Genomic DNA, 67,356 nt, shown 5'->3' with positions numbered 1-67,356 from the left:
TGGAGTTTAGGGAAGGTCAGAAGAGGGATTTGGGGGGTGCTTAGAAATCTCACTAGCTGGCACCCTAATGGAGCTGTCTGAATTTGGAGTCTCACTGTCCGAATGGTAAAAGGAACCATCCGGCCTATATCTCCTTGTTGTCTGCTTTGTTCGAGCCATCGTGTCCTGCAGATGCATAGACACTGTCGGATTTGGAGATGTACTTAAAGGAAAGTTCTCGAACGAGCATTCGGCACTCCTAGTTCTAGATTCAGCCTTCCCCGGTGACCGGCTGATCGCTAACCTAGGCCGTGCCGTGTACGTTTGGGAAACCATTTGAATAAATGAAAAACGCAAGAAAAAATAAAAGAAAAGAACATGCGGTTACCTTAGAAGAAGGTATTTGAGGCGCCTGGTTGGCTGAAGCAGTCGGTCAGAATAGTCGAGTGTCGGATGCTTGACAAAAGTCAGGGTCTTTAAGAGTCTTTGAGAGTCAAAAGTCCAGAGATTCTCCAAGATTCGCAAAGGTGTGAAAACGAAAATGAAGTCAAACCCTCCTATTTATAGAAAGGGGAAACCCTAATTTTTCCCCCCAAAAAACAATTTGAAAATCCGCCCAGTCATATGAAGACACCTGTCACAGGCGCCACGTGCAATGCACGTGACCCCTGTGAGGGGCAAATGATTTGGGTATTTTTACCCGGCCAAGTGGCCCAATAAGAAAACGCCACGTGTCCTCAGTAAAGGTGCCATTTGGACCTATGAGATGATGACACGTGGAGGGCGGACATTCTTCTACCCTAAACAGACTGATGATCCAGCATGGACCATTTAGACGGCGACGCGTGTCAACCAAAAAGATGCCCAGAGGCCTTTTAGGCTCAGTGACACGTGTCACTCAGGCATTGCCTCTGGAATGGCGGCCTTCAAGGGCCCAAACCTTGAGGCGCCGTTTTGCGGCGTGACATAATTCCTAGGTCACCAAATCCTAGGGAGGGCACACTTTCCAAAAGGACCCTATAAATAGGGACATTCTTACATTTATGACAGGACAGAGAATATACACGCAATACAAGACAATACGTCACTTACTACAGAGTTGTCATTTTCAAAGAACAGGCAGCACCTTACCTGAGCTTGGAATCTGAGTAGATAACTTTACTTCCGCACGTTTTATTACCGAACGCTTACTAACTTAATCTTCGGAGGCGGACCACCGACCATCTGGCGGTCCGTTTTCTTTGCAGGTACATGCGTCCTTTGTTGAATCCAGTCTTAGTGTTGTAACTCTCCCAAGGGACAAAAACCCCCGAAACACCCCTTACTTGAGAAAATTTGTTTTGATTCTTGGTTATTGATAATGAGTATTGTTGATTTGTTGGTCATGATTTGAAGTTTAATTGTTTGGATTCCTAAACATGCGTCAATTTTCCAACTATTTGTGAATATAGTGCTTGGCTAGTTGATTTGGTTAGGAATGTGTGATAGTTCCATAGTTCCTGGTATGTCAGTGAATTTGAGTATTGGTTTGCAACTATGAGTAGTGTTTCATGACTTATTATTATGCACATGAGGAGGACGAAGGCGTTCATTCTTTTAGGTAGCCTTCAGAGTATTTTGGTACATTTGTTCCCTTCTTGTTACCCATGTTGTTGCTTGTGCCCTTTTATTGTTTATTTAGCCACATTATAAGCCTATATGAGCCCCATTGGTTACTAGTCCCAAGCTTGGCTTGGGGGAGCTATTAGTTGGTGAGGTGAGGGAGTTGTGGTATGCACATTATTTGCACAATGTGGGAATAAAAGAAGAGTGATTGTTCTTTGATTTTTGATTGGAAAATATTGATATATTGTGTTACAAAGTTGAAATTTCCAATATGAGTAAAAAAGAAAAAAAAAAGAGCAAAAGGAAAATTTTTTAATGTTCAAATGTTCTATTTGAAGGTTGTTCAAGAAAGAAAAAAAAAAAGAAAAAAATTCAAGTTTGAAAAGAAAAAGAAAAAAAAAGAGAATGAGTTCAAAGTTTGTATTTCACTCAAGTTCTACATTATCATATTTTTATGAGTGAATTTTGTAAGTAATGGGTTTGTTTATGTTGATTGGAGTTGTATTTGGTGGTTCTTGTTGGAGATAGTTATGTTGTTGGAGATGTATGATCATCATTTATTTTTTATCATGGGTTTGTTAGGATTTGGCTCCCTTAATGCATAACTTTTCTCTCACATACTCCCAAATTTATCCTACCCTTTACCCTAGCCTTACATTACAAGCTTTAAAGACCTTCCGACCTTGTGCATAGAGTTGTGTAAATGTGAAAGTTTTGTTTATCAATGCAAGTTATGATTTGACATATTTTGAGTCGACTAGTAGGTTGAGCGTTCAATGTTTTAAACACACGAGAGTGTGAGATGGGTGGGCATTGTTCACAAGTAAAGGGGTTGGTTGGAGAGCGATCGAGTACATCTTTTACTCGCCACATAAATGAGAGTTGAGTGTGTGAGCACTAGTCTTGAATTCTATATGCTCTTGTGCTTTGCTCTATTTGACAATTGTTGGGGAGGAAGGGTGATTGGATGAATAAGATTGATTGATGTTGAAGCATGTTCATTAGATTTGCCTTGAATCGTTTGTGCTTGATTTGATTATTGGGGTGAGGCATGTTTTATATGTTCATTGATGAGCTCTTTGCTTAGGGACAAGCAAAGGTTTGGCTTGGGGGAGTTTGATATGTCCATTTTATATAGTAATTTACCCCCGTCCCTTGGTCATAATTAGTAGTGTTTTTGGCTCTTTCGAGCCACATTTATTGCTAATTGGTGTTTTCTAGTGTTTTCGTAGACTTTTTTGAGTTTTGTAGGGAATTGCACCTTTGGAGCATTTTCTCGGGTTTTTCATGGAGCGACTACGGGAATTAGAAGAGCACGACCATCTTTGAAGCCCAAGGCCGGTTAGAGTCATCGAGCCGGTTATTAAGGGCTCGGTAATCGGGATACCGAGGTATTTGGACCAAGTATTCAAGAATCGAAGAGGAAATCCGGATTGGGCCGAGGAATCAAGCCCAATCGAAGTCCAAGCCTCGAAGAGAATCAAGGGCCCGATCGGGCAAGCTAGCACCACTAGTTGAAAAATTGAAAATGCCACCGCTTAAAGGCCACCGGTTTTTGTAATCCGGTGGTTTAAAAAATGGCCGGGCAGAAGGCAAATATTATTGCCACCGGTTCAAACCGAACCCGTGGCAATAATGCTTAAGGCCACCGGTTTTCAACCGGTGGCAATATTTGAATAAATAAAAAAGCGCAGCCTTTCTTCTTCTCTTTCCCCATTCTCTATACTTCACTGTTTAATTCGACCAAAACTCCACTACGAGTCGCAGCAACGAATCACTCTTGCATTCAAACCCTACCACCATACACTCCACCAGTGACGCCACAGCCACCACACCACCATCCACCACCTCCGCACTCCCTCCGAACCTCTTCCACCAATGAGCAAAGCAACAAGCAGCCACCACAGGGAGAATTTTTGAATTTTCGGTGGAACTCCCTCCACCACTGACCAAGTGAGTGGTCCGTCCACCACCTGTCAGCACTGACGCCACAGCCACCGCACCACCATCCCACAGCCACCGTCCGAAATTTCAGTTTATTTTTTGGTAATTTTTTTCTGAATTTCTGGGTTTTTTTTTTGTTGTTGGTAGGGTTAAAGTTGAGAGAATGCATCTTTAGAATGCAAGAAATTGATTAATTGTGTGTATCTTTAGAATGCAAGAAATTGATTAATTGTTCATGAATTAGGTTATTTTTTGGTTATTTTTTTTGAATTTTCTGGGTTTTTTTTGTTGTTGGTAGGGTTAAAATTTTAGAGAATGCATCTTTAGAAATCAAGAAATTGATTAATTGTGTGTATCTTTAGAATGCAAGAAATTGATTAATTGTTCATGAATTAACAGTATAATGGAAAATATATTTTGAATAATTTTTTTATTTCTTTCACTGTATTATTATTATCAATTTGTTGTTGTTGCTTAATTTTTGGTTAATTATAGTATGAATTATTGAATTATTTTTGAGTTAGATTGAGGAGTAATCCGTTTTAGATTACATTACATAATGATTTTCCTAATGCTTTTAGGAAATATATGGATTATGGAGTATAATTTGATATGTTGGAGAGGTGTTAAATTAATTGTTAGGTTTTATTAGGAAGTTTTGAATAAATTAAAGATTATTAGTAACCTTGTTACTTAATTAGTTGAATTTGGTAGTATATTGTTGTTTTAATTTCTTTTATATTATTATTATTATTATCAATTTGTTGTTGTTGCTTAATTTTTGGTTAATTATAGTATGAATTGAATTATTTTGGAGTTAGATTGAGGAGTAATCTGTTTTAGATTACATTACCTAATGATTTTCCTAATGCTTTTAGGAAATATATGGATTATGGAGTATTATTTGATATGTTGGAGTGGTGTTAAATTGATTGTTAGGTTTTATTAGGAAATTTTGAACAAATTAGAGATTATTAGTAAACTTGTTACTTAATTAGTTGAATTTGGTAATATGTTTTAATGTGTAATTTTAGGTTGTTTTATAGTTCTTGACAAAATTACTAACTTATATTTTTTGTTTTATTTTTTATTTTTGTAGATTCATATTATGTAGTGAAGCACAAGTTTATTAGCTATTCAAGTGGGAAGTTCGAGACATTACATCCATTATACTTGCTATATTGGTATGAACTATAAACTTTATGGAGTTATATTTCTTTCTATTTATCCATTTGATAAAAGTTTGTTCATGATATTACAAGTTGTGTCTTGTTTAATTATAAATAATTACAATAATATGTTGAATGTTTGCATCATCATATGCCTAGATACCCGTTCAAGGCTTTCTCATTATGAGAAAGTCTTGAATAATCCCCGGTTGGGACTGTTCTTGAATGTTTACTCTCACTTAGGTGGTGAATGTATGTCTTTTTTTCGATTTTAAGGAACATCTTGGCTGTCCATTTCTTCTCCATGTTCTCTGGGTACATATGTGGGTAAGTAATTATCTACATCTTGTACTTGGAGAACTGGGGGGAAGTGCTGCCGGATTTTCCTTAAAATTGGAAAGTTGACATACATTCACTAGTGAGAGTAGACATTCAAGGATGGGTTAGGTTGGAGTGATAAGGACACTTTGGAAACATGCATTTGTTCACTATATGAATGGTATATTCACAGTGTGTACTTGAAGTTGATTTACATAAGATATGTAGCAATTGTACATTATTGATAATATGTTGCTATATATGTTTAGAGACACTTTACTAAATGGGAAAGGATCGTGGTTGGATGTATGGTAGACGTGATACAATGGATTTTTGGAATGGGGTTCAAGAGTTTTGCGAGACGGCTTTATCTTATCAGCGCAAAATTGGTGAGGAAGGCCTATACAGTCTTTGTGTTGATTGTAATAATGTGAAGGTGGTCAATAGTGTTGAAATCATTAGAGATCATGTACTTTGTCGTGGGTTTAGACTTAAATACCATGTGTGGATTTGGCATGGTAAAAGTGGAGAGTATAGTGGGGATCTTGATGAGAATGATGTGCATGATAGAAGCAATGAGATTCATGTGGACGAGGAATGCGAGAATGATGAATATGTTATTGATAGTGGTGAGGATGAAGCTGAGGACCATCCAGTGGATGAGGTCAAGGATAAGGACGTGGATGAGATGTTGCATAATGTTGAAGGTGATGTGTTTAAATTACTATCGGAGGCTTCCAAAAAGCCTTTGTACCCTGGGTGCAAAAAATACTCCAAACTTTCTGCCGTGCTAACACTTTTTAACATTAAGTTGAAGCATGGGTGGACGGACGTTAGTTTTACTTCTTTGTTGACCGCATTAAGTGAGATGTTGCCTGATAGGAATGAAATTCCTAAGTCTTACTATTATGCAAAGAAGCTTATGTGTCCATTTGGTTTAGAGTATAAGAAGATATATGCCTGTCCAAATGATTGTATTTTATATCGTAATGAGTATGAACAATTGGAGGAGTGTCCACGATGCAAGCAATCGCGCTATAAGCGCATGAGTTGCAATCCTGGTACGAAGGGACCTCCTGCTAAGGTGTTGTGGTATCTTCCTATTATTCCAAGGTTTAAGCGTCTATTCTCAACACCAAAAGACGCTAAAAACTTGAGGTGACATGCCAAGGGAAGGAAGAAAAACAGAATGCTGAAGCATCCGGCTGACTCCCCGCAATGGAAGAACATTGATTTGAAGTTTCTGGAGTTTGGTAATGAAGTCGGAAATTTAAGACTTGGGTTGTGCATAAACGGGATGAATCCATTTGGCACTCTTAGTACCCAACACAGCACTTGGCCGGTTCTTTTAGTGATCTACAATTTGCCTCCTTGGTTATGTATGAAACGGAAGTATATAATGCTTTCATTGCTAATAACGGGGCCTAGGCAACCTGGAAATGACATAGATGTTTACCTTGCGCCACTAATTGACGATTTGAGAAAGATGTGGGACGAAGGGGTTTCTTGTTTTGATGCTCATAAGAACGAGGTGTTCACATTGCGTGCAGCCTTTATGTGGACCATGAATGACTTCCCTGCATATGGAAACCTGTGTGGGTACAAGGTTAAAGGGAAAAAAGCATGCCCCATATGTATTAATGAAACATCAAGCATATACCTTAAGAATTCTCACAAAGATGTGTACCTAAGGACTCGAAGGTTCCTTAGGCGTGATCACCCGTACCGTAGGCAAAAAAAGGTTTTCTATGGGACAGTGGAAGAGGAGACTGCGCCTAGACCATTGACCGTTGTTGAGGTTTATGCTCGAGTTAAGGGTATACGAACAGTGTTTGGAAAATCTGAAAAAGCTCCGGTCTCAACAGCTCTTTTTAAAAAAGAATCAATTTTGTGGAAGCTTCCGTACTGGAAAGAACATGATGTTAGGCACTGTCTTGATGTGATGCATATAGAGAAGAATGTGTGTGATGCTCTTGTGGGAACACTTTTTAATATTTCAGGCAAAACAAAGGATGGAAAGGGTGTACGGTTAGATTGCAAGAGATCGGGATACGTCCGGAATTGTGGCCTCAAGACAAGGTTACAAAGGGGAAGGACAGAAAGGGAAAGGAACCGGAACAAGAAACTGTAAATGTTTCGAAAAAAGGAAAGGGGAAGATCAAGGGAAAGGGAAAGGTCGCGGATGCTTCAAAGAGTAGAGATGAGGGTAAAGGCAAGTTTGAGAAGACGTATTTACCACCGGCTTGCTACACATTGTCAAGGGTAGAAAAGCGGATGTTTTGTGCATGTCTTTACGGCATTAAGGTTCCATCTGGGTACGCATCTAACATGAAAAGATATGTATCCTTAAGTGGAGAACTCAAGCTGACAAGTATGAAATCCCGTGATTGTCACATGTTGATGCAAGTATTTCTACCGATTGCAATACGTGGTATTTTACCGAAGCACGTGAGGGAAGCTATTACAAGACTATGTTAGTTTTTCAATACAATATGCAGCAAAGTGCTTGATCCTTGTACACTTGATGCTTTGCAAACGGATGTGGTTGTGACTTTGTGCAAATTTGAGATGTATTTCCCATCCTCATTTTTTGACATAATGGTGCATCTCATTCTTCATTTGGTGCGTGAGATTAAGTTGTGCGGTCTAGTTTTCTTGAGGTGGTGCTATCCTTTTGAAAGACACATGGGCACATTGCAAGATAAAGTAAGGAATTCGGCTCATCCGGAAGGAAGCATGATTCAAGGGACCGTGACTGAGGAGATTGGTAATTTTGTGGCCGACTATTTAGCCGTTGCTGAACCTATTGGTCTTCCGGCTTCTCGACATGAAGGGAGACTAGATGTTCATGGCACAATTGGGTCGAAAAGAATGTCACCGGATCGAGATCAGTTCTTACAAGCACACCTTTATGTGTTGCACCATGTTGCAGATGTTCACCCATATTGAGATGAGCACATGGCTAGTTTGCGTGATGAATTTCCATCGAAAGGTGAAAGGGCACTAATGCAGTTGCATAATAAGAGGTTTGTGAGTTGGTTTAGTGAACGAGTGATGAGTCGCTTGGATGATAGTGTCACCGATACAATAAGGTGGCTTGCTTTTGGTCCTAAGGATGATGTTCGCTCATTTGAGGGATATGACATCAATGGGTACACTTTTTGGACAGAGGGTCGGGATTTGAAATCTTCGTCGACCCAAAACAGTGGAGTAACGCTTGTGGCATCGTCAAGGGAGTTTGCAAGTGCTAAGGATAAATCACCTGTCGATGCAAAATTGTCATACTATGGTTGAATTCAAGAAATATGGGAGCTTGATTATTGTAACTTCACGGTTGCTCTTTTCAAGTGTAAGTGGGTTGATAATATCAGGCGTAATGTCAAGTATGATGACTTTACTCTTTTAGATCTTGGCCACTTGAATGATAGTGCGGAATCGTTCATCTTAGCATCTCAAGCTAAGCAAGTGTTCTATGTAACTGACCCAGTCGATTCAAAATGGTCCATTGTACTAGCTGGGAAAAGAAGAATCCTAGGCATTGGAGATGTTGAAGATGAGGAAGAATACGATGCGTTTGATGATTCAGCACCTTTCACTGTTCCTAGACCTATTGCATCAAATGACATAGATGACGAGACATGTTATATGCGGTCAGACCACAACGAAGGAATATTAGAATGAGGTACTATAACAGTTAATTTGAGATTGTAAGCAATTAAAAGTATTATAAATTTAATCAGAAGTTAGGTAATTTTATGAATAGTTTTGGGGAAAATGAATGATATTGTTATCTTAGTTGCTAAATTTTCACAAAATCTTGTTAATGAATGAAGTATATCTCAAAATGCGTCAAATATGATAGAATTTAATTTTTTTAGTGTTAACGGTACTAGAAAATAACAAGTTACGTCAAAATGCGTCAAATATGATAGAATTTAATATTTTATATGCTAACATGTATTATGACCTATATGTCAACATTTTTATCTCTTATGGACCTAATATCGTGTTATGTTTGTAATGACAGGTGTTTATAACTCATGGAGGACGATTATGACCCACTAGTAGAGGATTTGGAGGATGATGAGGATGGCTATGAGGGTGAGGATGAGGACAAGGACGAGACATATGATGTCAACAAGGAGACTGATTTGGGTGTGCCAGAAGATCAGGAACAAGATGCTTTTGAGCGCAGGCTTGATGAATATGAAATTTCAGCTGAATGTGCGCCTGCTATTGATTCTACAATTGTTGAGATTGTTGGTGAGAATACTACTCCTCAAACTCAAAGCCAAGGACAGGAGCAATTGAACACAGGTGGTGGAGTGGGGGTAAAGGCACCAGCTAAGAGAAAGGGTAGGGGTCCGACAACAAGTTTTAAGCAGCCAACCGGTCCCATGGTGCTTGAGTATGACAAAAGAGGCCGACCTACTGGCCAATGGATTCGGAAATATGCAAACCAAGTTGGCATATGTTCGCGTAAAATACCCATTACACTTAGTTGGCGGCAAGTACCTCCAGGCTTGATTCAAACATTTTGGGATGATACCAGGGCAAGTGGTTTGTTTAAATGCACATTTACACAATTACAAATAATTTCACCTAATGGTTGTTTGTAAATGGAAAATAATAATTGCTTGCATTTGTGATTGCAGAAGCTGTTTAATATTCCTAATGATCCCGAGAAGAGAAGGGTGTTTGATTATTTACTAGCGGAGAGATTCAGAGGCTTCAAGACCCACTTGACCAGTGGATGGATCTATAAGAAGAAGAAACACAAGAAGAAAGCTTCCAAGGGGAATGATGGTGAAGGTGGAAATGAGGAAGATGTTAAGGAACAAGACCCACCGTGGAAAAAATGGCCAAGCGTGACGGAGGACGAGTGGAAAGACTTTGTTATTCAAAAAACTCGACCCAAAGAAATTGTAAGAACTACTAAATCTAATGAGAATTGTATAATATATTGACTCTTTTTGCAGTAATGATGCTAACATTTCTATTTATGTAGGAACTTCGAGAGCAAAACAAGGCAAATTCTAAGAAGAAGGAGTACCGACATCGTACGGGGGCCAAGACATTTGGTGAATGGAGGCAAACTTGGAAGAAGGAGGGTATATACCCCACTTTGATTCAAGGCTCATCCGAAGAACCCTCCAACTCCACGATCACTACGTTGGTTAGTCGTGCTGGCGATTTCATTTGTTCTCTACATTCCTTTGATAAGGACACCGGAAAATAGGTCATCAAGGAACCGGAAAAAAAAGTGGCTGATAAACTTGTAAGCTATTTGAAACTTTAGCATAACTTTACCATACAAAAACAGTATATGTATTCATGTTAACATTTTTTCTTATGCTACAGCTTGAGTACACTACAGAAGTTGTTAAAGGCAAGCTGGTCCCGACTATAGAGAAAGACCCTTTCACCTTGGCTTTGGGAAAGCCCTACCATCCAGGCCGGGTAGTAGGTATGGGAGAGACGTTGCTAGGATGGGAAAAGGTGATGGGTTCAGAATACACAAAAATGGGAAGATCTCGAGCAATTGTTAACTCACCGGAAGAATTGGATGCCAAGGTGGCATCCATCAAGGAACAAGTACGCAATGAGTTAATAAGTGAATTCAATGCTTGGGCGAAGCAAATGAACTTACCCTTGCCGTTCCCCCCGACTACACCGGTCGACTCAAGTAGTCACCCAAAAGGACAAGGAGAAGATGAGAGACATGGAGATGAGGAGATACATGAGGTAGTTTTCTATCTATTAGTTTTGGCCTAGTGAGTTACGTGAGATCTAATGTGGCATTATTGATTAATTATTGCAGGTTGTTACTCCCACACATGCGGACTCGAGGAAGGTTGATAATCCAACACCCCATGAATTTCCAGATTTAGAGGTGAATTTAGGATTCGAGGGAGCGTGTTTGGTTTTAACATAGTGAATTTTTTTACATGACCAATTGTGTAGGAAAAGACCCTTTTTGATAATTTCTGTTTTTACAAGTGAATTTCGTTACTGGTGTAGGTAGAGACCGAGTGTACACTTCTAGCCCCGGGGCTATCAAATGGAGGAGAGTTGCAGTTGGTGGCGTATGGTAGTGTACAAGCAACGACCGGTGATACGGTCCATTTCCAATCGCTTAGGCCACAACATTACTCGGTCGGGATCAATTCTTACATTGCTGGGTTCGAAAACATCCCACTACCGGTGCCTATAGTGGATGATGGGATTACTCTTCTTTGGGAAGCAAAAGGTAGCTATGTGCAATGGCCACGTGCTTGGGTAAGGTTGATCAACGAGGTAATACTTTTTTTGATGTTGTGCAAAATAACAAATCTGCATGCGTACTTACTAGCTTAACCCCCGGCCAAAATTTTTTTGAACTTTAATTATCTTTGTTTGATTAGATTTCGAAACAAAGCCAACCATCAAAGAGAAGGAAGGTGGAGAAGCCTAAAAGCGTTGATCAACCTACAAAAAAGATGAGTGAACAAGGGTTGAAGAGTGAACAAGTGTCGAAAAAGAATTCTTCGAAAGGTTCGGCCATGCAACCTACTCCACTTGTCGGAGACAATGTCCTTCAATTGCTCACTAAGGATTTAACTTTTCTACACAATTGTTTTAGTCATTTGCCTAGTGACGATCCCATTGAAATTGCACTTCCTAAGGCAATGTTCCATTATGATGAGGATGCAAGTGCATGGTCAAACAAACAAGATGTGAAGGAATTTTTAAGAGGTTCAATGCTTAACATTTCTCTCATTCAAATATTCATGAGGTACGGGCACATGCCACTTAAATTAATTATGTTATTCATATTAGTGTTATTTATCCTTCATATGTCAATTAATTTTTCATTGTCCATGCACGTAAAGCACTACGGGAGCACTTTATTGACACTAATCCCCCTAGTAAAGTTGGGTGGTTATGCCCCGAACAGACATCCGAGACTAGAATCTTACACAACTCCCCCGAGGTGATGTATTATGTTAATCATAGTATTAGGGAATCAATGCGTGCGGGAGACAATTTCATATTCGCCCCATGTTATGAGGAGTACGTTTAACCATGTGTAATTCAATTCTTTCTACATTTGAATTATATGTTGTACCCTAATTATTGATTTGTTTGTGTATTGTGAATTTATGTAGGTTTCATTGGTTCCTCATGGTGATTTGTCCTGCTAATAACACAATCTTTCACCTTGATTCAGCTCGATCAACAAAGAAGTACCTCGTGATGTCTGTACTACAAAAGTAAATATAGCTACCTAGTGTTGATTATCTTAACCTAACTCATTTAGTAGTCAAACTAATAAAATTTTAATTTACTTTCCTATAGTATTATGAAGAAGATACATGGTCGTGCTCCACGGGGTCCTACTTGGAAATCACTTATGGTAATGCCACATCATATTGTGATTATCTTAATAAACATTGCTAAAACAATTGTGGATTTTATGTGACGTTTGATTCATTTGATTTGTTCCTATGCTAGTGCCCACAACAAGATAATGGAGTTGATTGTGGATCATACGTGATGAGATTCATGCTTGACATAGCGACTCATTGTACTAACACCATACATCTTGATGAGGTACGACCTTAAACTTAGTAAAATGCTCTTTTTATGTAATTTCAAGGCTTATCCACCTATAACTAAGTATAATTGACATTTTATGAGAAAGAACTTGGTAATTAGTTAAAAAATGTAGAAAATGGGCAAGTAGAAGTCATTTAGGCCTTATTTAGGCTATTTAGGATGAAAATGCGACCTTAAACTTAGTAAAATGCTCTTTTTCTGTGATTTAAAGGCTTAGCCACCTATAAATAAGTATAATTGACATTTTATTAGAAAGAACTTGTTCATTAGTTTAAAAATGTAGAAAATGGGCAAGTAGAAGTCATTTAGGCCTTATTTAGGCTATTTAGGATGAAAATGCGACCTTAAACTTAGTAAAATGCTCTTTTTCTGTGATTTCAAGGCTTAGCCACCTATAAATAAGTATAATTGACATGTTATGAGAAAGAACTTGGTCATTAGTTAAAAAATGTAGAAAATGGGCAAGTAGAAGTCATTTAGGCTTTATTTAGGCTATTTAGGATGAAAATGCGACCTTAAACTTATTAAAATGCTCTTTTTATGTGATTTCAAGGCTAAGCCACTTATAACTAAGTATAATTGACATGTTATGAGAAAGAACTTGGTCATTAGTTAAAAAATGTAGAAAATGGGCAAGTAGAAGTCATTTAGGCCTTATTTAGGCTATTTAGGATGAAAATGCGACCTTAAACTTAATAAAATGCTCTTTTTTTGTGATTTCAAGGCTTAGCCACCTATAACTAAGTATAATTGACATGTAATGAGAAAGAACTTGGTCATTATTTTAAAAATGTAGATAATGGGCAAAGTAGAAGTCTTTTAGGCCTTATTTAGGCTATTTAGGATGAAAATGCGACCTTAAACTTAGCAAAATGCTCTTTTCTTGTGATTTCAAGGCTTAGCCACCTATAACTAAGTATAATTGACATGTTATGAGAAAGAACTTGGTCATTAATTTAAAAATGTAGAAAATGGGCAAGTAGAAGTCATTTTGGCCTTATTTAGGCTATTTAGGATGAAAATGCGACCTTAAACTTAGTAAAATGCTCTTTTTCTGTGATTTCAAGGCTTAGCCACCTATAACTAAGTATAATTGATATTTTATGAGAAAGAACTTGGTCATTAGTTAAAAAATGTAGTAAATGGGAAAGTAGAAGTCATTTAGGCCTTATTTAGGCTATTTTGGATGAAAATGCGACCTTAAATTTAGTAAAATGCTCTTTTTCTGTGATTTCAAGGCTTAGCCACCTATAAATAAGCATAATTGACATGTTATGAGAAAGAACTTGGTGATTAGTTAAAAAATGTAGAAAATGGGCAAGTAGAAGTCATTTAGGCCTTATTTAGGCTATTTAGGATGAAAATGCGACCTTAAACTTAGTAAAATGCTCTTTTTCTGTGATTTCAAGGCTTAGCCACCTATAACTAAGTATAATTGACATGTTATGAGAAAGAACTTGGTCATTAGTTAAAAAATGTAGAAAATGGACAAGTAGAAGTCATTTAGGCCTTATTTAGGCTATTTAGGATGAAAATGCGACCTTAAACTTAATAAAATGCTCTCTTTTTTTTTTTTTTTTTTTTTTTTTTGTGATTTCAAGGCTTAGCCACCTATAACTAAGTATAATTGACATGTTATGAGAAATAACTTGGTCATTAGTTTAAAAATGTAGATAATGGGCAAAGTAGAAGTCTTTTAGGCCTTCTTTTAGACCGTTTTGACCTAAGTATTTAATTTTTTACATATTTATTTACACATGTTTAACTTAACTAATTTAATTAATTTTAACATAATTTATATATATTCAAAGTTTTTCAAGGTGCAAAAGGGAGATCCGTTAACAAGCAAGGACCTTAATGAAGTTCGAGATATGTTGGCATCTTTCATCACCTTCAATTTGTAAATGTCACATCATTTTGAATTTATACTTTGTTAATTATTAACTTTTAGACTACAATATTGACTAGTTAGTATTGTTTGTAGTTATGTATATTACACTTTATTTGTTGTATTGCATTTTGTTTTTTGTAATTATTAATGTCTAAATATATATTTTTAATTCTTGTTATGATTATTAAGAATAATTATATTATGGAAGAATTTATAGCAATAATATGGCAGAAGATTATAGCAGGATCAGTTGCAGGAATAATTGCAGGCAAAACGAAAAATAAAATAAAATTATATCCCTATTATTGCCACTGGTTAACCGGTGGCAAAAGTCAGTTTTTCCCACAAAAAAAAAAAATAGTGCCAATTTAAATTGCCACCGGTTAACCGGTGGCCATAAGGCTTTTTGCCACCGGTTTTGAACCGGTGGCCTTGCATTGCTTTATTTCCACCCCCCAAATGACCACCGGTTCAAAACCGGTGGCATTGGGGGGGTTTAAACCGGTGGCCATTACATTATTTCGCCTAGTGCACGATCGGGCGCGACATGCATTTGGTGCTGGTGCGTGGCCTAGGCGCGCCTGATCGTGCGAGCATCTAGCTCGATCGGGCGTCGCTGCCGAGAAGAAGCGCAAGGAAAAAGGCGCGCCCGATCGGGCGGCCTCTAGCCCGATCGGGCGCGTGTTTTTCTCAGACCTGATTAGATTAGTTTTAATTTTTGTTTTGAGGAATGTTTAAGTACGAATTATGTATGTAATTTTGTGAGTACCTTCTTTTTTAGATTTTCTCTCTCTACTTAGGATATTTCTCTCTCTTAAATTCTCTCTCAACTCTTGTTCTTAATTACTTCCATTAATTCAGATTTCCTTTGGTAACAATTTCTTCTCTTTTAATTTCAGCTATTTCATTTACTTCTTTGATTATGTTTTGTTTTATTTATTTGATTAGTTTAGTTATGATTATGTCTGAGTAGTTTCATTCTAGGGTTTATGGGGATCTATAATTAATATGAAGGGATAAATTGTTATTATTGATTATTGGTATTGCATGATAATTTCTTATTGAATTGTTTTAATTCTTTGCAATTAGATTATGAATCGAGTAGATGTAATTTGATTGTGAATGTTTAGCAATATTGAATTGATGAATCGAGCAGATGTTAATTTAATATTAAAGGCTATTTTTAATAGGAACTTAGATCTAGTGAATTGCGAGAGCCTGTTAGATCTATGTTGATTAATAAATTGCGAGAGCTTGTTAATCATGTTATTTGTGCAATGTTAATTATTAATTATTATGTTTTATCTCGGAATATTAATTATTGGTGAACCTGTGACCCTAGGCTTCCTTATTATTGTTTCTTTTCTCCCTAAACTTATTCTTCGTAGTATAGAATTTATTCCCAAAAATATTGGTTACTAAGATAATTTAGATTATAATAATTAATTAGGAGTAAAAAGACTTGTTTCCCTGTGGAGTTCGACCCTACTTCCCTATCTACTTTAGTTAGAGGACTTAGGTATTTACTTTTGATTAGGGGATACGACTTTACCCTGTCAACCCCCAAGCTTATTCAAAGCTATACTCACAAGAATATATACAAAAAGCGGAAACGCTTCTCCCTCAAGCTTAAATGAAGCATTGTCCTCAATGCTTAGAAGGAGAAAAGAACACATCAAAATGTTTTTGAAATTTTCACTTTTTTAATTTTTTTGGTTATTTTTTTGTTTTATTTTTATTTGTACAGCCATGCTTTATCCTTGCCTTTTTTCTAAATCCGGATGGCTTTTTTTTTTTTTTTATATATATATTGCACTTATTTGTCCATGCCTCTTTTAATGTAGGAAAGCTTTTACTCGTACTCATTTGCCATTATTCACAGAGAAAACATAATCACAAGCTTGCATCAATGGAACCACATATCCCAACTATATCACCACAAACTCCTTCAAGAATGATCAATTGCTTCACAAAAACAAGAAAAGAAAGAAAATGAAACAAAAGGCCAAAGATCTAAAGATGTGGCTTTCAAAGAAGGAAATAGGCTCAAATGGTTGCAAGAAGGCAAATGTAAACCCAAAAACAAATATTAAACAAACTATCCGAAAAATGAAAAATACCACCCCAAAAAAGGTGCCTTTGTCTTCCCTAGATAGCTCGGTCTCGGGTTTAAGAATCATAAATCAAGCTTTATAGATTAGGTTTGCAATAGTCAAGGATCCACGCCGATCATACAAAATAGGTTGAAGGCTTGAAAAACGATGAACCTCACATGGATGTATCAAAAACTCACTAGAGGTGTCAAATCGACTATAGGGAGCAACTACCAACATGCCACAAACAAGTAGAATCCGGCTTCATGATCCACCTAGTTCAAACCAACTACCCTAGCATACACCTATCCTAGAGTCAACCAAGCATAGTCTCAAACCGTGCATACCTTTACTACCTCGGAAGAAATTCATGCAAAAGACAAAGTCTAATGTACAAAGTCCAATTCATAAGGAAAACAAAAATGGGTGAAAAACAAGCCTCAAAAGCATATCACAAACCAAAACAAGAACAAAGGAAAAATAAAAGAAAAGAAAAATAAAAAGAAAAGAAAAGAAAAGGAAAGCCATAGACAAAGGAAGAATAGGAAAAATGGAGAAAGGAACTAGAAAGCGAGTTAAGCACATATATCCCAATCGACATACAAGTGATCGAATGACAACATCGTCAACGATCCGAAACACGTTACGTGTTAACAAGAAGTCATCCTCGAACCGTTCAACATCCCCTAAACTAAACCTAATCTATGCATCCAAATAAAATAAAGAGAAAAATTAGAAAGGTCTCACCGGGCTATCCATGCTTAGCATAATAAACAAAGGTGAAAGAAAGAACCACCATCGTTGCGCTCCAAAATCGTAAGCATCATCAAAAAGCCATGTGAGAACAAGAAAAGTAAAAGAAGCTATAAACAAAGAAAAAGGTTAGTAACTTCTAAACAAAAGAAAAATATACTAAAAAGTAAAACTTAAATAAGCTAACAAAAACATTAAACAACTGAGCAAAATTAGGCTAACAAAAACCAAAACGGAAAGTAAAGAAAAACTAAGTAAACAACTAAACAACTAACTAACTAAAAGGTACTAAACTACAAGATTTGGATTCAAAGGGATTTGGACTCAAGGGTTTTGGATATAAGGGAGCAAGAAACAATCAACATCATCACAAGGAAATCATCACAACAACAATGGAAAAACAAACTCATGGGACTAGAAACAAGCAACAACAAGACTAGAGACCAAGATAAGGAAACCATCATGCAAGAGGCAAATAAAATTCAAGGTAAGCAACAACAACAAATATTGGCAACCGAGATACAAAGAAGTTCCCCCAAGCTAAACATGAATACATCTCAACATCCCAACAATACAAATCAAGTACATAAACATAAGGGATGGAGGTAAGAGGTACAAAAGAGAGGGAACTAAGACTCGTCATTACCACCACCACTTGGCCCGGCCTCATTAGAATCATTGTTGCCCATGTAGTCATCGAAGGTTGGGGGTGAGTAAGAAGCCCAACCTCCGGTGAATCCCTCGGGCCAACCATAATGCCCCTTGAAATTATCTTGTTGCCACGGGGCAAGAGGTGTGAATTGCTCGGGCAAGGTGAGCTCAAATGGATGGTTAGGGTGCACATAAGGGTAATTAGGGTCACCCCTATAGTCACACCCTCCGGGAGCTTGGTAATCGTAGTTACCACGCTCGTCTGGGTAAGAACGGGGCTCGGTACCGGGCTCTAAAGGCCCTTGCCAATAAGGAAGCCCATGCAAAGATATAGGACCTTGATGGGGCGGAAAGTAAGGATAGTTAACCAGGGGAGTGATGCTCCCTCGGTTAACCTCCGCATCATAAAGTTGTTGTTGTTGAATGAACATACCTTGTTGCATTTCGAAAATACCTCGCGTATGGGAGTAGAGGGCCTCAAAATCTTGGTCATACATGCCCTCCAAGCGGATTTGTAACCCACTCATTTGGTTACTAAGGGCCTCCAAGTCGGAGCTAGCAAATTGAGGTTGTTGCGATTGCCCTTGATGTTGTTGTTGTTGTTGTTGTTGATGTTGTTGTTGCTCCTCAACTTCTTATTCTTCTTCTTCTTCTTCTTCTTCTTCTTCTTCTTCTTCTTCTTCTTCTTCTTCTTCTTCTTCTTCTTCCTCATCGGAATCAAAGAATGGGCAGTGGAAGCTCTTGGGGACATGCCACACATTAGGGGTGTCCGTCCGGTGGAGAGATGTCAAAGATGGGTTGGGAAGGTAGCACCAATGCTTGTTATCCCGAAGCCACTCATAATTCCCCTCCTCATAATGTTTGGAGATAAATTGAATTTGCCCCAATTGTTTCATTTCAAGGTACACGGAGTCGGCATCTCCAACCGGCTTGCAATATGGCAAATGATGATCAAGGTGGAGGTTGGTCAAGAGCCTAGTGACCATTCCCCCACAAGGAATCTCCCCGGTGTCCCGGTCTTCCAAGGCTACACAATAGGTGGCAAAAATGTACCCCAAGTTCAACCGGCCACGATATTATCCTCTAGGGGCCAACCAAAGAATTTTGACTCCAATTTGCTCATTTTGCCCAACTCTTGCTTGGGGAAAACTGAGTACCCCAAAAGACGGTGAACAACCCAAAGACAAGGTTGGTAGACATTGCTAATCTTGGTCCGCTTGGTGATAAACTCACCACCTCCGGAGATATCGTCCCACCAAGAATCCTGATCATATTCCTCAAAAAAATAAGGCTCTAGATCCAAGATGTCACCATGAGGATCAAAATCTAGAGCGGCATTGAATTGCTCTAAGGAGAGGTCAAAGAAGTTGTTGAAAATTTGGAATTGAACCTTATATTGACCCTCTACGGGAACTATCTCAACCGAAGCAAAGAATTCGAGAGTGAGCTCAACATAGGTGCGGTAGCTACGGGAGATGAATGTGCCCATTCGTAGGTTGATCAACAACTCCCTTACATCCTCATCAATCCCCAATGCGGACATGTCGGATTGAAAGTAGTGTCTTGTGGGTTTGAGGGAGCGGTTTTCTTTTAGTTTATGGTACCGATTCTTGTGTTTTTTATCGTTGAATTTTCTTTGGGTGGTGGAGTAGGGTTACGTGTTTGGGAGGAGGATGTGCTTGGGGTAGGTTCATCAGTGGAGGCGTTTGTTTTGCGTTTCTTAACAAGGTTATTGAGGACTCTCGACATGATGAATTTCAAGTGCAAGGATCACAAAAAAACCAATCACAAAATTCCCACAACAATCCGCAAAATCTCCAACCAAGAACTTCAATATCCACAAATCACAATTCCAATCCAAATTACCAAACAACACTAGACAACCAACAATTTCTTCTCACACAATCAACAATCACAAGAAGAACCACCAATACCACAATAGCACCTTACTACCCACACTACAAAAATTCAAATTCCAAAATTCTCAACAAAATTGCTCACAAATGCTACAAATCAACAAACAACACAATGTGAGGTAAAATCAAACAACAAACAACTCAAATAATCAACCAAAAACCAATATCAATCATTAAAATCGTCAAAGTTGGTACTACCACTATTCATGCTCATGAACAAATCAAAACTTGCAAATATATGACATAATTGAGCAATTAAAATCTAGAGAAGATGATTATACCATATATGAAGCAAGATTGAACCACTTTTAACCACCAATTTCCACCAAATAGAAAAACCCCAAATTATACCCAAGTGTGGATGAGAGAGTTTGGAGGTTTAATTTGATGAAAGTAGTAAGAATTTGATGATTTGGATGAAAAGGTAGAAGGTTTTAGTGAATTTGGATTGAAAATTTCAGTGATTTGAGTTGAAATTTTGATGAGTTGTTGAAGGTAGTGGTGCGGTTTTGAGGGTTTGAGGATGATGGGGGTCGAAACTATGAAGGAGGAATAAGGGGAAATGAAAGAAGAAAGGAAGGAAGGAAGATAAAGGAGAGGCTCGGGCTGATGCGCGGCCGCACCTGAGCCCAACCTAGCTCTCTCTTCTTCTTTTTTAGGTTTTTGGTGCGTTCATTTGGTGGGTTCACAAATAATGATGATGATAAATACCAACATAGGAAGTAACAAAATCCCGTTTTAGTGAGTTTAAAACCAGAATTTCATGAACCCACCATAAGAACCCACCAAATGCAAACTTCTTTCAACTTTAAAGCACAAAATCCCTAACTTACCTCACCAAGATTCTTACCCTTTTACCTCAAATTTCGATAAAATCGAGTATAGTTACATCAAAAACCGCAAAACACCTTCTCATTCTTCATGCTCACTTAATGAAATCCAATCCCAAAAATGCAACTTACAAATCCAATCAAGTAGAAAAGTTAAAGAAAAGAAAATAAAAGAAGGTAAAATAAGAGAAATTCAAAAATAAAAAAGAAAAGTTAGAAATCTCCGGGTTGCCTCTCGGGAAGCGCTTGCTTATGGTCTAAGCTCGACCCTTCCTCCAAATCAATGAGGGTCAAATAACACCACCTTCTTCAAGGTAGCGGAAAGAGCAAATTCTTTTTCAACTTCTAGCAACCTCTTGTTGTTGCTTGATGAAACTTCCTTCAAAGACTTTTCAATTGCAAATTTTTCTTTCCGTAACTTTTTTTTCTCTCTCTTATTCATAGAATCACGAGCTTTTTTCTTTGGCTTGTTGCTTATTGTAGATGATTCCTCACCATCTATACTCATGGGAACATCCTCTCCATTTTGAGGATAGAGCTCAAACCAATGAGGGATTTCAACTTCCTCCTCGTCCGTTAGCTTGGGAATCATCATATATTTTCTCTTCACTAACCTTCTTGCCATCAAAACTTGAAAGAACATCATCACAATTCTCAAGAACATCATTAGTGGAAGAATTAATCATGCACACATTATCAATAGAGCGAGGGGAATTAGCACACATAATTCCTTGCATAAGAGACAAAGACTCATGCATTGGTTTCAACTCAAAGCTTTCCTCTTTCTTACCAATTCTCAAGGTAATACGGTCTCCTTTCACATCTATTAAAGCTCCCGAAGTGGCTAAGAAAGGTCTTCCTAAAATGATAGGGATATGGTCATCTTCTACAATCTCAAGCACAATCAAATCAACGGGAATAGTGAACCCTCCTATCTTAAGAGGAACATCCTCAACTCTCCCCTTTGGAATCATAATAGTCCGATCGGCCAATTGAAGGGTTATGTTAGATGGGAGTAGCTCACTTAACTCGAGTTTCTTGAAAATGGAATAAGGCATGACGCTCACACTAGCTCCAAGATCACAAAAAGCATTATTAAACATTTTCCTTTTGATCTCATATGGATTAGAGAAGTTTCCCGGATCCTCCATTTTCTTGGGCAACTCATTATGAATGAAAGCACTACAACAACTCCCAACTTCAATCGAATCAACTTCATTGCACATTCTCTTCCCACTCAAAATCTCCTTAAGGAACTTAGAGTACCTAGGCATTTGGGTAATTGCATCGGTGAAGGGGATCGAAAGGTGAACTTCCTTGAGCATAGCAATAAACTTTCCAAATTGCTCATCAATTTTGTGCCTCAAGAATTTTTGTGGGTATGGAAGGTCGGGTCTCCGCACTTCCTCACGCTCTTTCTCACTATTCCTTTTTTTCTCTTGCACCTCCTCATAAATCACACTTTTATACTCAACCTTCTCAACTTCCACTCTTGGGTCACTCCTCTCCTCATCCTCCTCAATGGACCTAGAAGCTCCCTCATTAAGAACTCTCCCACTGCTAGTGGTGATTGAACAAACGGGTTTCTTAGGTTCCACTCCTTGAGAAGGCAAAGAGGATGGACTAGCACAATCCTTTACGTGTTAGCTTGTTGGGTTATTTGTGTCTCAAGCATTTTGTTATGAGTCATCATCTCATTAAATTTCTTGTCACTCACCACCATATATGTGTTGATGATCTTGGTTTGGTTATCAATCATTTCTTCCAAATTTGTCTTAAATGATGATGGTTGGGAATAAGAATTTTCACCATTGCCTTGAGGCTTTGGAGCAAAACCAGGTGGGGGTACCCTTTGGTTGTTATTTTGAAAACTTACCCGATTTTGGTTGTTGTTCCAATTGCCACGACCTTGATTATTGCCACCATTATGGTAATGATTACCAAAGCCTTGAGATTGGCTTTGGTTACCATACCCATGGCTTGGGTTTTGATTACTGTAGCCTTGGTTGTTATAGTTACCTCGAAAACCTTGGTTTCCTTGGTTCCTATAGCCTCCATTGTTGTAGTTATCGAAACCACCTTGGGGGTGAGAATTCCTATTACTAAAATTTTTAGGTCCATTAAATCTTTGACCACCATTGACATTAGACACAAAGTTCACATGTTCACATTCATTAATTTCAACACATCCATCAACAAAAGTTTGAGAACACATGGAAGAATCATGATCATAAGATCCACAAGAATCACAAAATAGACAACCACTTGGCATGTTATTGGAAGTAGAAGGAGAAGAGTTAGAAAATGTACCTCTCCCATTAGATTGGGAGGGAAGACTCAATGAATTCGTAGAAACACTCTCAAGCTTTGCTTTGATCGACGTCACTTCCTTCCCTAGATTTGAAATTTGGGAAGACAAGTTGTTAATCGCCTTGAGATAATCCACCGAATAAACCGTCGAGCCACTCTTGATCGTAGACTCCCTCTCCCCTTCTTTCCAATCTCTATAGTATCTCACCACATCCTCAATTATGTCAACTACCTCTTCTTCCGTCCTATTCATTATAGGACCTCCGGCTCCTCCATCTAGGCATGACTTGCCTTGAGCACTCAAGCCTCCATAAAAAATTTGTATCACTTGATAGGTAGGAATTCCATGATGTGGACACTCTCTTTGGTACTCCTTGTACCTCTCCTATGCTTCATAGAGATTCTCATTAGGCCTTTGTTTGAATCCTTGGATCAAGGCTCTAGCCTCCGCCGTCTTCTTTTGTGGGTAAAAGCGAGACAAGAAACCTTTGGTGACTTCATCCCATGTCCTAAGGGAATTTGGATTAACCTCCTTATCCAACCACTCTAAGGCACGACCAATAAGAGAAAAGGGAAACAAATTTAGCCGAATAAACTCTTGAGAAATGCCGTTCACCTTGATAGTATTACAATACTTCTCTAATTCCTTTAGGTGATTCAACGGGCTCTCACTCTTGGCTCCACTAAATTGCCTCCTTTCTATCAAAGTAATCATGGCCTGTCTAATTTCAAAATTGTTCGCCGGTGTTGTAGGTGGAGCAATGCCACTCTCAAACCTATAAGCACCGGGAATTCCCAACTCCTTCAAAGCTACTCTTGGATTCTCTCCCATGGCTTGCTCTTCTTCTTCCACAAATTCTTCTTCACTTGAGGAACTTAGGCTCAAAGACCGGTTGGCTACCCTTCTTCGTGAAAGAGTTCTTTCAATTTCCGGATCCAAAGGAACTAAGGTCCTAACACGAGTTCTACTATGCATGCAAAAGCTCAAAAGAAATTGTTAGTAACACGGCTACAAGTATAGCCTAAAAGAAAGAAGAAAAAACTTTTTGTATTTTTGAATAAGATGGAATAGACTCAACAACAATACAAAATCACAACGCCATTCCCCGGCAACAGCGCCATTTTGACGCAGGTTGAAGCTAGGTCGTTGAAGCTAACCCCTACCCAAAGCCAAACAAAATTTGTAAACACACAACACACCCCTACACAAGTATAATGGTAAGTTGAGGGTCGAACCCAAAGGAATGGTGGGCGATTATCTATTGTCTATGGTCAAGCTATTCCGAAATTTAATGATTGGGTGTGAATGTTATGCTAGGACAAAGACGACTAATAAACGAGAAGAAATCAAATGTAATAAACACTAGGGCTAGGATCCACATGTAATCATAATGGATTCAACTAATTGGGAGGTCAAATTGACTAAGTCAAGCTATGTGAGGGAAAATCAATCATGCAACCAAAAGAGCATATCAAGCTATTCTCTTAGAGGTCTAACTAGTGTCAACTACGATAAACTCTAGCTAGGAAACATCACAAGACACCTCAATCGTGTAAATGCAAGCCACAAATCAATGGTCCGTATCAATGTGAACTTACAATGCAATCTAGTGCAACAATCAAAGTTAGCTACACTTTAGTTAATCACACACATGCACATGATCATCTACCAATTTAATCACATAGTCAACTCCATCAATTTTCCCCAATTAGCTTTAATCCATTACTCATACATGCTTCACCATTACCCTAGCAAGCTATCTACTCACTAGCCATTGAAATCAAAATCAAAGAAACACTAAAAAACAAATTCATCATGATCAAATCAAACAAGCTAAAATCAAACACAAATCAATCAATCTTCAATCAAACTTGAACATTCAACAAACAACTGAAATCAAACTAAAGATCAAACTAAAGATTGAATTAAATAAAAGGAAATCTTACAATCTTGATAAAAGATCAAAGGAATTAAAGAAAGCTTCAATCATCAACAATCCACCATGAATTTCTCTCACTAAAACCAAGAGTTACTCTCTCTAAAAATCTCTCTAATTTTGATCAAAAACTAATTCTAATTCTATTCTAATTCTTTCTCTTCCTAAAATAGAAGGAAAAACTATATATAGGAAAGATACAAAAGAAGAGTTAGTTAGATCGTCCCAAAATAAATCCCGGAAGGCGCGGTCGCATCAGAGGAGAGGCGCGGCCGCGAGAAAAAGGGTACGGAACAGGGGCCCTGGAAGGCGCGCCCGCACCCGCACTAGGCGCGCTCGCGCCACCCAGGTTCGCGGCCGCACCACCCTCGTGCGCGCCCGCACCTGGCAGCAGGGGAGCCCCCCCTCTTCTTCGTCCAAGCTCATCCTCGTGGGATCGTCTTTATGATGATGATGAACACCAAGGAAGGCAGTCTTGAAAGGGCCATTTTAGTGGGTTCATGGCAAAGATGACGCCCCCATCGTATACGTGCACCGATCTCTTGACTTGCTCTTTGCGTTCCTTCACACTTGAAGCTCCGAAAGGCAAACATGAGGCATCCAAATTGATGAGAGGAAGGCTCGGGAATCCTTGGAGACACGATCATAACCTAAAAACAAACGAAAACAAACAAATAAAAGGGAAAAAGAACAAATAAACAAAGAAATGCACAAAACAAGGAAACTAACTATGGAAAGCACAAACTAACGAAATAAAGAACAAAACTTAGGAAACACTAAGGAAAAGGGCTATAAAGAAGCATGAAAATCATCCTAAAAGAGGCTAAATGAGTGCTATAAATGACACTCATCACTAAGCTAAACATGAATAGATCTCAACATCCCATCAATACAAAGCAAACAACACATAAAATAAGGGATGGAGGAAAAATGCACAAAGTAGGGGAACTAACTACCACTTGGCCCGACATTATCATTGCCATCTCCATAATAGGAGAACTCTGATGGGGGACCATAAGGATCCTATTCCCCGGTGTAACCGGGTGGCCAACCATAGTGGCCCTTGAAGTTTTCTTGTTTTAAAGGGGCAAGGGGAGAACATTGCTTGGGCAAGGCGAGCGGTAGCGGATGATCGGGGTTGACATAGGGGTAGTAAGGATCACTCCTATAATCGCTCCCACCAGGAACACGGTAATCGTGGTTACTGTGCGTATCGGGGAATGAGTGAGTCTTAGTGTTGGACCCTGGAGGTCCTTGCTAATAAGGATACCCACTTGATGGAATAGGACCAAGTTCGGGTGGAAAGTAAGGATAGTTAACCATGGGGGAGACTTCCCCGTGGTTAACACTAGCATCATACAATTGTTGTTGTTGGAGAAACATACCTTGTTGCATCTCCGAAATGCCTCTCATTTGATTATACATTGCCACAAAATCTTGATACATGCCTTCCAAATTAATTTGCATCCCCTTAATTTGCTTACTAAGGGCATCCATATTGGGGTTAGCAAATTTGTATTCTTATTGTTCTTGATGTTGTTGTTGTTGGCGTTGACGAAGTTGTTGTTGTTATTGTTGTTGTTGTTGTCGCGGTTGTTGTTGTTAATGGTGATGTTGTTGTTAATGCAGTTTCTGTTAATGATTTTCATGAATTTTCTGCTCTTCATTCAAAACATCCTCCATGTCTTCATCGTCCCCGGGGATGCGGTTATTAGAGGGAATAAACCAAACATTTGGGGCTACCCGATGAATAGAGGTAAGAGAGGGGTTCGAAAGATAACACCAATGAGAGCCCCTACGAAGCCAATCGAACACCTCATCATTATCATTACGAGCCAAGAATTGCACTTGCTTTAGTTGATCGGTGTCGAGATATAGGGTGTCAAGATCCCCCACTGGCATGCAAGAAAGAAGATACCTCTCATACCCATGCTTTGTAGCTAACCTTGTGACCATACTACCACAAGGTATATCACCCGACCGGTTGCCCCTCATGTCCATACAACTTCTCAAAAATATCAGCCCCAAGTTTAACCGACCTCGATACTCTTCCCTAGTTGCTATCCAAAAAGCCCGGAACTCCGGGAATGACATCTTTCCCAAGTCTTGCTTAGGGAACACCGAGTACCCCAATAGTGTAATACCCGAGATTTTAAAACTTGATTTATTATACTCTAATTTTATATTATTAGCTTAATTGATTTTTAATCACTATTTATTCAATATGAATGTTTTAGTCTTAAATTTTATTATAAGATTAGATCATTTCGAAAGCTAATTTTACGAAGGAAAGTTATTTATTTTTAAATACATTTCGGGTCAAGTAATATTTTTCTTTTGTTTTTTAGTGATTTTTCATTAAAGTCTATATTTTTACCCGAGATTGTAAAATGACCAAAATACCCTTATTCATAAAAAGGACAAACACTACCTCTTATTTCTTCTCCTCTTCACGGTTAAGAAATGGGGATTGAAAGCCATTTTCTTTTCTTTCATTTGTTCAATTCATTAACCATAAGAAACAAAACCCACCTCTTCCATTTATAAATTCTGCTTCATGGCTAAGTATTGAAAGCTGAATCGGTTTAGCTTGATTCTTTTACTTATTGCTTAATTTTACATGCTCAAACAAACTAAAAGTTGATTCATGAAACTTAGCCTAACCATGAGCTTATCCCTTTCTAACAAATAGACAAATTACACCTCTTCTTTGTTATTCTTCTCAAAGTTTTTCATTTCTTTATCTTTTTCCAGTTCCTTCGTGGAATCTTGAGAAGCTAGCTTAAGGGTTGATTTGAAGCTAGTGGAGAGAACGTGGCCCGATTGGTTGGGGCTAGGGTGGATTGAGTCATAAGTAGTTCTCTATGCTTAGCATGTGTTATGTTTCAATCAACCATTGACATCTTGGAACGTGCATACATTTGTCCATTTAGAAAGGTTTGCATTCATTAATACTTGTCCCTATCTTTTGTCCATACATGAGATTTGTGTTTGTTTTCTCTTTTCATGTTTCTTCTCTTTTTCCATTTGTTGCCTTGCCTTGGTTTTTGTCGAGAGTTGTGGGTTAAACCTCTTAGGAAACCCTCACGAGAGCTTACTCGTCCTCTTTGGCGACATGGGAGTTTAAAGGGCTTGATGCATACGCTAAATGCATCCGTGATTCCTACTCTAATGAGTTAGTGTACATTCTTTCTCTTTGTTTCTATTTTGTTTCTTTTGCTTTCAATAATCCCATCTTGTTCTCTTTTGCCTTAGCTTTGCTCGAGGACGAGCAAAGGTTTAGCTTGGGGAAATTTGATGAATGACATTTATGTCACTCTTAGGAAGTATTTTTAGAGTCATTTTAGTGTTAATTTCCCCTTATTTTCCCTTTTATTCTCTTGTTTTCCTTTTAATAAAGTTTCCAGTTTATTTCTTAGTTTTAGTATGTTTTAATTTAATTTCTTTATTTAATTAGTTTCTAGTTTATTTTCATATTTTATTTGCTTTCGATTTATTTTATTTCGTTCCTTTTCTTTGTTACTTTCATAGTTTTTATTAGTTTTAAGTTTATTTTGTTATTTATTTGATTTTATTTACTTGTATAGTTGTATTTAATTTTTATTAGTTTAGTGTTATTTCTTTTATTTTCTATTTTATTTATTTTATTTTATTCTTTGTCCAATTCTATTCTCGGTTTTGTGTGTAGGTGTTCGGGTTTCATGTCAAGTGAGTTCGGAGCTCGGGGACTTGTTCAAGTGTGCATTACTTTGATTGCTGCTGCCTCCGTCCACCGCTTTCAGCCACCCAAAACAGCAGCCCCTGCCTCACCGTCCACCAAAACTCACTCAACTAACCAACCACCAGCTCACAACTCCACCACACCAATGTTTCCCCTGCTCCCCCACTCAACCAACCAACCACCAGTTCACCACTCCAGCTCCCACGCAACTGCTGCCACCATAACCCAATCAACTCCACCACACTGCAGTCCACCAAAACCGGAGCAGCACTGTGAAACCCAATTACCAACCACCCGCATCTTCGCGCAACCACCAGCCCTTTACCCACAATCAACTACTAAACTCCAGCCACAACAAAACACCAACACGAGCTGCAACCACCACAACCTCCGCATCTACCAACCATCACAAACCACCTACAACAGCAACAACAACAAACACAACAACACCAGCACCTCAATTCCACTCCCACGCAACCAGCACCCCGCAACATCCCTCACACCAACTATCCCGCAACAGAAAAACCAGAGCAGCCCGCATCTCCAATTCTCCAACCACCACCAATCTCCACACCTACTGCAATTCGGCCCCTCAATTAAGCAAATATTAGAGTAAATTTTTATTTCAATCAAGTTCGGGCAAACCGCATAGGAGTTCGATCGAAATGCAAAAAAATGTCAAAAGAGTCAGAAACTTTGGAGGTTTTGTTATTCGAAGAGGAGTGGTCGAACACACCCATGGTTCGACCAAACCAACCCCGTAATTCGGTCGAACCAACCATCGGTTCGATCGAACCATTTCACAAGACTCGCACATGATGTTTAATAAAATCGAACGGTTGATATTGAAGGCCGAAGCAAGGATAGACGATGATGATGGTTGATGAACGGTGGTGATGGTGTGATAAGGTGGTGATGGAGTTCAGAGGAGCCATCAAATCGAAGAGCAGAAGAAAGCTTAGGGGGTCTGATTGTTTTTGGGGGGGATTTGTTTTTGGTTTTAATTTTCCTTTTCCTTTTTCTTTTATTTTTATTTCTTTTTTTTACTTTCTTTTTCTTATTTCTTTATTTTATTTTATTTTCTCTTTTTATTTCTTTATTTTTCTATTTCTCTTTTATTTTATTAGCTTAGTATAAATACCCAATTTTGGGGTAATTAGAGGGGGAGGAGAAACAATTACCAACTATTCTACTCTCTAATTAGTTTTTAGGAGAGATTCTTTCTCTAGGTTTAGGTTAGGATTAGAGTATTTTAGAGAGAGAAAGTGAGGGTTTCACCATTGTTGAGCTTGGATATTGAAGAAGAAGATTGATCATCTTGTTTGTAGATTTTCACATTCAATCAATGAGAATCTCTAATTCTCTCTCCTCTATTTTATTTGCTTTCTTTTGATTATTATTTTAGTTGTTGGTATTGCTTGTTAATCATGTTTATTCTTGATTATTTGTTTATTAATCTTGTTATTAGCATGATTAGTGAGTAATTCCCTCATTAAGGGGATGGTTGTGGTGTAATTTGACCTTGAGCATGTTCTAGGGTTTAGAATTGATTTATTTGTGATTGAAGTCTTTATTTGCTTGATATTCTTTAATCTTCTTGCAAGTGCACATTGTTGGTTGATTAAAGGTGAATCTTTGCTAACAAGGAACGGAAGTTGACTTAGTTAAGATTCATTATTATCGATTGTTATTTAATAGTACCTCCTAGTATATGGTTCTAATGTGGAAGCATAGAGTCTATGTTAGGAGAAGCCAATTGACTTCGGAAGGCGGCTAGATTGGATCTTTTACTTTGATATTCGAGCATGTTTAGTTCATAATTAATTCAATTTCTATGCCTTTGTTTATGTTCAAGTGAATGCTATACCTAAACCATTTCCCTTAATGTTTTATTTCTTGTTTTAGCATCTTTAGACTTTAGTTTATTTACCTTCTATTCTGGACTAGCTTAGTTGTTGATAGCATTTGGTAGTGTTTACTTGTTCCTTGTGGTACGACCCCTATGCTTGCCTTATACTCGTATTAGGTTTGTTAAGGTTGTATAAATTGTATTTGATCTAGGGATAAACAATTGACGACGTGTTTATTCCCTTGTCAAATAACTAGCTTAATTACTGACTCATTACTTCTCTCTATTTACTGACTGTGGCTCTCAAGGTGAATGTGAATTGCCATGGCTGTTGTCGAAAAGTGAAGAAAGTTATGAAAAAGATTGAAGGTTTACACTGTCCCATCTTTTATTTTCTTCAGTTACTGTTTTACTATCATTTACATACTTCACCTTGATTTTCTGTTGGGACAAAATGCATATAGTATAACTTATTTTTTCTGTGAGATAAATACCTTTGTATGAGCATCGACACTTCGGCAATGCTATGAATTTCAGTACTCTAAATTCAGTGAACATACCTAAATTGTTAAACCCACTAGAAGTCCTTTCAACATATTAGCATAGACTTAATTCCCAAAATGATTTTTTAGGTTAGATAATATGAATCAGTACGTGAAAAAGAAAACAAGAAAAGTAAAGAGAAAGGTTGAAAAAAATAAACAAAGAAAAGTGAGAAAGTGAAAGTGGAAGGAAACAAGAAAGAAAAGGAATAAGAAGCTCTACAATGCCTAATGCTTGTAACAATAAATACGTAGTATTTCTGAAATTTTTATGTACAAAAATATCTGTGATTCTCGTGTAGAAACTTTTTGCAGTGTGTGCTTTCTGAGTACAATAATTTGCAGTAGGTTTTCTATTTTAATTATTTTGTTATTGGTGCTTGTAAAAATTTAGATAGGTAGTACTATTAACATGTCTTTAATTTCAAAATCAGGGGTTTATGCGACAACAAACACAGATGCAGAACAATAGAGAGATGTAGTTATAGGGATTGCTGACTATAGACATCTAAAATGTCTCCCCAAAACCAAACCCGATGATGAAAAACCTTTCATCGCCATTATTGGTCGGGTTTAGTATTTAATCCTGAGAGTGCTTCAAAAATCGTATTTAATTAAATTCAATTTTTAAACAGTCCATGGATCAGTATTGATGTTTAGTCAATGCATAGTTCTTTTTTAACTTCAGCCCAAACCTTTTTATTTTATTATATTGGTCCAAACCTTTTTATTTATTTTATTTTATTTTATTTATTTATTTAGCCCAATTAATAATAATAAATCAGAAATGCCCCGAAATTATCAATCGACACTTAAAAATGGTGAACAAAATTAGGGTTAAAATTGAATATAGACGGAAAAACGGACTAAAGGCTCCTGCGTCACGACATTTGTCCACCATGTCACGGGAATTTGCTCCGTCTGACGGTTGGATTCCTCGTGACACGGTGCCCCTGCTGTGACACGGGGCAATTCCGTGTCCTTTCCGTGTAAACCCTTCACGCGTTTTATTCCCCGTACCCTAAATATTTCCCGCGTCACACAGCTGTCCACTGTGTCACGGGAACTTGTCCCGTTTGACGGTGCCAGGCACCGTGTTACGGTGCCCTCTGCCGTGTCGCGGTGCAATTTTTTAGGGTTTTTATATTTTTAGGGTTTCGTGTGTTCCCTCAGCATATTTTTTCTATAAATACCCCCTCATTTCTGATGTACGGGGTATCAATTAATTCTCTATTTTTCTCTCCTCTTAGCTTTAGCTTAAACACTAGCCTACCCTTCTTCTTTCAAAATTCCCTCTTCAAGCACTCCAAGGAGTCCATACTTTACTCGTGGTTCTGTCCTTAAACCAAGGCGTGAAAGGTAGAACTGTTTGAGGGTTTGGCAACAAATCAATTCTATTTAATTTAATTTAATTATCGTTTTATTATTATTTCATTGAAGTTACTAACTCGTTTATTATTTTATAGTTGCAAGCAAACAGAATCAAAGTAAGAATTATGTTCCTTTTATTTATATTATTTTTCTAACGATTTTTATATTGTTAAATTTATTGTTAAATTGCTTGCAATATTAATTCTTATTTTATTGATCACCATATTGCATATTTAAAGGGAATATGTAATTGAAAATCACGCCTAATAAGATAATTTGGACAACCAGTTTAGGTTCCTTTTTAATCTTGTTATTTAATTCAAGTGATCACAAATATTTTAGAATTATGTGTTGCATTAATATTTAACCAATTTAGCCTAATAATAGTTTGGAGCAAATTGAATATTTTGTTTGTATGCCTTTGAGATCGCAGGAATCACTTTTCATTATAAGAATCGAGTAGAGGCCAATACGGGCAAATGTGACTCCATGACTCACTTCGTACCATCATCCCCGATCCTCCTTTCGTGGTTCCGAACCATATGGAGTTAGTAATCTCATGGATTATGAATGGGGGTGTAACCTTCATGGGTCAATTGTTGTTGCCTATCGTTGTCCCTTTATCGTGGTTGCCTTTTATGATCCACGAACGGTTTACAAGTTCCTTAAAAACTTGTTGGCGGCTCCCTACTTTCCTTGTCCCTAATCGTATACGTCAATTCCCACTTCCCATGAGTGCCAAGCATGTTCAAACATGCTTTAACGTAGGCGCACATCGAACGACGCCTACAATTTGGCGACTCCACTAGGGAGGATTCTTAGTTAATTATAGATTTGAGTGATCGGTATTTAATTAAGATGAGTGGATGAGACTTAAAAGATTCTTGAAAAATATTCCTGTGATTAATTTGGCATTTTTGCATAAGCATAGACATTTTAACGTTTGGTGGCTTGTTTTCTCTTCTCACACTCAACTTCCTTCGATTTTTCTGAAAAAACGTGTGTCTTCTACATACGTCTTAGCCCCGGGGGATTTAAGCTCTATCAACCCAAAAACTCTCATGGCAATAAGGGTTCATCCAAGTTATTAAATCCACCCAAACCATGGAGTCGAGTTCGATTTCCTCACGAACTCGCGGAGCTGCCTGTTGGCATACACCCTCAAGGGAGGCTGCCTTTCTAACGCGTCCAAACTCTTAACCATGGTACCCTTTTGACACCCAAAGCTTGACCAATAGTTGAACATAGATCTTAACCTTAGGTTACGAACTCTTTTTATATCGTGACTAAATTCTACATGGTTTATTTGGTGCTAACCCTCATGTGTTTGCTCTTTTTGTTTAACCCATGACCGAGGGTTTTTATTTCCACATAGTAATTTGTACGGGCTAAAAATTGATTAAAATTTGGAAATTACGTAAATTTAGGCCTAGAATTGCGCACCGTGTCACGACAGGTTTGCCGCGCCACGGTGTGCAATGCCGTGACACTGTGCTTTGCCCCGTCTGAGGGTGTTCTATACCGTGTCATGACAGTCAGCATCGTGACACGGTGCCCAGGAGGTTTGTCCAGTAAGCTTTTTTTTGGTCTTTGTGCATGCTTATGTGGTTTGTATGTCTGGTTTGGTGTCCTGTCTAGGTGTACGGTCATAACACGTGTCCATAACCTTCACTTAATCACTCACATGTCGTGTTCACACACTTTTCCGTTAGTCGTGCACCATTTCATGACCGTACTTTAGGGTAATCTTGTGTCGTCTTTTTTGTGTCGTTTTTTTTCGGAGTAAGTCGGATGGTATCCTCCCATATACTTTGTTTTTTTTAAAAAAAAAATTCAATAAAACATTTTTTTTGTTTCTTTTCCGGATGGGTTAAGGTTAAGTTTGGTCATTAAAGGTGTGTTTGTTTCGGTGTCACATAATATGGTCAAGAAGCAGGGGTAGATTGTTACAGTTTGATTCAATACCTCAACAACCTCTTATACCAAAGAGGCATACAAGGAAACCACCACAATCATCTCCACAAGATCCATCTCCAGTCTACTTTCAACCAATGGCTACTAAGGAAGATATCGAGAACATCAACAAGACAATTGAGATGTTGTCTAACATGATGCAAACACTCACCACTAGAGTCAACACGGTAGAGCAAGACAATAAAAACAATGTCACTCCCTCTGCAAAGGAACAAATGAGTAAGATTTATGAAGAATTCACTTATGTGGAGAAACCTGTTACCTCTTCGTCCATAAGGGACAAACTTTCTGAGAAGTTTTCTACTGTTGACATTCCCAAGTTAAAGCCTACTGATAATCCGCTTTTCCACTTGAAGGCCTTTTCTACGACCATGGCACTTAAGGGATTAGATGTGACACTCTTCCCTACTGTGTTCCCTCTTTCTTTGGAGAATGCATGTCAACAGTGGTTCCACTATCTGGAATCCAAACATGTTACGACCTGGGAGGACGTTACTGAAAGCTTTATGAATCGTCACATGTGTAACATCCAAGCCAAGACTTCTAAACGTTAAATCTCCATTCTCAAAAAGAAGGAGAATGAAGGCTTCACTACTTACCTAAGCAGATGGAGAGAAACAGCTGCGCCCTTGGTGGATCCTCCCAAGGAGAAAGAGATGGTTCGCCTGTTTATTGCAATTTTGACTCATAAGTACAATCAACACTTGAAGTTTCTGCCTTTGAGTACCTTCGAAGCTGTGTACGATATTGGAATCAATATCGAAGATGAACTAATGAAAACTGCTGGTAGTAACAATAATATTAACAACACTTGGAAAAACAAGAAGAAAGACACTCCTTCTTCTTCGTCTTCCAAGCCCAATAATGCTACCAACAATGTCAATATCAATGATGTGCTGGCTCTTAATGCTCCTCCTCAAAGATTCCAAAGGCAAAGGAGGGTTTACATGCCTTTGGGAATGACTTATGATGCTGCTTTTGATCGCTTGCATAGGTCAAGGACTGATTATGCCCATTGGACCTTTCCCAGAACCTCGACCAGAGAACAGAACTTCCAGCTATGACCCCAATGCTCATTTCAAGTTTCATCAAGGCAAGTGTCATACTACTGAGAAGTGTTGGAGGTTGAAGGATGCGATCCAAGACCTGATTGAAGCTAATCAACTTCCTGTCCCTCCAGGGGGCAAGAAGCCTAATATTCAAACATGTCCTCTTTCTGATGCTTTTGCTACCATGGGAGATGAAGTCTCCTTTGATCCGTCAATACTCATTCAACCTATGAATGAACCTCTGCCGGAAGTTGTATTTGTCCCAAACTATGAAGAAGTAAATGGAATTTGGGATAGTGATGATGAAGACGTCTATCTCAAAGATATATACTGTTCGTCTCTTGGAACAAGTCAAGATGTTTGGGGAGACCTTGAGGTCAAGGTTCTCACCAGAAGTGGACGGTTGCAACAGCCTAGTCCACCTCCACCGCAATTACAACCAGTAGTTGATCCCATCGACCCTGTGAACAACGATGTGGTCAAACAATTACAAAAGACCAAGGTGTAAATGAATGTATGGAAGCTTTTGGCCACCTCTCACGAGCATCGAAAGGCTGTGATGAATGCTCTGGTAAAAATAGGAGTTGATGATGATATGACTCCTCAAGGACTAGTCAACTTTCTCACTATTGAATTGCCAAGGACTAGCAATATGATTTCCTTCTTTGACAAGGATTTGTCCCCGGAAGGGGATCAACATAACAAGGCCTTACACCTCACTATGGTGTGTAGGCAGATGATTGTTCCTATGAGCCTGGTTGATAATGGCTCTGCAATCAATGTATTCCCACTCCACACTGCAAAGAAGTTGGGCATAAAAAATGAAGAATTGACTCCCTTTACTCAAGGGATTTGTGCTTACGATAATACTCGCCGTCAAGCTGTGGATACTATCATGCTAAACATAACTACTGGAGCCATTTAACATCGCACCAAGTTTCAGGTGGTGGACATTAAGGCTTCTTTCAATCTGCTGTTAGGTCGTCCTTGGCTTCATGAGCTAAAGGCGATCCCATTGTCGTTGCACCAAAAAGTGAAAACCATAGTTGGAGGGGTTCCAATAACCATTGATGCTTCCCCCATGCGCATTCAAGTTATTCATACTCCCATCTGAAAGGAATGGTGTCTTTCGAACAAGTGTATTATTCTGATAGCGGGTTCAGTATTATTAGAAAGCTAATTTATTCAGTAAGGTCAAGTGATCGGAATGCCTGGGTGGAGGCCGCTTCCGATCAGTAATATTAATATAATTAATATTACAGCTTAATCTTGACTGAACCCTTCGGGTCACACCTAAGCAAATATATGCGAACCAACTCGACGAATTAATTCGGAAGAAATTAATTCGTCGCCCGAGTGTTAAACATTTAGACGTCGGAAATTCGAGCTTGGAGCGTCGAAACCGAGCGTCGGAGAATCTCAAATGTCGAGCCAAAATTTAGGATTTGGCGAGACGGGAAAATGCATCAAGTAACAAGTAAAATCCTAGCCACGCGAAAGGCTAGGAATGCATTCCCAATAGAAGCATGCCACGTGGCAGCACACGTGGCCGCCACGTTGGCAGCCGCCAAGTGGCAGCAGCCACGTTTGCAGCCGCCAAGTGGCAGCAGCCACGTTGGCAGCCACCAAGTGGCAGCGTGCCACGTGGCAGCATGCCACGTTGGCAGCCACCAAGTGGCAGCGTGCCACGTGGCAGCGCCATGGTGGCGGCGCGCCACGGTGGCGACACATGTGGCAATGGTCGTGGACCCGGGTTGATGGGTCATGGACACGGGCCAAAATAAAATGGGCCAACCGAACCCAACTTGGGGCTCAAGGTTGGGTGACACATGGTTAGTTCACATTGCATGTGAAATGCCTTGGGGACCATGTGAGAAAGTGGTCCACACCTAACCATGTGACACTTGTTACTTGTTCCTTTGTTTATTTAACTAAGGGTTGAATTCACCAATCTTTCCATGTGGGATCTTTTTGTGAAAAGTCCCACATTGAAAGATGAGTGAAATTCACAAGGCATACTTCCTTATAAATAGTCATGGCATGGCTTGAGAATTCTTTGCTTGAGTGGGAGTTAAATAGAGCATTCCATAATATTGGGAAAACTCTTAAACTCATATAACACTCGGGTTTTGGTCGGACCTCCAGGTAGTAGACCTTAAAGTTGTGTTCGCCTTTTTGTGGGTGGATACCGTCGGAGGCGCGGCGCTTGATGTGCTCGTAGCTTTCAAGTAAGAGCCCCGGTATTTGGGCGAAGCTCGCTTCGAGGGTAAGATTCGTTATCTTTTCTTTGTGATTATTTATTTATGCTTTATGATTTTAATTGTTGCGAGTGGTTCCTCAGGTAGGGGTTTGTTTCCGCGGTGAGTCGGACTCAATAAACCCCAACAGTGGTATCAGAGCCCCGCTCGTTTATTTTTATAATCATGTTTTTCAAGGTTTATTTTGGCTTAATTTTCTGGTTTAAGTTGCTAATTAGATTAGTAGCTTGGTTTTATTTATTTTAATCCCGTTTTAATGTCGATTTTGGCCCAGAACCCAGGTTTTCGCCCAAGACTAGTGAATTTTGGGTGGAAAACGTGTTCTGGAAAGGTTTTTTTCCCCAAGGGGCCTGTGATTTTAGCCAAATTCTGACCAGAAATGCCTTTTTCGAGGGGTTTTTCGTTTTTGACGAAAAATTTTAAGTCTTTTCTAACCTTGAAATTAATGGCATAAATAGTTGATTATATGGTTGATTATTTGCATTATTTTCTGCATTTTTATGTCCCCTTAAAGCACACTTACTTGGTAGTATTTGATGCTTAAAGGTTGATTTATTTTCACATAATTGCAAACTAATTGCTTTTTAGTGTGAAAGTTTTATTTTTGAGGCTTCCTAAGTGTTAAAGATTCAATCTTTATTTGTGATAAGTGATTGAAACTTTAAAAACCACTAAATTCCATGTTATTTTGTGTTAAACTTTGATGTTTTAATCATTTTGAGTTGATTGGAAACATAAAGTTCCGATTTTTGTGATAGAAATTTGGTTATCTTCATGTTGGAAGATATAATTTTCAAGGATTCACAAAATTTAGATGTTGGAATTTTCATTTGAACATTAAAGTTCATATTTTTCCAACTTCCCTTTACTTTGTCAAATTCTCAAGTTTAATTTAAATTGATTAAATTGAAAGTGAGAAATTGCCTCAATTTTATGTTGCACCAAGCTAAAACAATTTAATTAAGAATGGTTCTTGGAATTATTTTGATTATTTACACTTTGAAAATTTTATTAAGTTAGACTTGTTTAAAATTTTATTTTGCTCTCTAAATTAGTTCTAAAATTAATTTAGAATTAATTATTGTTGTCTCGCGAAAAGGGATCAAATCCCGAGGCCGTGGCACGCAAAACGAGGCAATGCATCACCTTGGCGAGCCGGGCTGCATAGCAGCCCATATGTGGCTGCCAAGGTGGCAGCGCCGCCTTGCTTGCGGCCACACGCGCGGCAGCAGCCACGCGCGGCTGTGCCGTGGCAGCAGCTCGCGGCCGTGTGCCGTGGGCCGTGTGTTCGTGGTCTTGGAGTGTGTGTATGCTTGGTGCGGTGAGGTGGCTAGCCGTAGTAGGCTTGATGTTGCTTATTTTGCCGTTTTATTTATTTTAATTAGTTTTGTTTATTTTAATTAAAATTTTGGGAGGCTAGGCCTCGGTTTTGAGCGGCATTGGCAAAATTTCATTTTGACAAGTTTGGGTGCTACCGACTTAATTAATTAGATTAATTAAGGAAATGCGGAATTTAGTGGGAGCTTCAATTATTAATGACATAAATTATATAATCGGTTAAACAACTTTGACTAGTTTTAATTAGGCGTGTTAATCGGATTAACCACCTAGATTAGTTACTAGTGCGCGCGTTGTTTAAATGCATTTTACTTTGTTTTAAATTTGTAAATTGCATGGGCCATTCACAAATAGTGAATGGATAAATGGAATATATATATTCTCTCGTACAGGTTTTATGAAATGGCAACTAGTGGGACCCGACTAGGATAGAAAATACGGACTACGTGCCGTTATGTATTTTTGTAAATCTAAATACGGTCTACGCACCGTTAAGTATTTTTTGTACTTTAATATTTAGATTATTCCTAGTTGTAGACACTAGTTTTTGCATAGTTTGGTTAAGTCTTGAAGACGGCGTATCTTGGAAGACAAAGCCTTGAATTGCAAATGAAGACCTTTTGAAGATATGAAGATCTCAAGGGGTCATGCTAGTTGCCAATATGCATCTATAATTTCGCTTTATATTTTATGCTTTATATATATGTGTGAATTATTCGTTAGATGCATGTTTAGGTTTTCTTGATGTTGCGATGATTAGTTAAGTTCACTTAAATCAACCAACATAGAAATCCTAGGTCCCTAATAATATTGAGTCAAACTTGCCTTTCCAAAACAACACTTACTAACCGAACGAGAGTGATGGTAGGCTACGCCAAAGCGAGGTGCCATCACTTCTCCAAGGGGCATAAGGCACACCGGGTGTGCACGTTGGTTTTGGTTTAACTCATCGGTATGAGTGAGGAGTCCTCACATACCGTGGGAAAAGAGATACTTCGTCAAAGATGCATTAGATGCGACGATTGTTTAACCAAGAGTGGCTTAGAGCCATTAGCAAGGCAATGCTTACCCTAGAAGATTGAGTGTTTAAGACAAGCCAAAGCATGCTTAACCACTCTTTGTTTCTTCGGATCTTGGAATCGCCTTATTTTCGCCAAATAGGGACAATTATTATGCGTAAATAAGACGTTTAATAAGATTGAAGTTTGCATGAATGCTATTAAATTTCAAACTTATTATGTTCTTGATAAATGGTTATACTTAGCACTTATATTTATAGTATTCTAAATCAAATAATATTGTTTCCATGATTGGTAAAGGAAATCCTTGAGAATAGTTCTCAAAGAAAGGAAAAGCATTTCTAAAATACAATTCTCATGAATGGCTTTTATAATTAAGTCCGAAAGGACGGTTGGACATCATGTATTCAAAATACTAGGTAGTTTTGATAAAACATGAGGTATTGAGTTGCAAACTCAAGATTGTCAATGTTTGACAACCAACGTATCTTTTCGCATCACAATTGAGTAGGACTCATTGATGTAGTAATTCGAGTAAGAATTAATGGAAAAGATGAAACTTTGTTTTACGGCGCACTAGGTGCTTGATTATGCCTAACAAAGTATAAGAGTCAAGGTACTTACAGAGATGATTCTTAAAGTAAGATTATGAGATATTGTATGATAAGAAATATAGGAAAGAAGGAACGAAGAAAAGGAATTAGATTTCATTTCAACTCATGAGTTCATGTTATTTACTTAGCAATTCGTTATCTTCACAAGTATTGGATACTGCTTGAGTGCTCCACTATGATAGTGACCTCAAACTATTGAAGTTAAGCTAAGTTATCGACTTACAAGCTTAGAATGAAGCAAGAAGATCTACATCAGTTGTAAGGTCGTATGTTTTGTTTAAAGAACTTTTAAGCCAAAGGCTGGAACAAGTAATGGTTATTATGTTCCATAATCAGCAATTGATCCGTTTACACACGGAAAGACTCACATTCAAAGTAATGAGCAATAGTTGCGAGATTTATTTAAATGGCATGGTTATCCAAGCACTGGGTCAAGAATGTCTGATTATAAACAAACATTTCCCTAAACATGATAAACTCACTAAGTTCAAGTCATGGGCTTGATTTGCATTCCGAACATCTTTAGCAATGTCACATCAACAAGAACGTACTCAAAGGCTCTATTAGATAGACTCTTGATAGTTTCTCGATTTGGAATCGTTCTAAGACAAGCAAGTCTTACTTGTTGAAACCGACAAAACAGAGAGCTATTGTTCTTGGTATAGACAGTTGACTCCGAAGGCTAAAGAGGATTCAATTACTTCAACGTTTCACAAAGAATTTGAAAGGATATGGCTATATTCATCAAATGTGAACAAACTTGACTTGAGTAGCTCAAGAGTTCAGTGAAGTACAAAATCGACTTGGCAAGATATCAAAACGTCTAGATTAGATCGAGCGATGTTTGCTTGAGCCAAGTGTGACTATCTCAAAGTTATGAATGGAAATTTTCATAAATAACTCCACAAAGAACATGGTGTGTCTTCACGGAGACCTCGGTGTCATTTGAAAATGACTCGAACAATGATGGTTCACAACCCTTCCTATAAAGTTCTTAAAGATTTGCACAAATGACTAATTTTACACTAAACAATATGTCGAAGCTAAGAAAGGACGCCATATTCAGTTATGGATAGAAATAACTTCTAAAACTCTTTTCAAGTATATGTCTAAGGCTCTTAGTCTCAGTGGGAGTTCACTAGCTCAGTGGGAGCTAGGTGACTCAGTGGGAGCTGAATGGCTCAATAAAGACTAAGATAGCTTAAGTAGGAGCTAACTGTTTGTTTCACAACGAACTTTTACCCAAAGACAATATACATGTCTCTTTGTAAGCATTCAAGTGAGACTACGGGTATTACCTCCACATCCTAATTGAGAACAAAAATTGTTTGTTGCTCTAAGTAGTGTCTTTCTGGAAAGTAACACGTTTCCAAAACGACAAGTGGGAGGAAAATGAACTCGATGACCATCGATCTTAGCAACAAACTAGAACTGAGAATCTCGGAAGACCTTAAAGGACTTCGTGATAATGCTTGATCAAGAATACTCAAAAGGACTTTACAAGTGCCTTAAAAGAGAATTCATTACTCACAAAACATTAAAAATGTTGGAGTAAGATCAACATAATAAAAGGGCTTTGAAAGCGCCTTAAAACTCAGTGTTTGATGCAATTGCCCCGTATAGGTATAGAATTCACCAAAGGCTTGGATTGAATCCTATAAATTTTCTATTAAGTTAGAAACAAACCTAAGACTTACAAGCATACTATTTACTATTAGATAGTAAAGGAATAATGTCTTGTAAGATAGCTACGACAAATCCAAATTCCGAATAATGGTTAAAGACCATGAAAATCCGAAATAGACTCCATGTTTGAAAATCATGTTTGAAACTTGATTAATTTGCATGAAAGGTGAAAGACCCATCGATTGCAAATAAGTTTTCAAGGAGAAAACTAACAAATGTGGAAATGTGTATGCATACATAGCTAGATTGGTTGTAAAGGATATAATTAATATCAAGGAGTTGATTTTAAAATCCCATTCACCAATCGGAATGCTCAAGTCTTTTCGTGATTGATCTAGCAAAATTGCACATATGAAATATGGCAAAATAGATACAAAAACCGCCTACCCAAAATAGGATTTTGGAAGTGACTATGGAATAGTCTAAGGGTTTTGAAAATCTAAATAATGCTAGATTTGAAAGCAAGCACATGGAATCCGTCATAGGATTAAAGGAAGCATTGCATGAAGGAATTGGAACGTGTTTTCTCATAAAGTTAATAAGAGGATTGACTTATGGAGAAACATAGAAATTCTGATGAACAAGAAGTTTAGTGGGAGCAAAATTAATGGTCCAACAAGAAGTTTACGAACTCTATTGTGAAACAACCATCAAATGCTAAATGTTTAGATTCGAAAGTATTTTCGAAAATGGACCGAGCTAAAGACGATACTTAGTACATGTTGGGAATTAAGTTCTATGGTATAGACTTAATTAAATGTTTAAATGAGTAAAAGAAATTACCATTTTAAACATGAAGGACTTTGAAAGGCTTTCGACCCATATGTATGAAGCTAAGTAAATGTTTGACCTATGTATAAGCTAGGCTAATTACTAAGTCAAACGAGAAAGACTCTAGTAGGAGACTTTCAACCACATCATATAGCGAACAATTTGGCAAGACTCAGTGTAATTGTATGAGCTAAATGTTACATGGATGGAATAAAATTGAGAATAATTCTAGAATTAAATCCATCATGTAAAGCTATGATATGGAATCGTCAAATGACTTAAATGCTTAGAGCATGTGAAGTACGTATATAATACCAATCGACATTAATCTAAGTATTAGATCATTAGATTATAGTCAAGAACATCCAAAGAACTTAGATAAGTAGTTGGATGAGTTCTTGACGCATGGAAACAAATATAATTTGAGTTTTGATGTTGCAAGAACAAACCTTAACAAGGATTAGATCCTTAGCAAGGAATCCATTTATAAGCACGAGGCAAGAAGTGTCGTGGCTTGAGAATGGTAACATGGATGTGCATCCATGTATAATGTGCGGGAATTTAAGGAAAATTTCCATGCTCACAAGTGATTAGGGTATCCCAAATCGTTGTGAGTCGCATGGAGTGAAACCCAAGCAAGGCATCATCAGGGAGTCTACTAAAATATATGTTGAGAATATTGTTGCCTTAAAGGCAATAATAAGGAAAGATGTTAAATGGAAAAGTTCGTTGTTGAACGTTGATTGTAGGTTGTCAAGTAAAAGGTCTCGAATCATAAAAATGAGTGGGAGCCATTGCTTGGACAATAAATCCTGAATCACATGTAATCCATTAACACTCTCAAAATTTTATCATCTTATTATGGAAATGGTGGATAATGAAGATGCTAAGGTTTGCAAAGTAATTATAACTAAACCTATGCAATAAGTGAACAACAACATTCATAATTACATGAAAGAAATCAAGCATATCAAATATGAGTGTGATTTTATGAATGTTTTATGAAGAGTACTACTCTTAAAACATTTGGGAAAAACCATTTATCATAAGATGAAACATTGTGAAGTTTCATAGTGGAATAAAATATTTCTAAATATTCCACAAAACTATTTAATTGTGGTTTAGAATTAAATAATGAGTCCATTTGATTTTAATAAATATTCAAAATAGGGTATCAAGTCAATGGCTTGGATAAAGAAACACCTATTAAGTGAACATTGAATATTTTAATCGAAAATTATCCCTAATCAAGGTCATATTTTGTGGACGATTGATGATCATCAGAGATTAGTGTGTAGTATGATTTATAGCACCGTTTCTTGTGCTATGAGGATATAAATCATTTGCACAGGTATTGGTTTAGAACCATACTGGATCGACCTATGAGGATACTTTAAGAGATTTCAAAATCGTTATAAGTATTTTCTCATTATTACTATCGGAACTCTTTTCCTTTGACCATGAGTAGTGGGAGATCTCTTGTTTGAGTACTGGTCCGCTTTGGTATCCGCCAAACGTCTGCCGTAACTGGGGATTATAAAGACAGATATTGGGCGGGTGAGTCCTCTTAGTAAGAGAAGCTACATTACAAGACTGGAAATGTCCCCCTACTAACAATAGGGAACATGTCTTGTTGTTTACAAGGCCTCTCGAAGAGCGAGACTATGAAAAATGCATGGTCGTGCTCAGATGGATTTTAGAAATCATCTGCTTATTAACAGTCAAACTCGGATTTCGAGAAACACTTCTGGACGTAACAGAGATGACTAGTAATCTTACTCTGTAGTTCATGAAGAGACATGAAGAGACATAGGATAAGGGCTATACACTAAATGCACACTTGTCCGGAAGGACAAGTGGGAGATTGAAAGGAATGGTGTCCTTCGAACAAGTGTATTATTCTGATAGCGGGTTCATAATTATTAGAAAGCTAATATATTCAGTAAGGTCAAGTGATCAGAATGCCTGGGTGGAGGCCGCTTCCGATCAGTAATATTAATATAATTAATATTACAGCTTAATCTTCACTGAACCCTTCGGGTCACACCCAAGCAAATTTATGCGAACCAACTCGACGAATTAATTCGGAAGAAATTAATTCGTCGCCCGAGTGTTAAACATTTAGACGTCGGAAATTCGAGCTTGGAGCGTCGAAACCGAGCGTCAGAGAATCTCAAATGTCAAGCCAAAATTTAGGATTTGGCGAGACGGGAAAATGCATCAAGTAACAAGTAAAATCCTAGCCACGCGAAAGGCTAGGAATGCATGCCCAATAGAAGCATGCCACGTGGCAGCAAACGTGGCCGCCACGTTGGCAACCGCCAAGTGGCAGCAGCCACGTTGGCAGCCGCCACATTGGCAGCCACCTAGTGGCAGCGTGCCACGTGGCAGCGCCATGGTGGCGGCGCGCCACGGTGGCGACACATGTGGAAATGGCCGTGGACCCGGGTTGATGGGTCATGGACACGGGCCAAAATAAAATGGGCCAACCGAACCCAACTTGGGGCTCAAGGTTGGGTGACACATGGTTAGTTCACATTGCATGTGAAATGCCTTGGGGACCAAGTGAGAAAGTGGTCCACACCTAACCATGTGACACTTGTTACTTGTTCCTTTGTTTATTTAACTATGGGTTGAATTCACCAATCTTTCCATGTGGGATCTTTTTGTGAAAAGTCCCACATTGAAAGATGAGTGAAATTCACAAGGCATACTTCCTTATAAATAGTCATGGCATGGCTTGAGAATTCTTTGCTTGAGTGGGAGTTAAATAGAGCATTCCATAATATTGGGAAAACTCTTAAACTCATATAGCACTCGGGTTTTGGTCGGACCTCGCTAACCCCCAGGTAGTAGACCTTAAAGTTGTGTTCGCCTTTTTGTGGGTGGATACCGTCGGAGGCGCGGCGCTTGAAGTGCTCGTAGCTTTCAAGTAAGAGCCCTGGTATTTGGGCGAAGCTCGCTTCGAGGGTAAGATTCGTTATCTTTTCTTTGTGATTATTTATTTATGCTTTACGATTTTAATTATTGCGAGTGGTTCCTCGGGTAGGGGTTTGTTTCCGCGGTGAGTCGGACTCACCAAACCCCAACACCATCGTCCATGTAGAACATGACGAAGAAGATGAAGATCTCTGGGGTTTTCACTGGATGATGTTCTCATGATCGAAGAAGAGGAGAAGTGTCATCTCGACTTTGATCCTTATTCTAATACCAATGTTAATGCCATTATGAAGAAGCAAGGGCATTTCCCTGGAATGACCCTCGGACTCAAAAAGAAAATGGCTGAACTTTGGGGCCATCCGGGTGCACTTAAGAAGGATACCTTTGGCTTGGGATTCAAGCCAACAAAGGAAGATGTGAAACAGGCTCTCCTGAAAATGAAGGCTCGCAATAATGCTCGAATCATGAAGACGAAAAAATGGCCATGGACCCATATCCATTCACTCTCAATGGCGAGTATATCAAAGAAGGGGAAAACTTCCCATGCTATGAATTCCCTAAGCCTTTCGTCCACAATAGGAAACGTGAGCCAGGGTTCGAGATATTCCTTGATTGTAACTTTGTTGATGAAGGCGATGGACTCTTCACAAATGAGAAACCGGCTAGTCCAAACTCTGATGATATGAACATTAATATTTTTTTTGGACTAGAAAAGAATGAACCCAAGCATGTCCGCAATGATGATTCCGAGCTCATTCAAGCTGTTATATCAGGCAAGGATTTTAACCCCTCTGAGTTAATCGTCAAGGCTGATAATGTTTCAAAGGGATGGCGCAAGACGGTGAAGATCACTACGCCAAGTGGAGAGAAGTTGGAAGTAACCGTTGGCGAAGGTCCTATGTTTGATGAATCTGAGTCGTCTAGGTCCGAGTCCGAGTCTGAGTCTAAGTCTGTAGACGAGTCTTTAGAATATGAGGCCGACCCTCTTTCTGCTATAGAGACTAATGTTGAGTCTATTGTTGAGTCTCCTCTTTCTATCAAAAATAATTTAGGCGAGGTCACAGCTAACCTTGCCCTCCTTGATGTAATGACCAATAAATTCAATGAATTGAGTACCTTTGCTTACGATGCGTGTCATTCCCCTAACCCTGATCAATATTTCTTTGCTAATGATAAAAATGACAAAGAAATAATAAAAGCAATGGAAGAACACGAAAATAAAACAGAAATCATTGAAGATACAGAAACAGTTAATATTTCCAATGATACGACTATCAAAGAAGTAAAAATTGGATTAACACTAAGTCAAGACGAACGCAAAGAGCTAATTAACTTGCTTAGTGAATTTTTTGATGTATTTACTTGGTCATACCAAGATATGCTAGGAATTGACAGGGATATAGCTCAACATGCAATACCTCTCATTCCAGGTATGAAGCCTGTCAAACAAAAGTTGCGCCGTATGAAACCGGATGTGACTCTCAAAATCAAGGAAGAAATCAGAAAGCAGTTGGCTGCAGGTTTCATCAAAGTATCCAAGTATCCAGAATGGATAACAAATGTGGTCTAATTCCGAAAAAGGATGGAAGGGTTAGAATGTGTGTTGATTACAGGGACCTCAATAAGGCAAGCTTGAAAGATGGGTTCCCTCTACCTCACATTGACATTCTGGTCGATAACACAGCAAACCATGCACTCCTATCGTTCATGGACGGCTACGTCAGATATAATGGAGTATTAATGGCCGAGGAAGACATGGAGAAAACAACATTCGTCACACAATGGGGTACATATTGCTATACGATAATGCCATTCGGGTTGAAAAACGCGGGTGCCACCTACCAAAGTGCAGCCACAACATTGTTACATGATATGATGCACAAAGAGGTGGAAGTCTATGTTGATGATATGATCGTCAAGTCAAATGATTGCTGATATGTTCATTTTATATAGTATTTTACCCCCATCCCTTGGTCATAATTAGTAGTGTTTTTGGCTCTTTAGAGCCACTTTTATTACTAATTGGTGTTTTCTAGTGTTTTCGTAGATTTGGTTGACTTTTGTAGGGATTTTCACTTTTGGAGCATTTTCCCGAGATATTATGGAGCAACTACGAGCATTGGAGAAGCACGAGCATTGGCTATAGCCCAGGGCCGGTTAGAGCCATCGAACCGGTGATTAAGGGCTCGGTATATGTGATACCGGGACATTTGGACCGAGTATTCAAGACCCTAAGAGGAAATCCAGATTGGCCCGAAGAATTGGAGCCAATAGAAGTCCGAAGAGTGGCCCAAGAGTGCCGCCCGACCAAAGGAGCTACCGCCCGAAGGCGCGCCCGGCCGGGCGGGGAAAGTAAAGTTGGTGCCCGAACTCGCGCCCGGCCGGGCGCGGGAATCTTAATTATCTGATGAGAAAAAGCCGTGCCCGATCGGGCGCGTGTTATTATTAGGAGTCGTTTAGCATTGTTTAAGTTTGTTTTAGTTTAGGATTCTTGCTTAATATAAATACTTTTCCGTTAAGCGAGTTTAGTATCTTCTTTTACTTTTCTTAATTCTTCTCTTAGATTTTCTCTCTCTACTTAGCTTTTAGATTAGTTTCTCTCTCTCATATACTTTGTTCTTAACTCTACTCTTAATTCCAGATTACTTTGGTAACGATTTCTTTTACTTTAATCTCAGTTATTTATTTTAATTCTTTCATCATGTCTTATTTTATTGCTTTGATTAGTTTAGATTTAATTATGTGTGAGTAGTTTTATTTCTAGGGTTTATGGGGATCCATAAATAATATGAACGGGTAATTTATTGTTGTTAATTATCAATGCTAGATTAATTTCCTATTGATTGATTTATTGCTCTGTGACTAGATTAGGCCCGGTCTTTTATGCATGAGTTTGATAACATTGATTTGAGATACGAGAGATGAGAATTGATGTTTAGGTCTAGTTTCAATAGGCAGGTTAATTTATAAATGGTTAACTCGAGATTCGAGAGATGAGATTTAATACCAGTAGATTAATTATGTGATTGTAATACGTAGCGAAAGCCCTTTATGATCTGATTAATTTATGCATTGATGATTGATTATTATGTTTCACCCTGGAATGTTATTTATTGGTGAACCTATGCCCTAGGAATTTATTCATTGTTTTCTCTTTACTCTTAATCTCCGTAGTTTAGTTTTATATCCATATTATCAATTTGTTACTTTATAATTTAGATTGCTTTAATTAATTAGGAATAAAAAGACTTGTTTCCCTGTGGATTCGACCCTACTTTCCTATCTGCATTAGTTAGAGGATTTAGGAATTACTTTTCATTAGGTGATACGACTTTAGCCTGTCAAATTTTGGCGCCGTTGCCAGGGAAACGGTTTTATTTTAATTTTTGATTATATTTGTAGTCTAGGTTATTTATTTTTGTCTCAGAGAACGTTAGTTCTTTGAGGCAAGTCTCATATTTGCTTTTAGTTCTTTGTTTATGCCAGGTGTTCCAGATTAGGTTACATCCCATTCGATCCTGAGATCGAACGATCCTTCCATAGATAGAAGAATTTTCACAAGCAAATTCTGGCGGGTTCTTGTGAAAATAATAATCACCGAGACCCTCCAACTGATTCTAGCGATTTAGAGGTATCTTCAGATCCAGAATCAGAGATGACGGCTCCAAAGAAGCTTAGTGATTATTCACAACCAAAGCTTACAGATTTTCTACACCTTACTCCCACTCTAGTTCTAGATGGGGTACAGTTTAAGATTAAACCACAATTTGTAACGATGATAGAAAGGAAGCAATTTAGTGGAGTTAAGGGTGAAGACCTAAATCTTCATATTGCAGACTACTGTTAGTATTGTAATACCATCAAATCAGGGAGATTCTCTTTCCATTTTCTTTAACTGGAAAAGCCAAATTATGGTTTAATGGTTTACATAGAACTACACTTGGTATAACTGACTAGGAAACTCTTGTTTTGAATTTTTATAACATATATTATCCTGTAGAGAGAACAGCTGTACTACGGAGTGCAATTCAAAACTTTGCCCAAGAAGCCGATGAAACTTTATATGAGGCTTGGGAGAGGTTCAAGGACCTACAAAGAGAATGCCCCCACCATAATCTAGCACAATGGCAATTGATCCAATCCTTTTACAATGGGATTGGAAATTCATCTAGAATAATATTGGATTCTGCAGCTAGTGGGAGGTTTATGAACCTTAATGTTGATGATGCAGGTCAAATTATCGAAGATATGGCGATACATAATTCCCAATATGGGAATCGTAGAGGCTTTGCTAACAAGAGGAAGCATAGTGTTGACTCTGTATCCTTTTTGCAAGCTCAACTAACCTCTCTATGCCAGAAATTAGATAATCTTAGTACTGCAAATGTAGCTAATGTTTCTGCAATTAATAATAATGTAAATGAAGCTTTCTGTGAAAATTGTGGAATTTTAGGTCATTGGGAGCAAGATTGCAGGAGTACCGTGGAGCAAGTCAATGCCTTTCAAGCTTATAGGCAGAATAACCCATAATCCAACACCTACAATCTTGGGTACCGGAATCATATGTACCTTTCTACCAAAGCACCAATGTTCAAAATCCACCATCTCCACAAGAATCACAAGTGCCACAACGACAATAGCAGAAATATTACCACCCCAATGCTGGCCAAAAGAACAAACCACAACAACCCTCCTCATCTTCCGACCCTGCTTTGGTAGAAATTAGAGCGATGCTGGCTAGTATGCAGAAGCACATGGAGAGTAGAGATGCCCAAATTGATTCGATCCTAACACATAATAAAAATTTAGATAATCAAATTGCGTAAATTTCCGCTACTCTGTAACCCTGCCAGCGCAGCCGACCAGGCCTATGGATCTAGCCTATGAAATTACTCTAAGGAGTGGTTCAAACTATGAAGGGCCCCCTATGCCCAAAGATAATGAACCTGTTTTAATAAATAATGCTAATCTTGATTCCGTTTAACCTGACAATGTAGCTAATAGCCCTGAAGGGCTAAAGAGTAGTACTAATATATCTGATTTTACATTGTAGAGTACGACTCCAGGGAAGGTGGCAACTCTAGATAAGAGCAATAATTCTCCAAAACCAGTTATCAAACTTCCATTCCCCAATCGTCACCTGAAAAAAAATTTGGATAAGCAGTTTTGGTAAGTTTCTGGAGATGGTAAAAGATTCGCAGGTAACAGTTCCCTTCACTGAATTAATTACACAAATTCCTGCATATGCAAAATTTATGAAGGAAATTCTAACAAGAAAAAGGTCTATTAGTGAGGTAGAGACAGTAACTTTCACTGCAGAGTGTAGTGTCGTACTTCAAAATAAATCTCCACCTAAACTAAAAGATCCGGGTAGTTTTTTTATCCTTTGTCATATTGGCAATCTAATGATTGATGATGCATTGTGTGATTTGGGCGCAAGCGTTAGTGTTATGCCATTATTTGTGTGTTCCAAGCTAAATATGGGTAAATTAAAAGCTACTAATATTACTCTACAAATGACCGACCGTTCTTTTAAATACCCCTTAGTTGTTTTAGAGGATGTTCCTGTTAGAGTAGGTTAATTTTATATACCTGTTGATTTTGTTGTTCTTGATATGGTTGAGGATATGCAAACCCCAATTATTTTGGGTAGACCATTCCTTAACACTGTAGGAGCAATTATAGATGTGAGATGTAGCAAATTGACACTATCAGTAGGGGACGATAAAATTATTTTTAATCATAATAATACCCCTAAAATCCCCATGACAGAGGAGAAGTGCTTTAGTGTTGATGTGGTTCAAAATTGTTCTAACAAGCCCCAAGCTCTTGTAAAAGATCCCTTGGAGGCGGTATCTTGTGTTACGTCTTCTATAGATAAAATAGACAAATGGCAGAAGGAAGTTGATGCAATAGAAAGAGCCCTCTATATTGTTGGTCTTGGCTTCGAAGATGAGAAGGTGGAATTAAACAAGCAAGCTATAGTAATTGAGCCTACAATAAGGGTTCCGCCAGATCGAGTTGCAAGTGCTAAATGTAGTGACAATTTGAAGCAACCATCGATCGAAGAGGGATCTCTGGTGCGTAGCATTGAAGAGCCCCCAGTCCAGGTCAAGGAGGATCCACCAAATAAAGTGAATTGGCATCCCACAGGGTATGTCAGGAAGCCGCGTCGTAACTTAAATATTGCTCGACCGGGTGAGGAATCGCCCGACCAAGCGTTAGGCCAAGGGTCCTAGTTCTTGCAATTGGTAAGAAGGTCGTGCGGGACATAGATAAACCAGCGCTTTGCGGGAGGCAACCCGTATTTTAATGCTTTTTAGAATAAGTTTTCTTTCTTTTTCTTATGAGATGAGAGAGGAGGGAATTTAATGAGTTTTATGAGTTTTTGTACAAGTTTGAAGAAAAGAGTTAGCTAAAAATAGAAGAAAAGAAGAAAACAAAAAAAATCGTCCAATTAGCCTCGGGCCCGATCGAGCGAAGCTCGCCCGACCGGGCGCGAGAGCAAGGGTTGAAAAAGTTTAATTTTTGCCCGACCGGGCGCGAAATTTGACGTTTACGGATATTTTAGATCGCCCGATCGGGCGAAAGGGCTCCCGACCGGGCGCGAGAATTGGAAAATTTTCGGGCAAGAGATCGCCTGATCGGGCGAAGCTCGCTCGCCCGGGCGAGAGAGCAATGCGTAGTAAAAGCTTAGACTGCCCGACCAGGCGACAGACCACCCGGTCGGGCGCGAGACAGCATCTGCTCTTCTTCTTCTTTTTCGTTCTTTCTTTCTTCATTTCTTCCTTTCTACTCCATACTTTCTCTCACTAAAACTCAATTTTTCTCTACCTTCTCTCTAAGTTTTCTTCTCCATCTCTTACCTAAATCCAATAATTTTTATATATTCTTAATCCTCTCTTTATCCTTTACAATCCTACATAAAAATCATCAAGTTCCACTCAAATAATTTTTATACCCATTCTAAAAAATGGCGGCAAAGAGGGGAAGCTCAAGCCAACATACGACCCGGCGTTGCAACTACCGCATTGGCCGACGATCAAGATAGCAACCCCAGAACAGAAGGGAAAGCTTGAGCAGCTCTACGGGCGAGAGGTAATTCCTTCACGGTGGTTACACCGCCCTACTCTAGAAGCATTGGGATCATATGACTATGTTAGAAGATTTTTGAATGATATTGGTATGAGGAAATTTGTTTATATGCATTATGCCACTTATCATGAATTAACCTGTGAATTTCTTTCTTCTTTGCATGTTCATAACCACAAAACTGGGCCAATATTGATATTTAGGTTAAATAATAGGAATATTACTTTAACTTTTGTTGATTTTTGTAAATTATTTGATTTGGAACCTGATTTGCCTCACCAATGGCATGCTGAATATAAAATGGATGATATTTATACTACTTTGACTTGTTTGCCGGTGCCTAACGCCCAACATGCTAGTGCTAAACCAATCCATCACCCCGTTCCCAAATTATGGAAAAGATTTGCGGGTGTTAGCTTTTTAGGTAGGAACGAGCCCCATAACTGTCAGACCAATGAACGTGCTGTTATTGGCCATTATGTATACGGGTTCGAGAAGCTTAACATAGCTAGGTATATCATCCATCACTTAGCTAGGCATGCCACAGCTAGTAACGCCGCTAGTACCCCCATCCGTCTAGGTGGCCTTATCACTAGGATAGCTATTAAGAAGGTTGGTTTTGTAGAGACTAGACCCCACCAGATGACTAACTGTGGACCGGATACCTACATGACCACTAGGTACCTAGAGGAGTTGGGTGGGTACGATTAGATGGTGAGAAGACCCCCACTGGTGTATTAGGACTGGGATCGAGCAGCCATTGCCTATCTTTTCCTTACCTAGTCCTGACTTGACCGCCTTACCCCCTGGGCAAGAGTCCTACACGTATGATCTTTAGTTGCCCATGCTAGGGGGCAAGCACCACCAGTACAACCACCAGTTCCACCACCCCATCTTGAGTCCGAGGTAGTGCCTTCAACACCTCGCATGTCTCACTCTGTCCCCCATGTCGACTCTGACCCAGTTTGGGACCTTCAAAGTATAGGTCAGGCTTTAGGCCGTATTGAGCATTCCCACACTGGCCTTAGGAGGATGGTAGGCTCCATCGACCATAGATTAGGGTACCTTGAGAGGAACCAGGGTAGAGCTCTTTACCTTATGTATGATGATTATGCTCGTCGGGGCAACATTCCCGACGATGCCATTTACCCTGACTGGTTTCAGCCTCCACCCCAGGGATATGATAGGGACCCCAATGCCCATGGTATTTATATTGACTATTATGCCTTCCATGGGTACGACCAGGACATTCCTTTCGGGGGACCGACCGGGGGGGGGGGGAGTTTCCATGCTGATTATTTTGGTAGTAGCTCTTCTGGTGCAGGTGGTGCAGGTGGCAGCGGAGGTGGAGGTTTCGGCTCTATTGATGAGGATGATGAGGACTAGCTATGCTGGGCTAGTTCCCGAGCCAATGAGGACATTGTCTAATTCTGGCTTGGGGGAGATTTTGGATTTGGTATCTTTCTTTTTCTCTTTTCTTTTGTTTTTGGTGTGTTTTCTTAGTTTAGATTTACTGCTTTCTATGTTAGTTTTATTGCTTTCTTATATATGAAAAAAATACAAAAAAATTTAAAAAATAAAAAATCCAAAAATATGTTCCAATGAATTGTAAATCATGCTTCCCTGTGCCCCATACTTGGAAAATATTGTTTTGATTCTTGATATATGATGATAAGCATTGTGGATTGGTTGATCATGATTTGAAGTTTGATTGCTTAGATGTCCTAACATGTGTCAATTTTGTCCAACCATTTGTGAATATAGTGCTTGACTAGTTGATTTGGTTAGGAATGTGTGATAGTTCCTAGTATGTCAATGAATTTGAGTATTGATTTGCAATTATAAGTAATGTTTATATAACAAATTATTATGCACATTGTGGAGGACGAAGTCATTTGTTCTTTTAGGTGGCTTTCAGATGATATAGATACATTTGTTTCCTTCTTGCTACCCATGTTGTTGCCTTGACTTTTTTGTTGTTTATTAGCCACATTACAAGCCTATTTTGCCCCATTGGTTACTAGTCTCAAGCTTGGCTTGGTGGAGCTATTAGTGAGTGAGGTGAGGGAGTTTGTAGTGTGCTTATTATTTGCACAGTTTGGGTGGGTTTTGAGAAGTTATTTTGTTCTTGATCATGTTTATTTTTGATGAGTTTGAAAGTTATATTTTCTTGAAAAAAATAAAGTATGATGTTATGAAAAAAAAGTGAGAAGTTCAAAGAAAAAAAAAGGGTGAAAAGAAAAATAAGTAAACTTCAAGAGAAAGAAAAAAATTGTTCAATGTTCAAATGTTCTAGTTGGAGGTTAATCAAAGGAAAGAAAAAATTGAGCTTCAATAAAAAAAAATTCAAGTTTGGAAAATAAAGTTTGTTTATTCACTCCAGTTCTTCATTATTATATCTTATGAGTGATATTTGTAACTGCTGGGATTGTTGTTTATGATTGGAGTATATTTGGTGGATTTTTGTTAGAGTTGGTTATGTAGGAGATGTTGATCATTATTTATTTTGATCATGGGTTTTACTAGGATTTTCTCCCTTAAGCATAGCTTTTCTCTCACTTGTTCCCAAATGATTCCTACCCTTTACCCTAGCCTTACATTACAAGCTTTAAAGACCTTCCGACCTTTGTGCATAGAGTTGTATGAATGTGAAAGTAGTTATTTATCAATGCAAAGAATGATTTGACATATTTTGAGTCGACTAGTAGGTTGAGCGTACATCTTTTTAATACACACGAGAGTGTGAGTTGGGAGGGCATTGTTCACATAAAGGGGTTGGTTGGAGAGCGATCGAGTACATCTTTTACTCGCCACATAAATGAGAGTTGAGTGTGTGAGCACTAGTCTTGAATTCTATATGCTCTTGTGGTTTGCTCTACTTGACAATTGTTAGGGAAGAAAGATAATTGGATGGATTTGATTGGGTAATTAGACGGATTTGATTGGTTGACTTTGAAGCATGTTTATTAGATTTACCTTGAATTGTTTATGCTTGATTTTTACTTTTTGGGGTGAAGCATATTTATTTATTCATTGATGAGATCTTTGCTTAGGGACAAGCAAAGGTTTGGCTTGGGGGAGTTTGATATGTTCATTTTATATAGTATTTTACCTCCGTCCCTTGGTCATAATTAGTAGTGTTTTTGGCTCTTTAGAGCCACTTTGATTACTAATTGGTGTTTTCTAGTGTTTTCGTAGATTTGGTTGACTTTTGTAGGGATTTGCACTTTTGGAGCATTTTCCCGAGATATTATGGAGCAACTACGAGCATTGGAGAAGCACGACCAGTTTCTATAGCCCAGGGCCGGTTAAAGCCATTGAACCCATGATTAAGGGCTAGGTATATGTGATACCAGGACATTTGGACTGAGTATTCAAGACCCTAAGAGGAAATCCAGATTGGCCCGAAGAATCAGATCATAAGAGTGGCCCAAGAGTGTCGCGCGGCCAAAGGAGCTACCGCCTGAAGGCGCGCCCGGCCGGGCGGGGAAAGTAAAGTCGGTGCCTGAACTCGTGCACGTCCAGGCGCGAGAATCTTAATTACCTGATGAGAAAAAGGCGCGCCCGATCGGGCGCGTGTTATTATTAGAAGTCGATTAGCATCGCTTAAGTTTGTTTTAGTTTAGGATTCTTGCTTAATATAAATACTTTTCCGTTAAGCGAGTTTAGTATCTTCTTTTACTTTTCTTAATTCTTCTCTTAGATTTTATCTCTCTACTTAGCTTTTTAATTAGTTTATCTCTCTCATATACTTTGTTCTTAACTCTACTCTTAATTTCAGATTACTTTGGTAACGATTTCTTTTACTTTATCTCAGTTATTTATTTTAATTCTTTCATCATGTCTTATTTTATTGCTTTGATTAGTTTAGATTTAATTATGTGTGAGTAGTTTTATTTCTAGGGTTTATGGGGGTCCATAAATGATATGAAGGGGTAATTTATTGTTGTTAATTATCAATATTAGATTAATTTCCTATTGATTAATTTAATACTCTGTGACTAAATTAGGCTTGATCTTTTATGCATGAGTTTGACAACATTGATTCGAGATTCGAGGGATGAGAATTGATGTTTAGGTCTAGTTTCAATAGGCAGGTTAATTTATAAATTGTTAAGTCGAGATTCGAGAGATGAGATTTAATACCGGTAGATTAATTATGTGATTGTAATACGTAGCGAAAGACCTTTATGATATGATTAATTTATGCATTGATGATTGATTATTATCTTTTACCTTGGAATGTTATTTATTGGTGAACCTATGCCCTAGGTCTTTATTCATTGTTTTCTCTTTACTCTTAATCTCCGTAGTTTAGTTTTATATCCATATTATCAAATTGTTACTTTATAATTTAGATTGCTTTAATTAATTAGGAATAAAAAGACTTGTTTCCCTGTGGATTCGACCCTACTTCCCTATCTGCATTAGGTAGAGGATTTAGGAATTAATTTTGATTAGGTGATACGACTTTAGCCTGTCAATTGCTTAGGCCACATCATTGCACTTCGGAAGTTCTTTGAAAGACTCCGCAAGTACAACATGAGATTAAATCCAGCAAAGTGTGCATTCGGAGTCACGTCAGGCAAACTACTTGGATATGTGATTAGTTCTCGAGGGATTGAAATAGATCCCACAAAAGTCAAAGCACATGGCCATGGCACCACCCAAGAATGAGAAAGAAATTCGAGGTTTCTTTAGAAGGCTGGAATATATAAGTAGGTTCATATCAAAACTCACAGCGATATGTGAACCTATATTCAAGAAGTTGAAGAAAAATGTCCCAATCACATGGGATGATGATTGCCAAAAAGCTTTTGACAAAATCAAAGAGTACCTGGCAAACCCACCCGTGCTAGCGCCAGCAATGCCTGACTTTCCTCTTCAACTCTACCTTACGGTCACAAGAGAAATGATAGGGGCAATGCTAGCACAAGAGGTCGAAAGCAAGGAGAATGCAAGTTACTATTTGAGCAAACAGCTTCAAGGATATGAGACACGATACACACCACTTGAAAAGTTTTGTCTCACACTTGTGTGGGCCGCACAGAAATTACGACATTACATGCTTACTCATACAGTGCATATCCAGTCCAAGATGGATCCTCTCAAGTACTTGTTCAAAAAAGCAACACTCAATGGCAGATTATCAAGGTGGATAGTCAACCTTGCTCAGTTTGACTTGAAATTTATACCACAAAAAGCCATCAAAGGTTCTGCGGTTTCTGATTTCTTAGCAGATTTTCCGCTACAAGAAGTTGAGAAAGAAGAAGATGAGTACGATTTCCCTGACGAAGATTTACTCATGATCGAAGATGATAGCTGGACGCTCTACTTTGGCAGAGCTTCAAACCAAAAAGTTTGTGGTGTAGGGGTCTTGCTCGTATCACCCAATGAAGAGCATATCCCAATTTCCATGAAGCTCGACTTTGATGTCACCAACAATGCTGCAGAGTACGAGGCATGCATCTTGGGATTAGAAACTGTTGTGGCCTTGGGAATTAAGAAGCTCAGAATCTACGCTGATTCATCACTAATTATTAACCACATCTCCAAGAGATGGAAAGTGAGAAGTGAAAGCTCGCTACGTATCAAGCTCATATGGAAACTCACACGGAGCAACTAGATGAATTGGAATATACGTACTTGCCTAGAGAAGAAAACCAGTTTGCCGACGCACTGGCTAAATTAGCATTAATGGTGCGAATTCCAAAAGACACAATCAGAATGCCATTGACCATAGAAAGAAGATATGAGTCGGCTTATGTTCACGCACTTGATGATGAACAAGAAACACAAGAAGAAGATGAAGAACCATGGTACACAGATATCCTTAACTATGTGACAAAGGGAGAATACCCTCCTAACATTGATAAAAATGCACGCCGTGCTTTGAGACTACTGGCCTCACAGTATGTGGTCATCAGGGGAGAACTCCACAAGAGGACTGCACTAGGGAGAAACCTCTTATGCATAGCCAAGAAAGAAGCACACAAAACCATGGAAAACCTTCATCCCGACATATGTGGAACGCATATGAATGCTAAGATGTTGGTCCAGAAGATTCAACGACAACGTTATTATTGGACTACTATGGAGAGAGATTGTCACGAATACGTCAAGAAATGTCAAGTCTATGCAAATTTACAGCACGTTCCACCTTCGCTTCTCTACACAAATACTTCTTCATGGCCTTTCTCTACTTGGGGTATCGACATCATTGGAAAGATAACACCACCAGGACAAGGGGGGCATGAATTCATCCTCGTAGCAATCGACTATTTCACCAAATGGGTCGAAGCTGCCTCATATGCTAAGTTAACAGAAAAACATGTAGCTCAATTCATTGAGAAAAATATCATATGCCGCTATGGGGTACCTCATGAGATGATCAGTGATAATGGAACACATTTCCAAGCCGAGTGCGTAGAACTATTACAGTAATATCATATCAAGCATCATAGATCATCACCCTACAGGCCACAAACAAATGGTGCAGTCGAATCGGCCAACAAAAATGTGAAAACTATCATCGAAAAGATGACGGAAAATTACAAAGATTGGCCAAGTAAGCTACATTTCGCCCTTTTGGGTTATCAAACCTCTGTTCGTACATCAACGGGGGCTACCCCTTTCTCTTTGGTCTATGGAGTTGAAGCTGTACAACCAATAGAGCTCGAAATCCCTTCTCTTTGAATCGCGTTGGAAAGCCCACTAGATGAAGTCGACTGGATTAGAGTAAGATATGATGAACTAGTCTTACTTGATGAAAAACTCTTGGCAGCTTTGCATCATGTCCAAACCTATCAACAGCGTATGGCACGACATTTCAATAAAAAAAGTCAAGACTAGGATTATCAAGGAAGGTGACTTAGTGCTTAAGGCACTTCGCAAAAATGTGTTGGATCCAAGAGGAAAATTTAGAACAAATTGGTCAAGACCGTACATTGTTAAATCCATTTTGTCTGGCGGAGCGGCATAATTGATAGACATGGATGGTAACGGTTTCCACAATTTAACCAACTTGGATCAACTCAAGAAATTTTATGCCTAGTTGCATGGGTTCATGACCTAATAGAGCTATGATTGGCCTGATTCCTTTTAAGGATACGTAGGCAACCCCTCAAGGGGGCCCGACCACTTTAAAATATAAAATCCTTCCTCCGTCATACATTGCGCCAGTTCAACACACAAAATAGCGAAATGGAGCTAAAGCGAGAAAAATCATACATTGCGCCAGTTCAACACCCACCGCGCCACGTCAGCTTACACTGTCAAACGGCAGATTCCACTGTGCCATGGTGGAATTGCATAAAAAAAAATTGCTGCACCACGGGGAATTCCACCTTGTCACGACAGTTTCCACCGTGGCACGGTGGAATTCCAAAAAGAAAAAATGTGGTGAATTGTTCCGTGGCGCAGATTTTGCGAATTATGTTATTTGTTCGATGTTTGTTATTCTTCCATTACGTCCGACTTCTTGACTCGGATATAAAAAAAATAATAAAAAATATATATAAGTCATTGTAATTTTTTATTTAAGGCGAAAATAAATATGCTATTATTATTGAAATAAATGTGACTACAATTATTGGCATCATACGCCTTATTTTAAAAATAAAAATTATAAATCATATGAGCAAAGCAATATTGATATAATCCTTCTTCACTTTAGGAACCTCCTTCTCTTTTTCAACTAGGTCTGCCTTCACCATTAATGTGTCTTTTGTATCCCGAACCGTCACACCCCTAGTCGAACTTTCACCCCTTTCACCTTTCTTAAAATTCTTCGATTGCTTCTCTCTATAAACCATCTTTTCCTTACCCTTTCCTTTCACATAATTCTTATTTTTAGGCATTATAGGAGTCTTAAACTCAATTCCTTGTGTTCTCGGACCAAGACGATCTTTAGGAGGCGCCTTTTTACTTCCAAGACGTCCCTTTACATCAAAGTTGCGTGATCCGACTCGATCCCTTCTACTTCTAGGATTCAAGCATGCCATCTATGCACTAGATAAGGGAGGAGGAGCTTGGTTACTTGCAGAAACGGTCCACAAAGGTCTTCCAATCCAATAAGCCTCGTACTTGTGAATGTTACTTTCATGCAACGATACTTCACGAGGACTACCGTTATAGTGTGGAACTACTTGTTCAAGTTCATATTGTCGCATCAATCGAGAAGGACAATAAAAATTCATCTTTGAAATACTAGGAACGCGACAATAAAGAGTATCATTCGTGCCAACCATCCTAGTAAGCCTCCATCAAGGCACCACCCATCGAATGGAAAATTCTCTCTTTACAAAGAAATTCTTCCAATCATCATATGACATGTTCGTAGAGTAATTCTTCTTCCTGCGAACTAGATTGTTGGGACCATATTTTTCAATATCGTCGGGGGCTTCAAAAATTTCTAAACTCTCCATCAACCAAATATGCAAAAAAAAAAAAAAAAAATCAGTCGAAGAATTTTTTTTAAAAAAAAAAAAAAAAAAAATTTTTTTTACAGAAACCCACCGTGACACGGTAGAATACACCGTGTCACGGCAGACGTTCACCATGACACGGTGCCTGTTTTGTGTCACGGGGGCTACTTAGAGAGTGTTTTTACCTGCAACAGTACTAGAGTGCCCTTCCTGACGGCTTTCCGGTCAGCTTTTGCTTCGTCAAGGCCGTGCAAAGTTTCTCCAAGGCACGTAGGCATCGGAGATCTCCCAGATTCAACATGTTCAAGCATAGACGCTAAAAAAGCATGTCCTACCCTACCGTTTGCAAATTAAAGCTTGCTCAACATGCAAAAAATATAATCCGATCCCTTCTACGGTATACATGATAAGACTCAGAGACAGGGCGATTGAAATACAAATTTGCAAGTGTTTTTTTAAATCTACCTCATTACCACACACAATTTAATTTAAATTTGGATCTGTCATATTCAGATGGTGTTCAAAGTCTTGGTAATAATACTCACGTAGGGTAGGCATGACAATGAGATTTCTGGCAGGAAACCCAAAGATGGCACCGAATTCCTCCGGCAGGGGACAGATTTCATCGTAATCAAATTTAAAACAATGTGTTTCTGGACTCCAATAGTCTAAAGCTGCCCTAAGAAAATCATGTTCAATCGCTACATGTCTCAAGGCTAATAAGCCTCTGACATGAAAAAATTCCAACTCTCTTTTCTCAGTATTGTCAAAGAATAAGACCAGTCGTGCAATGTATTATCAAAATTCTGAGACATTATTATTGAAATATGAAATTCTAATTATTTTATGTTTCGTAATTATGCATATCACGAATATACTGGTCTTATTTTATAGCAAAAACGCTTGGAAATACTCAAAATCTATCATTCTATGCTCGCAAACCACACCGCTGCAGAATACGCGCACCGTGACACGGGAATTTCCACCGAGTCACCGGAATTTATGCCGCGACACGACAGCCTTTGCCGTGACACGGTGTAAAGTGCCGTGTCACGGTGCCCACACGTTTTCATTTTTTATTCTTTACCTATTTTTATCCGGATTTTTATTGTTTTGTCTTCACCGTTTATCTTTTAATTCTGTTTTTCGAGAGTTTCATTCCTAATAAAATTCTCCTTTTATTTTTTTAATTTTTTATTTTATTATTTTTAATCTTTATTATTTATTATTATTTTATTATTCATTATTACTTTATTTTTTTAATATTTCTATTTATCCTTATTATTTATTATTATTTTATTTTATTTTTTTCCTTTTTCTTTTGGGGAAGTGTAAAACTTGTCCTATTTCCATGCTTATTTTTTTTTCCTTTTTATTTTGGAGGAGTTGTAAAACTTGTCCCTTTTTTCTTTTTTATTTCTTTTTTCTTTTGGGGAAAGTCGGTACCCTCCACTTACGTTTTTTTTTTCGCGTCATTAATAAATACACAATCACACACAATGAGTCTCAAGCACACACTAATACACACTAATAAATGCATAAACTGTGAATAATGTACAAAGTGAATCATGATGCATAAACAGTGTTAAGTGTTATAAACCAAAGTACAAAATAAAGACCCTCAGTAAAAAATATGTAGAACTAGAAGAGTGAGGATCAGTGTCATCTCCAGCCTGTGAATACGGGAACGATGAACCAAAGAGTCCCACTATCATCTGGGTACAAGGAGTAGTATCCCTACTAGCCCCGGTAGCTGCAGTAACAGTCAAACTCAAAGCAAGACCCGTCCAATTGGAAAATGGCGTAGACTGACTCCAAGAGGTAGGAAGCATCGGTGGAGGCATCATCCCAGACACTGGAACTGAAAACAAGCCAAGCATCGGTGGAGGAAGCGCCCCAGACAATGGAACTGAGTATAAACCCTGATCCACAGGAGTAATGACTGGCCTGAACTCAGGCTGTGAAGGCTGTGAAGATGAATGTCTCTGCCACTGACCCTGAAAGTCCTGGAATGCCTGGGAAAGTTGAGGCTGCTGCCACTGAGCCTCCTGAAACGGCCGAGAAACCTGAGGCTCCCGATGCGACTGAGAATGCCGACGAACCTCACGAGATCTTCTGCCACGATTAGGCTCTCCCTTGTCCTAGTCTCTTTGCCTCGAGCTCGAGTGTGACCTCCGTCGCTCCTAAAAGACACAAAATCAAAAGATGTCAATGGTGCAAGATAGAACAAATGGTAAAAATGAAAAAAAAGTGAACATACCTTAAGAACATTTCCAGATCGCCCCGACAACTCGCACCACGCCGAAGCTTGATGATGTTGCACTTCAAAGTGTCAACCAGCTTCATGAATCCCATCATCTCCGGGTGAGTAGGCTGAGAACAAGCAAAGAAAAATCAGTAACAAGCGGTATTAAAAAGGATGATTAATGTATCAAAAAGCTTACCGACTCAAACACATCAGCAATATGATCCTCAGTAATACCGATCGACCTTGGGTAGCGGACGGATAGAGGCGGGACTTCAATCTTCCCCACACGGCAAACATTCGTTTGAAAATACGATCGAATAATCAGGTTATTTGACGGTTTAAACAGAGACTAGCGACAAAATTCTCAAAAGAAATCATACCTGGGGAAGACGGGGTGGAGGATCCAAAGAGGGAAGCAAGTCCTGCGAATAATCGCCCTCCATACGCACAAGCTCCTGCCAAGGAAAAGTGTAGCGCTCTCCCCTGTTTATCAACTCCCTAAGCAAACGAGAGTCCAGCATCGACTCTGGTGGAGGCAAGGGCGCCACAAAGCGATCATCACTGTGCTGACGAACAACACGCTCCCCAAGATACAAAACAAAGCGTACAATACCAACAAAAATAGTACGGTACGCCGAAAGTTGCAAGGCCTCGGGAAGATCAGTCATCCCAGCCCAAGGCCGATACTAGATATCAATAGCAACCTAAAAATCATAAAATGTTGCAATGAAACGCCGAAAATAACGTCAAGGTAGAGAAAAACAGGCTACAAAATTAATTATTACACCAACAGAAGAGGTGCCTCGGCATAGAAGCCCGCGTAGCGTAGGGACAGACTCCACTCGTGACTCGCCTCAGTCACGCCAACTAGCTCCGATAGGGAAGTCATGGACCGCTCCACGACGCCGTCGAGGGGCTAATCCTGGAAAGTACTCATAGAACCATAGCTGCAATGAAAAGTAGCCTCTAAGCACATGAGTCAAACGGATTAAAACAAAACAAGAATAGGAAAGATCGTCACCTCTACGACTCTCCATAAACTGTAGACAGTGACAGGGGCATGGTCATTCAGCTGCCTATAGCCATGACGTAGCGACAAGAGAAGATCGGCATATCCAAGGCTGGCCCAAATAAAGGATCTTATCTCACTGATCCTGACCAAATAAGGAAGGTAGCAAACGAGCGCATGCGAACTCCTATCAGGAGAAAGAGTCATGGAAATGAGAATCAAAATGAAGATCCAAACTCGCTGCTCAGGTGATGTCTCATCTATGTCAAAAGCCACGGGCCAAAACAGAAGCCAACTCTGATCGCCCGCTTTTAGGACCACCTAGAGGCACCGGCTGAGTCCTGATGTGCTGAATAACCGGACCTAACAAATCTGCTACCTCGGCCGCCCCCCAAGTAAGGTCAGAAAATAGCCGGACGACCCGATCGGTGAAGCGTAGACCACTTATCATGCTAAAATCCAGAGGGGTCACTGTCATCTCCCCCAAGCAAAGTGAAAAGTGTTGGTAGTATCCAAAAAATACTACAACAACGCGCGAACGACTGTCGGGCAACAACCCTGGGGGCTGCGAACCCCTACAACCGCCGAATAAAAATCTACTAAACCATCAAGATTCCCACAAGGTGTTCGTAAAAGGATCCCTTATGATAATCCCATAAAGTCAAGGAACCAAATCTCCAGCTCCGGATTCATGATGGCGAAGCGTGCCATCGACTATGCCGACAAGTGGACGGTGAGAAACGTGGTTCTCACGGCAGAAAACCAACTCATCTGGCGACCACGGAGGTGGAACCTACCTGCCCCTACTCGAAGAAGGGCGAGGCTCGGTCTCTAGGGCATCGTCGTCCATGCCCTCAAGAACTGTGGGAGTGTCTTCCCGAAAAGCCTGACGCCGGCCACGAGTAGAAAGATCGTGATCCCGTTGTCTAGGCATGCTATTACAAAAATAAAAATCTAAATGCTTAGCATCATTTCCTAAGTTATTTAGCTATTTATTCAAAAGCGGCTTAACAATTACCTTAAGTGGCATTTTCTATCATATGGAAAAATTTTACCTCTAGGCTAAAAATTAGAAAAATAATGGAATTATTTCTAGTATTTGATTTCTCCATGACGAACTAATATTATGTTCTCCTAATTGCATGATACTATGTTCTCCATGACAATATAGTACATACACAAAAAAAAACATGTTTCAAAATTGCACAAGAACGATAAATTGGCACATCATGGCATATTTTACGAAATCTACAACCAATATATCATCATTTCAAGTGAAAAAGAACAACATGAAAAACAAGAACACCATTTCACACAAGTAGTACCAAAAAATGGTGATTTGCCCAATTCTTCACCAAATCATGCAATTTTAGTCTCAAATCGCTCACAAACAAACATACATTCATCTACAAGGTAATTCATGATAAGAATTTAAACAAAAAGGGGTCAAAATAAAAAAATCCCCAAATTGATCATGAAATTACTCCTTTGAAGCAAAATTCAAGATAAAAGACAAGAAACTCACATAGATCCTTGAAGGAATTTTAAAATGAGGGAAAAAGCACAAAATTGGAGCGAATTTGGTGAATAATTAAGTTCCAAAAGCCGAAAAATCGCTGAAATTGTTCAGCACCACAACCGCAACCACTGCGGCACGGGCAGTTGACGCCGTGACACGATGACTGGCGTCCGTGTCACGGCGATTCTGGGACGGGGGCGGAGCTCCGGCATCAGCAGCGGAACCCAGTGGAGCTCAGGCAAGAGTAGCGGCAACAAATAAAAAAAATAAAAAAAAGGGGGTAGCTGTGCGCGGCCGGACACCGTGTCACGTTGTGTATCCCTGCTCGCCGGTGACGCCGGTCGTGGCACGTTGGTCTGTGAAAAAGAAACAAAAAGGGAGAAGAGAAAGAGAGCAGTAATAGGTTGAGATCTAAAATGGTGAAGAAGAAGTGAGAAAATGGGGAAGAAGCAGCCAGTATTTTAAGGGAAAAATACCGTTAAGCTAGCATTTCCCGTGCCAAAAGCCCCGTTATTGATAACAGTTAAATTTCGAAAAAAAAATTAAAAAAAAAAGGAAAGAAAAGTCTTGCGTCACGGGGATATCCACTGTTTGACAGGGACTTCCATCGTGTCACAGGATCCTTTACCGTGGCGCGGGGCCCTGTTGCTTGTCCTGCACGCTACTTTAATCTTCTGGCAAAAATTTTGGCATCTTTGACCAAGTTGGAACAATTTTCCGCATTTTTTGGTCAGTTATTTTCCCGCCGGAATAGTGCGGAAAATTTTAATTTGTATTTAAAGGGTACCAAAATTACCGATTTACCCCTAACGAGCATTAGGGTTGTATTTTCGACACTTTAAGCGCCTAATATAGTCAGATAGTCGAATTGAAGGTAAATCATCTGCGGGCCACGTTCGGGGATAATCGAACCATCATGCACTTGCAAATTTCAG

At 38.8% G+C, this 67,356-nt stretch overlaps 1 protein-coding gene and 2 non-coding genes across 3 annotated transcripts; 1 reads left to right on the top strand and 2 right to left on the bottom strand.

Annotated features, from left to right (window-relative positions):
- Window positions 1-19,731: 19,731 nt before the first annotated feature.
- LOC145627851 (uncharacterized) lies at window positions 19,732-26,492 on the bottom strand. Its single transcript, XM_081680194.1, has 3 exons — window positions 26,381-26,492; window positions 21,639-22,348; window positions 19,732-19,830 (listed from the first exon to the last, which is right to left on the bottom strand). Exons 1-3 carry the CDS (start codon window positions 26,490-26,492, stop codon window positions 19,732-19,734), a joined length of 921 nt encoding a protein of 306 aa, XP_081536320.1.
- On the top strand, window positions 23,400-23,505 carry LOC145629572 (small nucleolar RNA R71). Its single transcript, XR_014111737.1, has one exon. It is a non-coding gene; the product is annotated as a small nucleolar RNA R71 (small nucleolar RNA).
- A 23,646-nt stretch (window positions 26,493-50,138) lies between the features above and the next one.
- On the bottom strand, window positions 50,139-50,245 carry LOC145629695 (small nucleolar RNA R71). The gene has a single exon (XR_014111851.1). It is a non-coding gene; the product is annotated as a small nucleolar RNA R71 (small nucleolar RNA).
- Between the last annotated feature and the right edge of the window lie 17,111 nt (window positions 50,246-67,356).

The sequence above is a fragment of the Chenopodium album genome, chromosome 4 (genome assembly GCF_948465745.1).
Source record: "Chenopodium album chromosome 4, dcCheAlbu1.1, whole genome shotgun sequence".
NCBI lineage: Eukaryota > Viridiplantae > Streptophyta > Magnoliopsida > Caryophyllales > Amaranthaceae > Chenopodium > Chenopodium album.
This window is presented reverse-complemented; position numbering and strand designations above follow the sequence as displayed.

Coding starts and splice junctions, on each gene's coding strand:
- LOC145627851 (XM_081680194.1), bottom strand. CDS start 26,492: ATGGATGCCCTTAGTAAGCAAATTAAGGGGATGCAAATTAATTTGGAA. Junction 22,349..26,380: donor CATTTCGGAGATGCAACAAG/GTATGTTTCTCC, acceptor TGCCTTCTCAAG/GAGTGGAACCTAAGAAACCC. Junction 19,831..21,638: donor ATTTGATTGTGCTTGAGATT/GTAGAAGATGAC, acceptor TGGATATTGAAG/TTCTTGGTTGGAGATTTTGC.